The sequence below is a fragment of the Agelaius tricolor genome, unplaced genomic scaffold (assembly GCF_023055355.1).
Source record: "Agelaius tricolor isolate 1412-34295 unplaced genomic scaffold, bAgeTri1.0.p SCAF_47, whole genome shotgun sequence".
Classification (NCBI taxonomy): domain Eukaryota; kingdom Metazoa; phylum Chordata; class Aves; order Passeriformes; family Icteridae; genus Agelaius; species Agelaius tricolor.
This window is the reverse complement of record NW_027269307.1, coordinates 292,917-365,005: the sequence shown is the minus strand read 5'-3', so window position 1 is coordinate 365,005 and position 72,089 is coordinate 292,917. Positions and strand designations below refer to the sequence as shown.

General features: G+C 37.4%; 1 long non-coding RNA gene across 2 annotated transcripts; it reads right to left on the bottom strand.

Annotated features, from left to right (window-relative positions):
- Nucleotides 1–34,843: 34,843 nt before the first annotated feature.
- Nucleotides 34,844–66,405, bottom strand: LOC139604228 (uncharacterized). Of its 2 annotated transcripts, XR_011683926.1 has the most exons (4): nt 66,321–66,405; nt 40,045–40,169; nt 37,505–37,788; nt 34,844–35,341 (listed from the first exon to the last, which is right to left on the bottom strand). It is a non-coding gene; the product is annotated as an uncharacterized lncRNA (long non-coding RNA). The 2 variants fall into 2 exon arrangements; XR_011683925.1 differs by lacking the exons at nt 40,045–40,169; nt 66,321–66,405 and having other exon boundaries at nt 37,505–37,930.
- Between the last annotated feature and the right edge of the window lie 5,684 nt (nt 66,406–72,089).

Sequence of the window (72,089 nt, the reverse complement as noted above, 5' to 3'; positions counted from 1 at the left end):
GCCATGATTTCTATTTACAAACAATGGGAAAGGAACAGACATTAAAGAAGCTGGCTTTTCAACCTTGGATTTCATTAAAATGGAATTTAATCATAATAATATAATGATAAATTTTAAAATAGCAAAATTAAACTGAATGAAGATGAAAAGTACCCAAAGCACTGTAACTTGTCATTACTACATATTGCCATCAGAGGGGATGAAGAATTCTGGTTTAATCTTTCTCTGAATTAATTTGGTAATTTAACAAAAAAAAAGTAGAGTAAAAGGTCTGTCTTTACATTATCTTAATATAATTTTAATTTTCATACTAAAGAAATTGGTCATATATGTCTTAGACTGATAAAGGTACTATGATGTGCAAATTTATGTGCATAACAGAAGTCTATACACACACATATGTGTGCAGAATTATGCACATGTTCAAATATTTTGTTCCATAAATATTAATTCAGTGTTTTCTAGAGCGCAGTGCTGAACTCGAGTTATTCATATTTGTAATACTCAATGCATCAAGTACATTCACCCTTCACAGTCAATGTCTATCAGCAAGTTTTCTACAAGGCAGTCCCCTTGAGAATATTTAAGTAGATCTTACATGAACATTACAAAACATAAAATATTTAATATTTAAGAAGAAATCCTAACAAAAAGATAATTAGAAATTAGATGCCATTTATACAAAGGCCCATGTTATTTATTTCAAAGACAGATATTCAATGTGATTCACCTAATTGGGTCGATAAGGTTATTTAACCATCCTAAATTAGGAATTAAATTAATGCCATATTCTATAATAAAAATACTTAATTAAATCATTAGAGTTAACTCTTCTGAACTGATTTACAGCCCTGAAGAAGAACGAGTTTGACAACTGAAAAATATGCTTTGGGGGCAGCAAAATAGGGAGAATATATATATATATACACACACACATAAATTAGTTGATTAAGCTCAGTACAGGGATGTAAATACTTATGACTGCTCCGAGAATGACACCACCATTGATAATTGCCAAACACCTACAAAATTACACCAATGTGCTCATTAAAACAATAAGCTTAATAAGCAATCTTGAAAATGCAAATGATGCTTCCCAAATGTCATTTTCCTTCTTCCCATTCACTTTCATCCCCCTTGGGTTTTAATACAAGTAGCCACGTCACAGTAGGTGTTAAACCCCACCAGTTTTTGCATATATACCTTCTCATGGTTCAAATTGCCTTAATAATTTTTCCTCTATGTAATAGAAGAAATAAATAAAAAAAAAAAAAACAGTGAAGAAGCCATCCTCATAGTCAGTAAGGAAATTTCTATTAATATTATTTAACAACAAAAATGAATTAAAGCCTTTCCTTGGTGGGATTCAGGTAGTCTGAATATTATTATTATTATAAATAAACGCACATAAGATCTTTGACCAATATTTGTCTAAAATGATGATTTTCTTTTCATACCAGATAAACCAGCTCCTTGTACATAATATTCACCCAGTGTGGGAATACTAACAAACTAGTGATTATAAATTTACAGAAAGAAAAACTGCTTTAACAACCTGAATCATCAGCAAGAGGACCACCTTGGTGGTTAGTAGATTTGTCTGTAATATTTATAAGCTGTTACAACCAGCCCAGGTTAATTCCTAACAGAGGAAAAAAAAAAAGGAAAAAGAGAAGAAAAAAAAAAAAGCTTGTGTAAGAAACCTTTAGCAAACATTTATTTACTCAGTGGATGGCTGATGTCAAAATACTCACATATTCAGCTTCTGAGAATTATATAGTTTATGTGATGATTTCACTCTGAGATTGCTCATCAACTCCTGATGACATACACAAATTCTAACAATATTATCCTCCCTATTATACCATTCTGTCTTTTTATCAAAATAGCCCTACCTGAGGACAATTTTTCTTTCTAACAGAGAGTTAGGATTCCTCTTAAAAATGGAGCCTAATCCACATTTTTTTATTAAATCAGTAGTCTTTCTCTTCCAGTTTTGATCAGCACACACTTCGTCTGTTAGCATTAGGAGGCCAAATTAGTGCCTTTAACACTGGACCCCGTTATTCATCAAGTGCATTTTACTGAACTCCTCAGTTAACATTGAAGCAGCTTAGGGACCACCAGGACAATAATTCACAAAAAATGAACTCCTTTTGGTCATCTCCTCCTCCTACCCTGGCCCCAAACCTTTCCCCAATAGGCTGGCTTTTCCTGATGGTTGCAAACAAAATATTTGTTCCTGGAGACCAAAATGGGAAAACTACAAAAAAGACCACAAAAAAAACCCCACCAAAAAAAACTAACATCCTTTTAGTTTCCCCTAGCCCAAAACCCAGAGAAATGGGCCATGCAGTAGAACTATTTTTTTTACACCAAGTAGTAAATGCAATGTCTTTTAATCACAATACAACTGAGAAAGAGCCCATACTAACTGAAAGAAGAGATAACACACGGCAACACTGCAAACAACCTGAAGACAAGATGTTATTACACATCTGTTTTAAGCATAAAAAATGTCCCACTGACCATGCCCTCGCTGCCCTCTCTTCCTTGTGCCTTCATTGTCTCAGCCCTATCCAAATTACCCTCTCACATTCCCTTGAAATATTTGCCCCTGTACTCTCTAAAATCTATGCTGCTGTTATTTCAAGCTAATACTTAAAGATGAAAGTTAAGCCAGGCAGCAAAACTACAGATGTCCAATTGACAGAAACATCGTCTGTCTGCAAACCAGAGAAGAAAAGATCTTTACAGAGAAGTCTCACTAAGCCCTACTTCCAAACAGCAACACAAAAGCAAACCTAGGAGTGTTGAGTTTTTGAGGGGTCCCCAGGATGAGGTGGGAGATGAGAACCTGACTCCATATTCCCATATTATTTTAGGATATTATATTATATTAAAGAATGCTATACTAAGACTATACTAAAGAATAGAGAAAGGATACAGATAGAAGGCTTAACAAGAATGATAATGAAAAACTTGTGACTTGTCAGAGCCTCAACGAAGGCCGATGGTGATTGTTCATTAAGTTAAAACAATTCACATGAAACCAATCAAAAAATGACCAGTCAGTAAAAATTCTCCAGACCACATTCCAAAGCAGCAAACACAAGAGAAGCAATCAGATAATTATTGTTTTCATTTCTCTCTGAGGCTTCTCAGCTTCCCAGGAGAAGAAATCCTGGCAAAGGGATTTTTCCGGAAAATATGACAGTGACACTAGGAGCTTTAATGAAGGCTGGTATCTTATAGATTTGTGACCGGGGTTTGACTGACCTTGATGTGTACTGAAGATGTAAGCTCCACATAAACCTCTCCCCAGTCTAGGATATTTATCACATTTTTACTGGATAACCAAGTAATGCAGCATCTCTCTCATCTGGGCATGTATTCCATCTGCTCGTTTCAATGTGATTTTGCTTTGACACTTTAACAGGCTGTCAAATATGCTCAAAACAAGTTCCTATGACCAAAATGCATCTAAAAATTATTAGACACAGAAATAACATGTGACCATGAAAATTCTGCTTCTCTGGCCAAACACAAAAATTGCAAAGCAAACACTGGTTCTACAACTAAAATGGTGTCTCCTCAGCAGGCAAGGTCATCTTGAGTTCATTGTGACTACACATTTACTCCATGAAATATTCCACATCTTATTAATCCTACAGAACTTATGTAATCTATATTTTCAGCCCGATCTCTCCACACCCCCCCACCCCTATTTTATACTACTACTCAGAGTCTTTATTTGCTGCAAACCTACCCTGTAGTGTTTCTAATGACATCCATTTTTGTACAGCAGGTGAAATGCTGATTACTTAATTTATTTCTTAGTCATTTGAAAAACTCCCACTGTATTTTTTTAACTATACCATAGCTTAAATACATTAAAAATATCATAGAATCACTAAGGTCAGAAAAGTCCTCCAAGGTCATCAAGTCCAACCCTAATGCCAAATAAGAATTCTTCCATAATCGCTGCTGTCCTTAACATTTTTATGAGTTATGGAAATATTTTCTAAAATTTAATTTCAATATATAACTGGTTTTTAGTATGATCTTAAAACACATAGCAAAGAAAAAAAAAGGAAACAATTTTGCTCTTACAATTTTTTTTAATATCTAAGAAAACCTTAGGCAGTATATTCAAGTAGGTATTTAAAACCTTTGAGAAGTCTTAGATCAGCTACAATGTTGAGTAGGATCTACAAGAAAAGGCAAATAGCTACTACCCTTGTGTACAATCTGTGTAATTTTAATCCCAGCTTGATAAAGCCTGATTGGCAACTTTTTGCTCATTTTCACAAAGCACCAACTGTTGCTTAGAAAAATGAGATAAAAATGCTAACCACATAGCAAGATTTTGAAACAGAAAGTCTCTGTTTGTCTGAAAATAGTCATAGCACATTTCAAACTAACTACTGGAACAGGAGAACAAAGTGCAGTAGGAAAACATCCAGAATTTTCAATGAATGGGGAAAACTTGTCACAGGTTCCAATAGAGAACCATAGGGAATGCTTTCTCAGTAACAGGAGTAGCAAGTAAACACTATTGAAGCTATTTGAAGATACCTACCCTAGTCTTTAACATAAATGCTGAAAAATAAAATTAAAAAAAAATCCCAGAGAATCTATTATTCTTCATTCAAGAAGAAAAAGGAAAATGATAGAGAAGACAAATACACATGTTGATTTTTCATGAAAGCTGGAAAAACTTTCCTCACAATGCATTTCCAGGTATTGAGGCTTGTTTGTCTCCTCACAGATGTACAGAAAATTATTTTCTGTCTTAAACTTTTTTCTTTTGTTTTCATATCAAAATCACTGTATCTCAGGAAGCACAGGACTCTAAATCCAGTTCTCCATGGGGGCCTAAATACACAGTTCAGGGAAAAGTTGCATATCCAGTGACAGCTACAGAAAGTACAGAATATCCCATTGCTCCCTCTACAGAGTTAGTGTAACATATGGTTATCATGGGGCTTTTCTCATCAGCTCAGACTGAGACAGAAAGTTACAGTTAGACACAAATTTGCATGTATAATATCAGAGCAGAGCGTCTACAGATCTGTAAGCCAAAAGAAAAAAGTATGCACAACTTTAGAAAATTAAAACTTGGAGTTACAGACAGCTTCAGCTGATCTTAAGTCCCATACAGCTACTAACTAATTCTCAGCGAGGCACACAGGGAATTAAACATGCAACTCTCATCATTATCAAAGATTGCAGCTACTCAGAGTCCTTATATGCTGCAAACCTACCCTGTAGTGTTTCTAATGACATCCATTTTTGTACAGCAGGTGAAATGCTGATTACTTAATTTATTTCTTAGTCATTTGAAAAACTCCCACTGTATTTATTTAACATACCCTGCTTTTCTTCATCTGTAGATGAAGGCCACTGAAAAAATTCTCAGGGATACCACAGGACTATGGCACAACAAATGAGCATCACAGTATGAATGCATTACAGGACATCAGGGTGCAACATAAAAATCTTCTCAACAGTCCATTTACACACTGTGAACTAAATTCAGTCACTGTATTTGTATATGAAGGTTCTACCTACCCCTGCAGGTCTAATACATGCATGTTCAACAGCACACTTCAACCTTTGATTGCTTCAGCATCTAGTTTGTAACTTCGATGATACAAAAATACAACATTCAAATATTTTAGAAGCATTACATGAAGGAGAGGAGCAGGGAAATAATTCAGTACATCAAGTTTTAATAAGTGGCTTTCCTGAACAAGGGCCAGATCCTGCACGTTCTCTGCTCCTGATAAAGAAAGCAACATCAGTTTGTTACTAGAGAAAAATAAACATGAAGTTATGCTTTATTTCATGCATTCCTGGTTCCTGCCAACTCTTGAGAGCTGCTTTCCTATTTTCTTACTAATGTTCAGAGAGAAACAGCATTTTTCAAGAACACATACTGATCACAATTTCCACAAATAATGAATAAGTTGACCTACAGAGAGAAAGGAAAATAACATTGGTGGCTGGATGTTGTGTCTCTGTCAATGCTGACTTACACTAAAGAGAAAAGAATTCCTTATGCATGGAATGCAGTTCTTACTTCATTCTGCTTTATGAACACAGAAGTGCAGTGCCCAAGAAAAAAATATGCAAATTTAAACTCAGGAATTTTCCACAGTATTCATCAGTATATTGCCTTAAGTCCCTCTCAGATAAGACTTTCAGGGAATTTATGTAGTCTCTGGTTCTCCTTGCATTTCCTTGATTATAAACAGCTAAACTTAATGACTTATAGCTCTGGACAGCCTGTTCAAAGACAAATCTCTTTCTACAGAAAATGTTGGGGTTTTTTTTTCTTAAGCATTTACAACACAGTTCCTAACCAAAAATCTCACAGCTTACTTGAAACAAATGGTTTTCTAATAGATGCTGTGTTAGAACTCAAATACAGCAGAATTCCTTCTTTCCTCCCTTCCTAAAGAATTTCATCAGCTTTTTCCACCTCCACGCCCCTGTTTCTTTTATAATTAAATGGGAAAGATCTGCTTACCTATTAAACAGCTATTTTGTAGCCTGGCATGCAGCATAGCAGAGATTGCTTAGCAGATTTCTGTCCTTCCTGTTCTCTGATGGCTAAAAAATAACTTCACCAGCTTTGCTAAGTGGTGTAGGAATCCTGTAAAAAAGGATGTGAGCAAATGAATACCTTTCAGGGACCATTTGCCACCAAATTTATTTTATAATTCATCCACTCTCTTATACCAGGACTTACACCATCCTGTAAGGTACAGCTGTACTTCCAATGCACTGCTTAAATGTTAATGGAATGAAATTGCTCCCATCCATATTTTAACAGGCTTAAGTACTCAGCTCTCTCACTTCTGTGAAAAAAAAAACTCAAGAGAAGCCTACTAGAGAAATTCAATGAATTTAACTCTGAACAAATTATATAGGGTTGGATCAACTCTTAGGGTTGGAGGTGAGGTTTGTGGGTTTTTTGGCGTTGTTTTTTCTTTGATGTGGATTTCAATACATTGTCATGTTATGATAAATTTCTTACTTTAGTTCCTAACAGTTACAGTACATTTTGAAAACCTATATTTTTGAGAACTGCTTGTGCTGTGGGCTACAAGTTTTTCCCACCCTCTAAAGCCACTGTTATATATGAAGTATCTATTCTTTAGCTTCCAGTTGATTTAATTTAACTAGATTATTTCAGATAAACAATGGTGTAATGCATGTAACATTTTGACACAAATTGTTCATGTTGGGCTTCCAGAGAGAAAAGAATTAAGAGACTTAGGGATGTTGAAAACCCTATATGCTCATAAATATATATGCAATAAAAAAATCTGAAGCAGCTAAACTCAATCAAAACTCAGGCAAACCCCTCAATAGCATCAAGAACAAGCAAGTGTGATCTCAGCAGTAAATAACAGGTATTACAAAGGACTTGACAGAAGATTTACTGCTTAAAACAAAACCAAACCAAACTTGCAGTAATTCTAAAGCTTCTTAGTTTTGTCATGTCCAAAAGGAAACTACACTGTACTCTCCAAAAACCCCAAACAAACAAGCTTGCAGTCCAGAAGAGGACAACAAAGCAGGTGAAAGGGCTAGAAGGAATGCCCTGTGAAGAGCAACTGAGTAGGTTTCTCTAGGCTGGAGAAAAAAAAGTCCAACAGGAGACCTCATTCCTTCCTGCTGCTTCCTGAGAAGAGAACACAGAGAGGGAAATACTGAGTTGTTGCAGGCTGAATTGCTGCTAATAAAGCCCAGCTAAGGAAGCAAAGAGGATCTTTGCATAATATCCACAGATGTTTAATTCAGCCATGAGGTGAGATGTTCAGGGTGCCAGACACCTTCATGGGGAGTCTCCAGGTTTCTCCCTCCTGAGGGGCCAGGGGTCAACCGGGTCTTAGGGCAGTACAAAGATGAGGGCCATTCAAGGAATAGGGAGGAAGTGGCTGAGGGACATAGGAGCAGGGGAAGGAGCCAATGGGGTCTTAACAGCTTTGTGAGGGAAGATTCTTGTTTCCCACCCACCTAGGGGATGTCCCCCAGGGTCTCCACACTGAGTTCTTCTCTCTGGTACCCACTGAAAGGAAACAAGAGTTCTAAGCTGTACCAGGGGAAGGTTAGACTGGACATTAGGAAGCATTCCTTTGGTGCCTTGTGAAGGCTGACCTAGAACAGAGGCTAGAGAGAGTTAAATAATAAAGTAGGGATTTATTAAAAGGCCTCAGTGGATCCACCTTGGGCAGCACAAGAGCCCAGCCAGGGCTGCACCCAAGATGAACCCAAAATGGACAGGTCACAGAGTCTCACACTTTTATAAGTTCTGGTCCTTTCGCATATTGGAGTTAATTGTCCAATTATAGCTTTAGATCATGAAGTCCCATCCTTCTTGTTTTCTCTTCAGTCCATGTTGTTTATGGTCTTGGACCTGAGATTTGGATCATTTGTCCTTGGTCCCCAGCTAGAGAAGGAATTGTTTTGTCCACCTGCTCTGTGAAGAGAGCTCACCATCCCCTATATGGAGCTCAGACCCACACACTAAAGCAGTACAGAATCTGAAAAACAGAAAAGCTAAAACCTGAGGCATCACCTTTAGTGAGGGTGATCAGACACTGGAAGAGGATCCCTAGAGAAGTGATCGATCCTCAAGCCTACCAATGCTCAAGAAGCATTTGGACAACATGTCCTTAACAATGTTTCAACTTCTATGCAGCCCTGAAATGGACAGTCAGTTGAACTGGATGATCATTTTTGTCCTTTCCACCATAAATATTCTGTTCTGTTCTATCGATGCATTAGTTTAATGAACAACTAAAGATTGCAGTCTATGGTTTTGCTAAGCAACAAACGTGACACTAGAGCTGAGGGTGGGCCAGGGAATTCTTTTTTGGATATTGCAATTTTCTGAACCATCTTATTTCATCAGTTTGGTTTGATTTCTCGTGGTCCTTATTTTCTCATGAGCTAAGCCAAGTATTCTCCTGACTCAGTGGGAATGGAATACAAACAATTAGCTGTCCACATGGACGAGGGCCATTTGAGAAGTGGTTTTGAACCACTGCCATTGCATGCAAGAAAATACAAAATGGACATGCTCTACTTCTGCAACAAGAGTCACTTGACATTGTGTCAGATATGGAGAAGTAGTTTCAGAGGAAATTTCAATTAAATAGATTAGGTGATTATGGTCTGTGAAACAAGGGATGAGCCAAGAGCCTCAGAAATTTGCATCTAGAAGAAAGAAAATTATACAAAACTTCCATTCAATTTAGATGGTATATAACCAGAAACAACAGCAATAAGTGGTCACCTGGACAAAACAACTCGGAACGTGAAAGAAAGAGGAGTAAAGATTTTATAAAATCAAGTTGCTATCCAAATGAGACAACAGCCCACTCAACCTTCCTCTATAACAGTCTAGTGTGTTTTAAACCCTGTATAGCACAAGGAAAAACAAAATAATGGAGATTGTGCTGACATATAGCTCAGATAACCTGTGTTCTTTGGGCATACATAATTGCTGCTGAAGCTGATGAAAAGTGTAACAAAGAGATGAAAACATTGCAATAGCCACGATAACAACAAAAAATAATAATGCTTCATACAGTCAAGACAAGAAAATATATAAAGGATTTTTAGACATAGTATTCAACTGAATTACTTGCTCAGTTCTTTATGGAATTACTTCTTTATTCAGTACCAAAAATCTATTTCTCTCTGAGGTCCAAAGAACGCATATTATATATATATATAGCAAGGAACAAATAATAAAGGATATATATTAATAAAAAAAAAATTGTTAGGGCATTGGTTTTTATTGGGTGAGAAATATATCGAAATACTGAAGAAGTCGCTTCTAAGAAGAGCCTGATTAACACATAAACATATGGACATAAATCATTAAAAATATGCCAAAGACACGATACGCTTGAAGAAAAACACCAACTTCAAGTAAGTCTCAGCCCATAAAATCAGAGAAGAAAAAAATCTTTAAATTATAATGTATTACTTTGGAATATTTTCCCATAAGGAACTGTGGAATACATTTTGCAGAAGTTTTGTCCTTATTTAGTTATTTTGTTCCACAGAAGAAGGAATAACTTTTCACACAGAAGTCCATATCATGAACTTCGCTGCAATTTAAGGACTGACCAGGTGCTTACATTTAAACAAACATACCCCCTTGTCTAAGAGTTTTAAATCCAAATATTTCTGTCTACTTGTCTACAGGGAGACAATGAGCTCCTTAGAGTTTTGGAGTCATTGAGAGACTCTTTGATGATGAGTACTTTGAAAATAAAGAGAACAAAATTTACATTTACAGTGTTGTTTCCTCAAGACAAACACACTCCTCCACAGGCAACTTGAAGCACTTTAATTGTCGACCTCAGTTCAGCTACTCTAAAGTCACAGAGCTGAAAGGGAGAAAATAAGCAGCATTTCTTGAGATTCTGACAAATTTTCACCTGGATGTTTGGGTCAGGCTTCAAAAGGCACTTAGCTATCTAATTCCCATTACTTTCAAAGTGAGGAAAACATATAAACAACTTTCATAGTCTGGACTTTTACGTATACCAGGAAACCAGGGGCTTCTTGCTTTGTACTTTTTAAACAAGTTTTGCTTCTAAACAAGTTTCACAGTCTATTTCCAAAACTTTCAGTTAAAAAGCATTTAGATTTTGCACTTTTTGCTCTAAGGTGTTTAAGACAACCAAAAACCCTTTTTTTCCCCCTCTTCACCTGCAGAGGGCAAAGAAAAAATGAGAGACATCCAAGGTTGTTATAAGTACGTTGACTAATGATAAATGAGAAAAGATGAAAAATATTTATCACAGATTTAAAAACGTATATTAAAATCACAGATAAATTAAATAAACAATAAGGTACAAAAAGAGCAGGTGCCATACCAAAACACTTTCAATTTTGTATATAGTACACTAATGGGCTACATATACTATATTTAATAATTTCTGCTTTTAATTGCAATGGCACATTCCTCAAGGCTGTTTTTGAATTAGAACTGAACGTCCTAAAGACATGCATGGCAAGATTTCCCGGTGAAACCTGGAACATCTCAGGACTTCACTCTAAATGACATAGAACAATCTTTTTTTTTCTCTCTTTATATATTTGAACTTCTTGCTACTCAATTTTTATTGATAAAAGCATTTCCTCCTACATCAGCCAATAATCCAGCAGAGTGTACTAAATATGCATCAGTGACCCTGAAGATGTTGTCCTTGTCTTCCTCTGTGAGACAGACAATATTGAATCTCTCAAACACAGGTAAAAAGCCTAAATTCCCAGCATCAGCTTCCCAGCTCATAGGCATCAGATTTAGATATTTTTTCTAGTTTTTATCCAAATGATGTTTTGTTGTTTAACAAACAGCATTCATATACAACTCAAAAGGAAAAATATCTGCATCTAATAGAAAACATTCTATAAATACTGAAATAGCACATTTAAAAGGAAATCTCAAAGCCTGATATTAACAGTTTCACTTACCTCTAATGATGTCTGTTACCTTCTGTTAACTATTAAAACTTTTTTTTTTGTTGCTCACTCTAACCCAGAATATTTAAAAGATAAAATTGTATGATTATCTATCATGGAAATGCTGTACTCTTTTAGGCACTATCCACCACCAAAAGCATTTTAAACTACAAGTCTATTTTCTCAAAGAAATATTTCAAATATTTCTGAAAATAAAACGTATAGCAAAATCAGGAAAACCTTCCACAACACTAATTTTCCAGATGAACTAATCTTTTCATAACCTTTTCTCTGAAACCAAACTAAAATTAATTCAAAATTCTAAGGAAAATGAACAAGAAATCACTTAGCAAAACTGAAAGCAGAGAGGTTTACAGAAGCACATCAATTCATTTCTTGACATGTGCTAGAATAAGAGAGCATTGGTGTTATTAGAATCCTAGGCACAGCCTACACAGGGTTTACAAACTCCATTTTCTGGACCTGATCCTATTCTCCAGACATATTTCAGTAATCTTTTACAGCTTTATTTTCTGCTTTGATTAAAGGGGCCATAACACAGCTTTACACGACCAGCTATGGGATCTGGAGCAGATTGTTGGCTTTCTTCTCCTCTTAAGTCTGCACGGTGAGACAGAGTTGTGATCCTGCCTTACCAAACTGGCAAAGAAGTTTCTGACCAAAATTATGAACTTATTCCATTTGTCTATCTTATGGTTTTATAAGTAATTTTCAGAACTTAATAGACAACCAAACATCTGTAGAAGTAGGAGTGTAAATGGGCTTGTCCCTATCTAGAGATGTATGATGTTGTTATCTGCATGGTGTGCACAGAAACTGTGCACATCATGCAGAAACTGCAACTAAAACTGCAGAAAACAAATATAACATATATGACTTCTTCAGTTTTTACCCTTATGTTACAACAGATGAGCTGTATCCACAGCTCTAGGTATAGTATACAAAGAAATATATGCTCAGCAGAAATACTTAGATATGTTCTGGCTGTAAAAGCACATTTTTCAACAACACAGCTTCAGGCATTCATCAGTGCCATTCCCCACATGAGCATTTAACTTAGCCTTATATCTGTCTACATAGCTTCAAAACAAAGTTAACCTAATTGTCACAGCACATGTCACAGTTGAGACAGCCACAATACACAGAGTATCACCACACAATTTCAGAAGGCTTCAAGCATTCTCCCATCCACAGTAACACCTTTCCTCATCAGAAGACTTCAGACATCTGCCCACACAGAGTAACACCACAGCACTTCAGAAGGCTGCAAGGATCTGCCCTTCTTGCCCTTCAGGCCAGCCTTTGATCCCCTCCTGTTGATGCCCTGCACCTGTGTGCCCTCTGCTCCCTTTGGTGCTTGCTCAGTGCCCCTGGGCACTCCTTACCTTCAATGCTGCTCACCTGTTCTGCACAGCTGGTGCCAATTAGGGGTGAGGCTTGGCCACAGCCCCACCCCAATCACCACAAACTCTGTGCCTACCACTGCTCTGCCAAAATCCTGCCATCTTCCCATAGCACTTTGCTCCTTGTGCTCTCAGGATTTTTCTTTTCAATACCCTTTTACCACACTTCTTTTGGCCTTTAGGAAGCCCTTCAGTCATAAAGAATTCCAAAGTTTTGTGACTTTTAACAAAGCAAAAATTCAGCCCTGGAACATTTGCACACAAAAGAATCTGTTCTACAGCATTATGGATTCAAAGTTTTCTTCTAACTCCCATCTACTGTCCAAACCAAGATGCATCATCTTATTTGCCACCTACTATCTTTCTGGAATCCAGTCTTGTAACCATGAACACACATGGGGAAAGGCCTAAACTCCAGTGTTACCCCAATTACTTCTGGTTATTAATCATAGATTAGCTTTTGAGCTTCAGCATTGCCCAGAGCTACAAACAAGTTGTCCTGGTTTGAAAGACTTTAAAGAGGTGGCAACTCTGAAATGGGTAACCTCCCCTTGATTCCAACCAATCCCTTTCTACCAATAAGGAACAAGTGAATAGATAGATGCAATAAGATATCATTGAAAAAAAAACCCCAAAACCAAAAACAAACAAACAAAAAAAACAAACAACCAAAAAACCCACCAAAAAAAACCCAGCAACAGCAACAAACTGACCTGGGAATAAGAAAACATTGAAAACTAAAAATACCCCATAGGCAAATGCAGTGATCCTCGGGAGTTTTTGACACATATTAAATTGTTAAAAAAATAACAAAAGATTGACCAAAACATTGTTTCCAATTTTTGGAATTATGTCAGATGCAAAGAGCACTGAACTCAAAGCTTCTTTTTAACCAAAGGGCTCTGAATTAGAGTAGAAGTAAAAACCTGCTTTGACTTCAGTTTCATGTTCTTTTGTACATTTCAGCTAATCAACAACCACAAGTCTTTGATAATGACAGTTAGGAATGACTGATTTTTAGGAAACATCTGTGTCCCTTCCTAAACATACCACAGGAAAAGAGCTACTTTTCAACTTGGTCTAACTGGACAATTTTTTGAGAAAATTCAGCCATACAGGCCCAACATCCAATTCCCTTCACATGAGAGGCCTACAAATAAGCAAAGGCCTCAGACTTGACAAGTTCCACTGGGTTTTATGGGGGGACCAATCATCACTGATGACCTGTACTAAGACCTAGGCCTACTCAACCCATCCATCTGCTGATGGACCTGTTCCCAGTTCTGCTCTTCCCACTACAGCCCTGCCTGACATGGACAGAGTCCCTGCCAGTGCCCACAAGGACACCTTCCCTAAGTGAGGGGAATGGAGCCCGCAGAGATTCCTGATTGTGACACCAGAGGGACTGGAGTGACACCACCACCCAGGCCTGAGGTACATAGGGTGTTGTGCATCAACACACCTTGCAGTTGAGGAGTGGATCGCTGAGAAGGAGCTTGCCCAAGGCTACTGAGCCAGTTTTGGTGCCTCTGAGGCAGTTCACAGGCGTCTCTCTTCACTCAAGGCAGCATCGGTACATTTTGTCAGGAGGATAAAGGCCTGCAGTGCTGCGGCACACATCCACCAGGCATTCCTCCGTAGCCACCATGGTGCAGCAGAGAGCTGCTGAGAAGCGTCCTCCTGGCAAGGAGCGAGGTGAGAGCCAAGTCTCCCTCCCCACAGCTCCCCATGGCTGGCAGAGGGGCAGCAGCCAAGAGCAGCAGACAGGGGAAGCAGGAGCTCTGCAGAATCACCCCAGACTGGAGGCCCTCCTCTGACGGGCCAGGCTGGGCTGTGGCCTCTGGCACTTCCAGGCCCTTAAGGCAACCCAGCAGGGCCTTGGGGACAATGCTGCAGGGACATTTCCCGAGTCCTGTGAGGTGCTCACACCACCTCCCCTCTCTCTCTCTCTCTCTCTTTCCCCAATGCACTCTGTGTCACCGGGCAGAGGCAGACGCAAAGAGAAGCGGCCGCCTCTCCGTACAGCCCAGGCCGGAGCAGACCCGCCGCCGCTCATGGACACAGCGGGCCCAAGACTCGGGCAGCCAGATGGGAAAACCCATCCGGCTCAACCGTGTGCCCCTGCTGCGTGCTGCGATCAGCCGCCCCAGCCCCAGCACCACCACTAAGGAGGTGCCAAGGCTGTCCCGGGCCATGGGGCTGTCCCGGGCCATGGCGCTGGTCAGCAGCAGCAGCCGCGGCCGCAGCTTCCCCTGCCAAAAGCGGGCCCTGAAGCGCGGCCGCCCACAGGGAGCCAGAGAGCCGCAGGCACCCGAGAGCCCGCTGGCAAAGCGCCGCAGGATGGACCATGTGGCAGCCCAGGGCGCTGGCACCAGCAGCCAGGTGGCAGTGCAGCTGCTCCAGGACACTCCGCCACCCAGGAGCCAAGCACTTCTCTACATCCCACCCTGGATCTTGCCCCGCTCCCAGGCGGGGCCGATTCGTACCAGGCAGATCTGGCAGCAGCAGCGGCGAGACAAGAAGCCCTACAGTCGGCCCGAAAACCAGAACAGGACCAGACAAGCACCAACCCCTGGTGCTCACCCCCGTCACCCCTACAAATAAAGTTTTCTCTTTGTTTCAACCGGGAGATTCCACATTCCTTTTTCCAGTCATCTGCAGCTGATGTCCACACAGGGGCCTCAGCTCAGCGAGACACTGCAGCACGTGTGTGCCCTCAAACACCCAACCCGTCCCACGGCAACACCCAGTGTCACCATGTCCCATGGCCTGGAGATACCGGCCCTGCTGCTGCCAGGGGAAAAACAGAACGCTGCAAAAGGGCCAAGGAGATTCTGCAAGCATTCCTGGCTCAGGCGGCCTCAAGCGGGAGGGCACAGCTCTACCTGCTGCAGGTGCCCAGGAGGGAAAATCATGGATGCATCAGGATTATTCTTCTCCCAACACAGCCCAGGCACATTTCAATCTACCATTGCTGCCACTGAGGTTGCACGTACCAGCCTGGAGAGTAACTGGGCTAGTACAGCTCATGCTGAGAAGGCAAAACTAAGCCCAGCCCCTCCTCAGTAAAAATACACAGCATCTGAAAAAAACTAGGCAGCACCCTCCTGTCCTCTGCAAATGGGACAAAAAGTTTAAAAAGTATAAAAACATTAAACAGGTTTTGGAGAAGATACAGGTCAGACTGCGTGAGGCTGGAAAAGACTGGACAAGTTCTCAGAGGAAAATTAGTAGGAAATCCCTTCTTTCTGCTATTAAAATCTCAGGCTGTTGCCATCAGACACTCAAGCCACAAGAAAAGTGCTTCAGCACCAGCATCCAACTGAGCACCTGCTTGATGCACCTCAGTGGAAAGACATCACTTTGCAAGCAGAATTCCTCCTCTGAGTTACGCACAACATATTTTTTCCAACTGGAAGTGCTACTGGGTTTTGTTACCCAGCATTTCATATTAAATTGTGGAAGTATTTGAAATGAAAAGGGAATGAAAACTCACAGTATTTAAAGAAAATTGGCTGCAAAACTCCAATATTTGCACCATTCTAAAAAGGGAACCAAGGTACCACAAGTCCTAAATGACCCATCACTAGAGCTCTCTCAAACAAGGAATAAAGCCTAAGAGGTAAATGAACAGATAGATTTGAATTTTATTGGGCATTAATACAGCTTTACAAAGGATTAGGTTGTTTGCAAGACACCTTTACTTTGATTCAGAGATTAGTTTGGGTTTTCCTTCAAATTCCAGAGAGCTGGCAACAGATCTCTGTGTGGTGTCCACAGGCCAGGGCAGTCAGGGCAAGGCAAGGGCCAACAGCTCATGGGAAGCAGCAGAAAAAAGCACCATGGAATGGGCTGAAGGTGGGATGGGAACAGGATGGAGGCACCTCTGCTCCCACCTGAGCTGGCCTGGGGGTGGAACTGTGATGAATAAACACCCACTTGAACCCAAAGGGAATTCTGCACTCCTATCTGGGGTCCCCAGCATAAGAACATGGAGCCACTGGAGTGACTCCAGAGAAGGGTCACAGCAATGATCCAAGGGCTGCATCTTCTGCTATGGAGATGGGCTGAGAGACCTGGGCTTGTTCAGCCTGGAGAAGAGAAGGCTCCAGGGAGACATCATAGCCCCTCTCAGTGCCCAAAGGGCACCAACGTTCTCAAATCCTGCCATGGTCACCCACTCCAATCCTAGAATGTTCCACTGCCTCAGAACCTGGACATGGCTGCTTGTCACAGCACATGGCACAGCTGAGACAGCCACAACAGAGTTCCACCACACAATTGCAGAAGGTTTGAAGCATTTTCCAATCCACAGGAACACCTTTCCTCATCAGAAGGCTTCTGGTGCCTGCCCACACAGAGTAACACCACAGCACTTCAGAAGGCTGCAAGGATCTGCCCTTCTTGTCCTTCAGCCCAGCCTTTGATCCCCTCCTGTTGATGCCCTGCACCTGTGTGCCCTCTGCTCCCTCTGGTGCTTGCTCAGTGCCCCTGGGCACTCCTGACCTTCAATGCTGCTCACCTGCTGCTCACAGCTGCAGCCCATTGGGGATGAGGCTCAGTCCCACTCCCAATTACCACAAACTGTGTACCTAAAATTCCCCTTTTTTCTTTTCTATGTCTACTATTTCTCTATAGGGCCCTTGCAGAAGAAATAGCAAACATGGTACAAGTATCTCTTCTGTAGGTTCCACTAACTCTGGAATGCATCCATGCACAGAACCTGATTCAGTCTCTAAACTTACATATCATCAAAATCTTTATAGAATACTGACAGTATCAATAGCAGCAGACAAGAATAAGCCAAAGGCCAACACCAGGGCACCAACACAATAAACAGCTATACAGTATCCCACACAAGATCCAGGAGTAAAAGTCAGGGAGAGCTCCTGCTTGGTTTGCCACCTCACTTGAAACCTTTTGAAATGCAGAAAACTCACCTCAGAACAACCCATTTATGTGAATCTCAGTTTCCTACGTTAATTTTCCAATTTAATTACCTTTATTTCCCAAGATAAAAAAATTCTACTGTATGGAAATTTAACCATATTTAACTGAATCAATAAAGGATTAAAGAAATATGTCATTGCCAGTAGGAATAAGCTGAAGTTTTATTAATGCATTTTTCCAGATCTGCAAGTTCTATTGTAGTCATTAGTCCATGTTGTCTCACATTGTGGCTGTAATTTCCAGCTGCACAACCTAAGCTAGTGATGACTTTGAATGGCTAAAACTAAATTACTAAAGAATTCTTTAACTAATAAAACTGACACTAATAAAATTACTTTAATTAGAACAAAGAAAAACATGTCTTAAATGATCTAAAGTACTACTAATTTATTACTATCAGCATCTCAGTTATTCCAAGGAAATAAATTAATAATAAAAGCCATGAGTGTTCCAAGAACCCTGCAAGTTTAAACTGTAAACATTTCACTATTTATATTTGTTTATTTTTATTTTGCAGTAATGATATTGAATAAAATCTAAAACTTCAATCTATGACAACTAAAAGTATAATTGAATGGGAATTAATTTAGATGAGTAAAACTCCTTCATTTTAATTTTTAAAGTTCCACCTTGCTTTGTAACTGCTATAGGATTAAGCAGAAGAAACATACCTTTTTTTCTGTGGGACTAACTTGATAAAATAACAATACTTTATGTTGCATTAGTTTTTATTCAGGCTCTTTGCATTAATGCATTCATAAATGAAAGGTAAACAGAAAAGCAACACAGCGAAGAATGGCTTATAGGGAGAGGCCAGGGTGATGAGTGTGGCATTCACATTCTCTGGAAAAATCCCTTCACCCAGGATTTTTCTCCTGGAAAGCTGAGAGGCCTCAGAGAAAAGGAAAACAATAATTATCTCATTTGCTTCTCCTGTGTTTTGCTCATGTGGAATGTGTTTGGAGATTGTTTCATTGGACTCTGCTGGGAGTTATTTTCACTCATTGGCCAATCAGGGCCAAGCTGTGTCAGGACTCTGGAAAGAGTCACGAGTTTTCATTATTATCTTTTAGCATTCAGTAAGCATCTTCTCTGTATTCTTTAGTATAGTATAGTATTCTTTAATATAATATTGTATAATAAAGTAATAAATTACCCTTCTGAGAACATAGAGTCAGATGCATCATCCCCTCCTTCATCAGGGGTGTGCCTTGCAAATACAATAGATGAGAAGGAAGAGTCTAGTAGATTTATTTTCAGGAGCTAATATGTTTATATAAAACACCTGAGATCCTTATAGAACAGTACCTTTCAAGAAAAATAAACTCATGATACCTTTTAATGTTGAAAAACATTTCACAATTTCAGCTGAGGTGGCTGAGCCCCGTGGTCTTACCCTCTCTGTTGTTTGGGTAAACCACCGTGGAATCAATTACTCCTTACAAACTTCATTCAAAAACCTTTATGTTAGCTGTGACAAGTTCCTTGTTTCTCCCTACACTCAACAGCTTCTGCTTCACCCTGCTGGGAAAGCAGGCAGCTCAGCACAGCCTTCACCAAGCTCCCATTTCAAAAACGCCTCGAGTAGCATGACTCACACTCCTGCTGTTTCTCCCTGGGATCTCCTCCAGTGACACCAAGAAACCCAAACTCAAGAGGGATTTTTGGAATGAGAGCTCATTCTCCACCACATGGCAAGCAACTACACTGAAAGATGTGTGCTAGACAGATGCTGATCCAAAGGGCAAGCAAGCTAACAGCAGTCAAGTGGCTGAATGGTAAATACTTATAGCCTAGGAAACTACCTTCAAAATGCATTTTTTCCAGAAGTGGGGAGGAGGAAGGGGGAAAGACACATACACAAATCCTAAATATTAAATATATTTGCATAGGAGTCATGAGAGAAATGAAACAAAACAGAAGGTTTAAAACAACATGACAGGAGTTTGTCTGTAAAATCAGAATGGAAAGAGTGCCACTTCATTTCTGAACTCATTTGATCCTATCCTGCCTTCAGCTGGGGCAAATTTCTTCTTGGTAGCTGTGACAGTGTTGTGTTTTGGATTCAGAATGAGAATGTGTTCGTATCACACCAACGTTTTGGGGTCTATGCTAAGTTGTGTTTATCCTAAGCCAAGGAATTTTTCTTTCCTTGTGCCATGCTCTGCTACTGAGGAGGTGTGCAAAAAGAAAACCAAGAACAAAACCAAAAAAGTGTGAGGGAGCACGGCTGGGACAGGTGACCTGAGCTGGCCAACAGGGTATTCCACACCATAAAGCACCATGGCATTTATACAAACTGGGGCTTGTTACCTGGAAGACAGGCCAGTCTGGGCTGGGGAAGTGAGGTTTGGCACCAATTAACAGGCAGTGAGGGACTGCATTGTGACTGATTTGTTTGGGGTTTTTTTCCATTATTATTATTATTATTATTATTATTATTATTATTATTATTATTATTATTACCATTATTATAATATTTTACTTCATTTTCAATTATAAAACTGGTCTTGTCTCAACATGTAAGTTTTACTTCACTTCTCCTCCCACTTCCACTGGGGTGGGGGGGAAGAAAGGAGGAGTTGAGTGAGCATCTGTGTGGTGTTTCATCTCCAGCTGGGTTTAAAACCATGACAGGCACTTATCACCACTCACAAGAAATGATGATAGGCAGTCATAGCCACACTATACATTATTGCTATTGGCATATCACAGTGACACTACATCAGTTCAGACATCTGATTTATCCTCCTTATCATGCCCTTGATAACCTTAAAAAGTTTTATTAAGCTGTTAAAAAAATATTAGAGAAATATGAATTTACAACAAAAAATTTCCTGCATGTTTACATTTAATTCACACTTCTAACAGCTGCATTGTAAAAGTACCTGATTTTTAACTAAGTTGCAGTGGAGATCAGGTAAAAATTTTATATACTCTGTATAAGTTTATTTCCCCACCTGATTTTTTCCATTCTGCCTCCCTGTAGACAGCATGCCTTTGCATCAACAGCAAAAACTTTCCTTTGCACTTTCTTATAAAAAGTTCTCACTTAAACAAGTCTGAAATTTGTGTAAAGACTGGCACTAGCTCTGGCTCTGGCACTGCCACTTGGCTGTGAGCTCAAGCCTCGGACTCAGAATCCTTCTGCTCTCAGAAAATCTGCTGCTCTTTACTCCAAAGAAACCATTTTCTCCAGCTAATCTTGACAGAAATCACAGGAGCACTAAAAGCACTCAGCAGCATTAACCTAAGGAATGCACAGAGCTCTTTCATGAGTATAAGGGTGTGTGAACACTTCTGAGCTGTGAAACATGGAATTATCAGGGCTCATCTACCTGTCTGTAACATCTGGCAAGTTGTTGTACTGTATCCCCACTACAGGAAGTGTTGCAAGTAAAGGTCAGAACACCAGAGGGACTGGACACTGTAAAAGAGGCAGTGAAATTAAAGTTTAGTCAATCCAGAACACAGTCTGTGTGATCAAACCAAGGTGAAAAGATGCCAGCTCCCTCACTCATGGCTTGAGCAAACCCCCTTAGGAATTATGGCATGGGATTGTCACCCTCCCTCAGGCAAATCTGTCAGTGCTCTGCAAGGCTGAATGGACACACAGTGCACTGCATTCAGCAGTCAATCAAAAATTTCTCGTGAAGCCATAATGAAGAAATCTTCTGATTTCAGAAAATTAGCATTTCCAAGGGAAAACTTAATAATGCCTTAAAAAAAAATTGATTCAACTGCAGAGAATGAATGGGAAAAGCAGTGAACTGCAAGAAGCAATGAGAATTACTAGTTTCCATTCTGTCAGCACAGCAGAGGTGACTGAATTACAATACACATTAGCAAGATAGGGGAAATTCTAACTCAGTCAATATAGATTTTAGATATATCCAGACAGATAGATACATACAGCACACAGTTTATTTCCTTCTCTCTTCCTCTGTGTACACATATTTTTCAGAGATAAACCTGAAGGTTTTTTTATACAGTAAGAGATTTCAGATGCTGTAAACTACTATGGAGAACTCACCTCACATAAAAGATGGTTTCATGGTTCATGCAAATTTTTTTCATGTCTGAGGCACACATTTTCACATTTTATCCTCTTGGAGTTTTTAGTACTTACAGATCAGCCATGAATGCAGAAAACATGGAAACAGGCTCTTATGAATTGGTCCTGTGAGCAGAAAAACTTCCTTGTGATTTGGGAGAGTCAAAGGTGTGGGTCTTTCCTCCCAAAATACTTTCTGCATATTTATCAATTAATTAAAAACGCCAAAATTTTCATGTTTTAGACCCTCTGAAAGAGGAAACAGAATTAGTACACTAATCCAATCACTAAATCTTCTCTGCACATTTAGTCCAGTTCACAAAAAAGAAAAGGAAACAAGGATAGGAGTGGATATCCTCATGAACAATCTTCCCTTCACAGTCAGACAAGACAAATACATGAAACAAGGATTATATAGGGAGGGATCTCATCAATGTGTACAGATATCTGAAGGCAGTGTGCCAAGGAGACAGTCAGACACCTTTGGTTGTTCCCATTGACAAGACAAGGCAATGGGCATGAAGTGAAATAGAATAGGTTGCTTCTGAACATCAGGAAGCACTCTTTTTAATTTTTCTTTTCTATGAGTATGAATGAGCACTGGCACAGGTTGCCCAGAAAAGGTGTAGAGACTCCGTCCATGCAGATATTCAAAGGCCACAAAGAAGTGGTCCTGGGCAATTATCTCAGGGTAACCCTGCTTGAGCAGGGGAGTGGGATCAGATGACTTCTAGAGGTCCCTTGTAACCTCAGCCATCCTTTGATTCTGTATCAATCACAAAATCATTCATGCATGCATCTCAAAGTATCAGAGGAACTGGTTCATAGGGGAAAGCAAATGAAAGAAAGGCTTTCCTCTGAAACACCACTGAATGCACAAACATTCATATCTTTAATCGCTAATAAAATCCAATTGCGTGTACAATGTGACTGGGACAATTAGGTAGAGCCTTTGCTGACAGTGTGCATCAATCAAACATTTTTTTAAATAGTTAATCAAACACTATATACAGCTGGCTATTAATTTTCAAAAGGTTTCTTAAATCATGTCTTATTACCCTGTTTGTAGTCCTTCAAAAGTCACTGAGTGGTGAGCAGTTAATTCCCACAGCAGCATCATACACAAACACCCTAATGCAGGATCTCTGGGTTAGTTTAGCCTGTAAAGGAGGTTCATGTGTCATTTACAGACCCTTCATAATGTTTATTACACCTAACAGCTCTAGCCATCCTTGGAATCCTGCATTAATGTTTGTGAGAATATTTAATGGCCATTTTTACTATGAAAATGCTCAGGAGACAAATTGAAAGACGATTAAAAACACAAAATAATTTCCAAATACTTATAGAGAAAAGCTCAGGGAAACTTTAAAAAACAGGTAGATTAGCAATTCTGATGTTTTGTCAAATACAGGTGACAGGGAGGGTCATCAGGCAACACACTTTAAACATTCATGTTCCAAGTATATACATATACATAGTAAAATTTTATATATATATATAGAACATAGCAGAATATACTCAAGCAAATGTTTATCTCTACATTCAGTCTAGGAGTCAACTTGGTTATGTTTTAAATATAAAGCTATAAAAATATTTTTTCTGAATATTTTTTTTTTATGTACTACTGTATTTTTTTTGTGCTGCCCTCCTGAGTTTGGACTTGAGTTTGGCCACACTGAAGCAGCACAGGTGGCCTATGGTATAATCAAGTCATCAATTCATAAGACCTGCCCATAGAGAATTTTTCTGAAATAACTATAGATATTTTAAAAATATAATCTCTAAAACTAAGTTTAAATTTTTTAAGTCCTAAAGTTAGATATAATTTTAGGTTATAATATATTTTATTTACATCTATAAATTTATAAAAATACATATCAATATTAATCCACTGGTACATTAAGCTGCAGAATTTCTCCCTATGTGCCATCAGCTATCCAGTACCAGATGTACTCTGAACTCATAGCAGGGCTGAGAAACCTCCTCTCAGCACTGAAAAAGGCAAATTAGAGTTTAACTGATTGAAAGACCCAAATCTTCAGGGCCATTTGTATGACTTAGTGGTGCACAGCTGGAATTTAGGATTTGCTCAAAGATGTACAAAAAGGGTTCATTGGCAAACAGGAATTTAATAATTTATATTTGGCTTTGTGTGTGCAAATGATTCATTCCTTGTTTTAGCCAGGAATATGGGGGCATTTTTTTTTTCAATAAAAAATAAATATTTGTTGAAACCTATAATTTATTAAAGCTATTAAAAATTAGTAAAAATTTACTAAAAACCAGAAAAATTTCATTTTTAGTTGAAACCTAGAATTTTTTTGTTAAATATACTATTAAATTAAATTTGTAGCAACAGAAAGAAAAACTTTATGATTAAATGCAGAATACCTTAATTCTACTCTAAAATAATTCACAGTCTATTTATGCTATATCAAATCTCTGTATGACACGCTAGCTTAATTTGTTTGCCCCATATTTCAGGTGAGATCTCCAACCCTGTGGTATTTGGGGGTTGGGTTTTGTTTGGTTTTGTTTCAGAACTCCAGCGGTATCTCCTGCAGGAGCTGCTTCAGAGCTTCACTTTCCAGATGGAATGTTTTTTTAAAGTCAGTTTGGATATTAAAAAATTGAAATTACTCTTTTCTATTTCTATTAGCAAGTCCCTCAAAAAATAACAAAAACCCCAACCAATCAAACAAAACCAAAACCTCAAAGAACCAAAAAAGCTTCTAACAATTTTTATTGCAAGGCTGATATTCCCACACCACCTTAAAATTTTACAATTTAGTGAAAATATTTTTCATTATTTTTCCCTCTTCAAAATCAGCACTATTACAGGTATTTCTGAGCCCTTCACTTTCTTACAGCTGAGGCCTGACCAGCCTCAAATACAGTATCATAACTCTTACACATTACTTTAATTAATACATTTCAGAATGACTTCTGGCTTTCCTGGAACAGCAACATATTGCAGACTTGGACTGCAGTGTGCTGTTATTTTTTCAGCAGCACTGTTGCATACCTAATTATTCCCTATGTTATCACTTGCATTTATCTTCATTGATCTTCTTCATCACAAAATTTTTATTTTACCACAGTGACTTTGAATTTCCAGCATGGATTCCAAGTACTTGACAGCCCTTGCCCTAGAACTGCCCCTTAAGTTTCAGCTTTTCTATCACAGAAGGGAGTAAAAAAACCAAACTAGGATTCAGTCCATAATGAAAACGCTTCCAATGGACGATAAATAAACTTTCATTTAAGCATAGTGGGCATTTAATTCTGATTAACTTCTGAAATGTATAGAGGTCAGTGGAACAAACCTCTATGAAATCAAAATGTATTGCAGCTGCTGCTTGTCATCCACCCAACAGCCCATGAAAAATATATATATCTATTTAACATGAGTTCTTCTTGAATACCCACATTGGATGTATCTTAAATCCTTACTAATGCCCACATTAGATGGATACCAGAATGTTAAGATCCACTTATTGAGAGATAGCGCTGCTCCAATTAAGGTGCATGAGAGGACACACAATGAAGTCAATAGTATGGATTTTATTTTAACAATAAAATGTGAGGATGAGAGATGGAAAGAAATACAAAAGAGAGGAGAATCAGAGAGAGAGCGGTTAAGCAGAAGGTAGTCACCAGAATGTATTACTGATAATGAACAATTTCTGGGCCACAAGGAAAGCCAACTCAGTTTACCCAGGCTTCTTGGTGGTTGGGGTTCCTGAAGTGGTTCAAAACTTTTCACCATGTATACATTTTTGTTGCAGAGAAATTAATCCTCATTGGCTACACCAGTTGTCTTACAACAATCCTCATTGGCTACACAAAGTTGTCTTTGTTGGTTAAATTATTCCCTTGCTTCTAGTGCTAATTAGTCGGCAAGCTCCGTCTCTTCTTTTGGGTGAACGGTTTTCTTGAGCTGTGGGCAGTGCTCATACTCTCCCACTGCCAGAATTACTTTTTACCTATTCCTAGCTGATTTCAGCAGAGCTGCTGAGTTGGCTTTTGTTGTGGCCCAGAAATTGTCCCCTTTTCCATGATACATTCTTCTGGCCCAGCTTTGTTAACCTCCCCCTAGGTCTGGGACAACAATAATCCCAACATTTATTTAATCTCAAACTCCAGTCATCTCCTGGCAGAGTCCTTCTGTTTTGTCCTAAACAGTGTTTGAGACGGTCACCTGTCATTCTTAAATGTTTGTAAAAGCATTTATGTCAATTACACACCTGTAGCCCACTTTTTATTGTAAATAACTAAACAAAAACTTTCTGTAATCAAATATTTGGGTTCCTTTCACATTTTGCAGCTTGTCTTTACTTTTTCTGACTCTCCCCTTTTAACAGAAATTAAATAAACCTAATTTCAAGTGTTTTGATTGAGAAGTCTGCATTTTATCTTATAAGTTTATGCTATTCCTTTGCACTTCTGCAGCACAGGTAGACACCAAACCTCAAAACTGCATCCAGTTGGATCCAAGCCAATTCAAATTATCTACACCTGACTTCAAAACTCATATCTTCAAAAATCAATATTCACAGCACTGTGATAAGGTTTCTGAGTAGATAGCATCGATGCAAACTAGTCACATTAACAACACAAAAAAGTTCTGAAGGCTTGAAACAGTATGCAAATATAAAGAACATCTAAATGCAAAACAAAATCAGAGGCAGCCTTTAATGAATACATCCCTTAATGTTACACAATAATTTCAAAGTATCTTTTGTTTAGGCTAGATAGTCTAAAAAGATTTTATTTCTTCAACTGCTGTAATTTAATTTTATGGAAAATTATCTCCAAAGGCAGCACCCATAAAAAAATTTTAGCATACCAAAAGTTTTAGATAATCCGAATAAACCAGAACTTATTTAAACATAGTTCAACTTCATGACATCCAGGACTATGTGAGGTTTTTTTGTGTATTTCCTGAGTGGGAGAGAGTGGCATGGGGGGGCCAAAACCAGCAGAGCTGAGCTGTGACTCACAATAAATTTGATCCCTGTTTTCCCAGTCGCTTATCTTCAATAAATTTAAGTAAATTAAGCCTCCTCTGTGAGGAAGGTGACAGTCAACCAGCTATGAACAAACACAATGATTCCACTTTCACACAAAGAAAAACTTTTCTTATCCCTTTTAGTTCTCAGCCTGAGAGCTATAGTCAGTACCAAAGCCTGATCTAGTGGCAGCACAAAATTGACACTTTTGCTGTGGGAAATTGTTTCCCTCTCTTTTTGATTCATATAAATGGAATATATACTAGGATTTTTAATAAAGAAATAATTAGAAGGTTAATGGCAATGGAATAACTGCATAAAAACTTGGCTCTCTCTTTATAAATGCCACATAGATGAAAAATTAACAAAAAATTGTAACATCTACATTTTCCTCTTAATTTTTCCAAAAGTTAAACATGGAAAAGAAATACAAAGCTGTGGTATTATCCTGGCTGAAATTCTATTTTTAGACACAAAGGTTTCAGAAAAGATATTCCACACAATTTTTCAGAGATACATCCCTAATATGAACATTTCATTTGCTCTGATCATCATAATATCTGCATGCTTAATCCACTGCTCAGAACACCAGATTGGTTTCTGAAAGTCAAACAGTAACAAAGCCTACAAAGTGAATGCCTTCAAATCCCCTGCCACTTAAAATCAATCAACTGACCGATTTTGAAGATGACCTGTTTTATTACACAGTAATGAAATTTAGAATTTTGTCGACCAACGTGTAGTGCTGAGCCCTAACAAGCTGTTCAGGACAAGGAGAGTGTATATTAGAATTCCAACACTGATTACTGTTGGACTTTTCTGTCCTGGCACCCAGAATGTCACTCAACAAACTGAGAACCTGCCTCTTCCTCCTCCCATGAAAAAGGTCTGCAGGTATCTTTCTGTTGCTGATGACAAAACATCAACAAATTCATTCTATCCCATGGGCAAAGAATAAAAATTAAGGTTTGCTTCCATTTGATGTAAGATAAATGTTTCTGTAGGAAAACTCTGAAGACAGATAGACAGTCTAAAACTGTTTAAAATTTCACAACGAACCCACATCCTGTCTGTGATGGGCATTCTGATGATGCTCTGGGAAACATTAGGTGATTCTTTCAATCTGGAAAATTTGTTTTCTGAAATTGTACCATTTACAGATCCATTTGTCTTTTATTTCTTCAATTGCTCATTTTATCTTGGCATACACCACCAGCAACGTAGGGCTTTGTTTTGAAGTTTGATGGCTACCTCCATGCATAGAATCACATTAAAACTTTTACTCAAGTCTCCATTTTCAGGTTTTTCATAGAGAAAAAGGAGAGAACACTTCATGTTCCTGTCTCCCCCAACACTCAAGCTTTTCCCAAATTTAGTTGCTGCTGCTTGCTGCATTTGCTTTCTTTGCCTCATTAATTTCTGATATCTGCTGCATGGTTTATTACACAATAACATATGTTCTCTGATATCCCACTTCCTTCTGCAACCTTTTCAAGTGCACTTAAAAAAAGAAAGCTATTTTGATTGTGGGTTACCTCTGGAAGAATTACATTACATTTGGCAGGAGTGTGAATACTCACTCAAGGCCAAATGGTTTTTGTGCAACAGACTGAAATTGAGTCCCACCTGATTTGATTGTGCATTTGTAAAGGTTAGGCGTATTTTGATCACTCCATATGCCATATAGCTTTAAAAGAAGTGTACTTTTCAGTTACTATTTTTGCACGTTCAAAGATTGCAGCAATTCTCTCAGCTATCCCAGTGCTTTCATTAAGTGTTTCTGATGCTCTATACTTTTACATACCAAATTTCCATCATGTACATGGAGGTTTGTGCATTTTTGAGTTTCTGTCTCAAAAAGGCTTTAAAAAGAGCTGTGAGAGACCCAGACAGTTTAACAACAATATGAAATGTTCTGAGAAACACACCTGTGTGTTATCACTTAGGAAGGCAAAAGTGAGACTGCAGGATGTGTTTGTGGGTTGAGCAGTCAAACCCTAAAATTGGAAGGGAAAATATTCAACAATACTAAATTTTATGCTTTTCCAGTGAAAAAGGGTTTTCTTCTTTTTACATCTTGAATAAATATGCCCTTAATTCACAAAAATACATATTCTTAAATAAACATACACATACACACAGACAAGACTTCACTTGTCAGAAAACTGAACCTTCAATTTCAGTAACTTCAATAACACACACAAAAGATCCTTGGTTTTCTACCATCATGGAATAGAAAAGATGATAGTTACATAAACTTACTCTTGCCTGTGAGGGATTCTAGATAGTAAACAGAGTTTACGGCCCCCTCAACATACAGAGAGTACTCTCTTCTCACAGTCAATTTACAGTCTCTAAATGTTTGCTGTGCTGCCAGGGCTTCTGCCCAAAATTTTATTCAGGGCTGAACACTTTTGAAATATTTGAATTTTATCTCAGATTCATAATTTCTATTTTTTTGATATTGCTAGAAATGGTAAAATATTGCTCTTCTAAAAGATGAAATACATATTTTGTGCTAGACGTGAAAAAAACCCACTCATCCAAGCAAAATCCCTCTGCAAAAGAAGATCCTGAGGATTTTTTGAGTACTGGTTTTTCACACTATTAATGCAGAAAAGATGGTTGTGAATTTTTTCATTATTTTTGACCATCCAAATAGTAAGAGACCATGGGCTTTTGCCTGATTCTTTCCTATGTGAAAGAGATTTTGAATTTTTAAAGTAGGTCCAGAAAGCTTCACAGTGCTGCCCATTCCTCTCTTTAGATGCTCTGACTGAAACCAACAACAAACTAACTTTCTCCATAGCTAAGAATCACATTCAAACCTTAAAAACCTTCTCCAGGTAAAGTATTCTTTCCCTCTCTCATAGGGGAATTATGTCCATCCTCACACAAAGTTGAAGGCTGCTTAGCATGATATTCCAGATGAAAATGTTCTAAAGAAAATATGGGGGAAAAAAAAGAGAATCTATTAAGGACAAGAGATAACTCTATAGCATTTAAAAAGGGGAATGTGATGCATTTAATATTTTGCCATTTATAGTCTTTGCTCTTTTGATACTTTAGCTGAACATTTCATGTCAGATGGTTCACACACCAAAAATATTTTTCTTGATTAAAGAAGGAAAAAATAGCCAGAAATATTTCTCATAGTATGAATTTTAAGTTAAAACAGCCAGACAGTAATCTTGTATGCAATTAATTCCCCAAAGTTACTCCCAAGTGTACTGTGAGAGCATTCACCTTACAGTGACTGAAGGAACCAATGACAAAACTTTTGACACCTTCAGTGCCTCAGGGCAGCCTTTGTTAGAAACCACTTCCTTGCTTCCCAGCAACATTTAAAAATAAATCACAGGGTCGATTCCTACTCATATATGTCTAAAAATCTAAAGGGAAAGTCAGGTAAGCTCTAAAATATATAAATATATACATGTGTGTGTGTGTAAAATACACCACTAAAATACTACACAGTCAGAGCAGTAATATAGATGAAGGGCATTATTCAAGAAGTCTCACTATGTCTAAAAGTTTAATGATGGTAGTGCACATACTGCTGGGGCAATTCCCATCAATAGTATGGAATATATTTTCACTCTTCTAAAAGCTACTGCTTCACCAATTACATTCTCTCCTTCAGGAGTTTTAGTCAAAAGAATGAATAAAGTACTTGATGATTTAGGTTTTCACTCAAGAATCACATCTTAAAATCTGGTTAAAAGGAGGCATTTCACTGTAAAAATTTTTGGGATTTTTTGCACTAGAATCACACGTTCTCCATAAACAAACACCATGCAGACAAATCCTCATTTAGTTCAGCATGAGCTGAATTAGTTTCTGCAAATCTTATAAATTCTATTAACTTCACACACAACTTATAACCCAATTGAATTGCAGCTGAAATACTTAGTTTGAGTTTTTATCTCATGTCATTTTGCTGTCACATATATTCTAATTCTATAGTCCCTACTTTATAACACTCAAAGCTGAAGAACTCCTTGTCTTTCCCAAACCAATGCCAATCAGAAAAATCAGGACTGATCCATAACTTAAACACATTTATTACTAAAAGCAGCAGCAAACTGAATGCCCTTTTCCAATTACTTTCTAAGCAAAACTGTCTGTTACAGTAATGTTTTACTGCAAAGCATAGGATTATAGAATAAAACAGCAACAACAAAACTTAAAAATGCCTAACTACCTCATTAGGAAGTTCAACTTAAATATATACAAAATAAGAAATAATAAAGAACTTTTTTGTCTTGCTATCACCTGTATCTCCCCCTTGGAAATATTTTAGTTCGCTCTGTTGCTGTTCTTTCTCAGACCTACACAGAAATTCCTCTATAGCCCAGTTAATATAACACCATAATTAGAGTAGCTATTCCATTCACTTCTTGCCATTGCTATGTCCATTATCTGAGAGAGATTTGGGTACAAGTATCAATAAAATATTGTTTGTTGTCAGCATGGGACAGCAGATAAGGACCTTCTGCTCAGTCTTGGGATCTGTTTGAATTTCTCCAAATATGACTTCTTAATACTGCCTATTTTTTTTTCCACTGATTTCCAGTGGGGAAAAAAAAAAGGTGGTATGCAATTTCCACTTTGGATACAAAGCTTTATAATGAGCAGATTGCTTAATCTGAATTTCCATTCCTTGACTTCAAAATGGCATTAAAACCCTGTTTTACTGCCATTTAAACCATTTTTAATATCATTTAAACCAACCTGTGTCTTGGTTTAAGACAAAACAAGAGGTGGACACTGAAAAGAGTTATCTCCTCCTATAGTTTAACCCTTTCCACCAATAAGGAGAAACCAATAGGAGTAGATGTAAGTGATCTAAGTAGATCAAAGGCCTCCACCTGTGCTGCCTCAGGTCTCCTGGTGACAGTGATAGAGAAAGGCAAGAGAGAGAAAAAAAACCAACAGCAACAACACAAGAAAAACAAGCAAAAAAAAAAATTAAAAAAAAAAAAACCACAATAAAGGAGATCCTCTGCCTTAGAGCAAAAGCCCCAAGGCAAAAGAGGCTGTGCTTGGTAAGTACCTGAGTTGTATTTAGGATGCACAGCCATGTCTCACATATGCATAAAGAAATCTCTGAGTAGCATAGAAGAAAATATTAGCTCAGGTGTCTGTGGGTTTATTTCCTTCTTTTCAAGGCATATCTTATAAACACATTTCTCTAAAGAAATAAAAACCATCCAGGTAAGCTGGTTAAGTTTATCAGAGTCAAAGATTAAGACCGTAGAAACAGAAAGCCTCAGATAAACAGCACATGAATCCTCACTTTGTAATTCATATCCAAAATTTTGACTTAGATTCTAGATTTTGCAGAGACTGCAAATGTGATCTTTCCAGCATGCTCTGTACACCTGCAGGCAAGAGTGATTTTCTGATTCTTTCTACCTGAAAAGAATATATGTGACAGGCTCTGAAAGAGTTCATAATTATCTTTGAGAATATGGACTAAAAAAAAATAGCAAGAGGTTGTCAGAACTCTGCACAGGATACCAACTGATGCATATATGAGGTGGGAAGCTGCAGATTCTTGGTTGAAAAAATATACATTGGCAAAATTATTTCTATCACTTTGTGCATAGCTATTGAAGCATTCCTGAAGCTTCTTCATGGTGTACTGACATTCTTTTAATTCCTGTTGAATTTATAACAGTGATCAGAGAACCTTCAGAATTCACCTCCAGATAATAATCTCAACATTAAGGCGTTTATGAAAATTATCACACACTTTGCTACTCTTTCCACTGTGATTTGTACCTTTCTTGTTTCCCCATTTTCTGTGATCACTGTATCAATGCTCTCCTTCTCCCAGCACTGTTCTCTGGCAGAGCCAGCAGCAGCATTTCCCTAAAGAGCTGACAGCCCCCTGGTCTCCCCTCCTCTCTCATCCCCTTCCTTCCACCTCCCCTCACCCCTGCTATTTATACAGCTAGATGCATAACCCACTTCAGTCCCTGGTTTATTCTCCTTCCTCACAGGTCTCTAGCTTCAATTTGCAAGTATTCTGGCATCTAAGCAAGACAAATCCTTAAATGTGTCAGATTATCTTGCTTAGTTTATAAGCCACTGAATAGCTCAAGGGATTCCTAATGGCTAGGGAGCTTTTTGTTGACAGGCTGTGGTTTCAATACCAAATCATGTCCACGATGGCCTTGAGTCAGCTTTATCTGATGCTTGTTTCATGAGGATACATAATAGGAGTTGTTGAGCTCAACATCCCTTTTTATAATAGAAGATGATCACAGCCAGCACTTCTGCTGTCAGTCTCAGGGGAAAAAAAGGCTGAGTGCAGGAACTGAAAGTAAGAGAATGCTTTACAGGTGCAAATGTCCCTGAAGCAGTAGTATATGATAATTTACTCATACTGCATGGTGCAGCACTCTCTGGTGCCACCCAAAGTTGCCAGTTTGGTCCCAGAAGTGATGCACAGCTATAAATACAGCGAAATGGATTTATCAACCCAGGCACAACATCTCCCTAACAAAGGTGTACTTCTTCAAAACCTCATCTGAACCCTAAGCTTGTGTATTTCTCTACAAAGTGCAGGCTCACTGGCAGGTGTGAGTCACTGCAGGGAGCTGTCCTTATTTTGGGAGGACAGCTGCCTTTGGATATGCTTCAATTACCCTCAACAGCAGCCTGCAGCTCTGTCATCACCAGGACTCAACTCACCCAACACAAACAGTAATATCACCTTTACTTAAATAGCTAAAACATAGATTTTTTAATCCTTAAGACACATAAAAGGAAAACAAAACAAAAGCAAACCAAACTGTGCTACAGATTACCTACAGCTGGGCTGTTGAGATGTCCATTTGCTTGTGTAAGAATGTTCTGGATCAAAACAAGGCTCTGCCATGTTCACCATCACAACTCCAATGGTGTTAGGTGTTACATCAGGTGTTAGGAAGGAGCACAGGCCACAGAAATATAGAGGGATTCTTCCCTTGCTAATGTTCCCACATTCAATAGCCTGCCCTTCCTGAACTTCTACACACAAGGATTGCATCTGAACATTGGACTTAAAAGCCACTCAAGTGGCTGCACATGCACCTGTAACATCCCTCTTTTTAAAATTTGATTCTATAAAGAGGCACAAGTGGCTATGTCAGTAGTTTATATGTGTGTAGTAAACTATATATCAAGGATAACTAGGAAACAAACAAAACAAAAACAAAAAAAAACCAACGAAAACCCAAAACCAACCAAACAAAAACAACAACAAAACCCCAAAACTAAACAAATAAAACAAACAAACAAAAAAACCCAAAACCTAAACAACAACAAAAAAAACCCCATCCATCATAATTCCCTAACTTTGAAATAGAACCAAATCAAGAAACTGGCTATCACCCACAGGGTCTTCCCAATCCAGATTCCTTCAGTTCTGAGACCCTGCCCAACAAAAGGAACTGAATTAGTGTACTAAAGTGATGGTCTTGTCACTGGGCCAGAGGCAATTAAGCATGGGGTGTGGGGGAAAGGTATATACAGCTGTCAGGAATCTTTTTTTAACACTTTTCCCCAGTTAGAGTTAACTGGAGGAAGGCACTTTATTCAAAACAGAAAATTTTTAGATCTCTCCTGAGGAGAGAGTATGAATAGCTCACAGTTGCCTAAAACCTTCCTGTGATATGCATAAACTACATTTTTATTAGAGCTGGATTATACTAGCTGCTATCCAGGAGGTTCAAATGCCTAACCACTGGAGACAATCAGAAGCACAGAAAGATCCTTGCATAATGAACATAAATATCCTTTCAAACAGAAAATCATAATCTACTCTGCTGTAATCAAGTCTATATTGTTGTACAAAGAATTTTAAGCAGAAGAGCAATAGAAAGGACAAGAAAAAAGAGGAACAAAAGAAGTTTGAATGCTTCTTCATGATAATTTGTTTTAATTTTTTTTATAAAGTAGTTATATATGATAATTTATTATTAGACAGTTTCATCTCATAAGTATGATTCTAGAGCTAAAAAGGTTATCTTTCATCTTCATGTTTTAAATTAAAACTTCTCTCAGAAGTTTCAAAGTGGGATTTCAGCCTCCATTTTTGAGGCTAACTAGTGCCTGAAATCCTGCAGTCAGTGCTTCTTGCCAGCAGTACAGGAACTGCTTTAAACAAATTATAAACCTTCAAACAAGGACAGGCCCAGTGACAAATTTCAGCCTATGAAAGATACCTCAAGCATCTGTATTTCTTCTTCCATTACTTGTTCCCCTTTTCTGTAGTATGACAATTGAACTGGTGGTAGAATTTCTCAAGAGACTTTTCAACAACAGAGTAATAATGTCACCATTTTCAATTTTATATGCCTCCTTGCAGTGTTCAGAAAAGAAGATCATACAGGAAGTCTGGGACCAACCTGGAAAAAGCAGACAAAAATTAGTTTATTTAAAAATTTTCAGTAAATTAATATCCTGAGTATTCAGGGGCATAGAAAATTATTCAGTTATATTAATACAGAACAGATGTAAACTTGGTTTCTTGGCAGCAAAATCACTTTAGAGGTTGTCCTCTTTACTGGATCCCATGAGCAGGAATTAAATAAAATGGAATAGGATGAACAAAACCAACTGCATTTGTTCCTAGAAAGGGCCCTGCTTGACAAAGACAGCATTGATTGTTGCAATTAAACGTACTCAAAACAGAAGAGCAGCTGGTAATTTTTATTACAAAGACTTGTCTACCATCACCCTAATTATTTTCACACAAATCAATTGCTTATTGAAAGACTATCTCAAGTTAACTCCTCGTGCCTATGAAGAACACATCTCCACTAAGTGCTGTTTAAGGAGAGGAATTAAATCTACTTTTTTTCCCCCCAGCATTCCTGAACAGAACCTCCAAAGCACACAAAGAATTTCTACTGCATTGCACAGCCTTTCTAAGGATAGCTAGAGATGGTTATGAGCAAATACAGAAGTGACTATGTAGGCACTTGATAAAAGTACCAGTGATCTCTTCCCACTCTTATTTAATACTACAGATGTGGAAAGTACAAAACCTTTCATTAAGAGATAACAATTAGTCCAATGTAGAAACTAGAAACCTAGCAGCAATCTTCATTAAGGACTTATTTCTACGTAAAATGTAAAAATAAAGCTGTTGTAGAAAGACAATATGCAAAAAAAAAAAAAATTCACAAGACATACAAACAGAAAAAATGTAAGGCAAAACTGAAGTTCAGATCAAGCTAGCAAGGCCTGCAAGTCTAAGTTATATATAAATAACTAGGCTGAATTGCAAACTCCTGAACAGTCCTCGGTCATCCACCATCCTGCAAGTGTGGCAATTTTTTCACCATCCTATTACTTAAAAATCCAAAACACAATTCAAAACAATGGGGTGTAACCCTATACAGTTTATGGATTTTTAGAATATGCTGCTTAAGGGAAATTTTGCAGAAAAAAATTGAAAGAGAGAGAGAGAGAGAGAGAGAGAGAAATTTTGGCACAAAATAAAAATGTCTTAATAGTGGGACCCAGTGGGCTCTGGATTACTTTCCCAAGATAAATTCCGAAAGCCTCATCACTTGATTAGTTAAAATAAAGCACTGAGAAATGCACATCATAAATATACCAAGGCAATCTTGCAGTGGATGAGACTGAACTGAAGAGCATAATGCATATTTTTCCAATTCTAATTTCCATGACAACGACAATGTTGCATTTAAAATGTAAATTAATGGCACATACAAAGTTTCATAATTTACTATCGGGTTTTAAGTGGCCTAAACAACCCGGTATATAATTTTATTAATACATGCAGACCCTGCCAGAAACTAATCAACAGGGGGAGGAGAAAAATATTGTAAAAAAAAATCACTTTGCTCTTCAATAATTTAATAGCTTTTTACAATCATAAGATACCAGTAGAAAGTAATAAGGAACAGCAGGTTGTTAGAAAAGAGCAAAATTCAACTTTGGGAGGAGGAAAGACACATAGAATTGCTTCAAGATTAAAAAAAAAAAAAAAGGCAGTTTTAGAAGAAAAAACAAAAGAAAAGATAATGAGATAAAGGCTGGATATAATTACACAGCAGCTGGTATCCAACACTCAATATTGTTGCAATTAATATGAAAAAGAAAACCACTTCTTAAATAACATCCTAATGCATTTACAGTATGTACCTGGGACAAGACTCAGTGTGTTTTGGGCACTCATCACCTCTGTATCCACTCACATTAGACTTTTCAATCATGCTCCACAGCAGATTTCTTGACAGAAAGGAGTTGAGCCCACTACTTCTTGTTTGCCTCTTAATCAGAAAATATCTTTCTTTAATCACTGTCACAATTAATCACAATCATATGGGTTGGAGACTCCAAAATGACCTAGTTTGAACCACTTCCCTTCCATCAACAAGGAGAGATGAATACAAGGAGATCTAAGTGAAAAATTAACAGTTCATTAAAAAACAAAACAGAAGCAATCAAGATAACAGCAATATTCTCTGGGTATGAAAGAGCTGAATCCTGTGCACTCCCCAGAAACAAAGAAAATGAGACGAAGGAGAACCTCTCACCCAAGCTGGTGGCTGCACATGTGCTGGAGAAGACTATGGGCTGGAGAAGACCTGCTTGGCTCAACCTGCTCCCTGAAACAAAAAGCAGCAAAATGATAGGAGCTTACAAAGCACTTCTGGTGGCGGATGTGGGGTGCTGGCCTGGTCCGGGGCAGCTCTGGACCTCTGGTGTCAATTTCTCTGCTGCTCCTTGCCTGGCTGGACCCAGCTGGTGTTGGCACTGCAGTTCCATGTCTCTGCTGCATCACAGGCAGGAAGAAGTGGTCCCACAGAGCATTGAAAACCTGCCAAAAACCCCAAAACAGACAAACAAAACCAGCAAAGAGATGTTTGCTTCTTAAAGAAGTGACAAAATCCAAAAGACTGGCTTAGTGGCATTCTCTGTCTCTGAGGGTTTCCTACAGCAGCCTTGCAGAAAGCACTGAATCTTTAATGCTGGCAAATCATTTGCATTTAAACCAAAATTTCCTTATAATTCAGCAGCCTTTCTGCATAAAGTAGTCTAGTGGGACAATTACATAAAAGCATCCACTCTGTTTTGACACTTCTTTTTATAGAAAGAAGGTACAAATATATAAAAAGAAACGAAGTAGTTAAAAAATCAGCAAGGAGCATTAACCAACACGAGCATTTGTATAATTTCACTCTAAAAACATGACATTTCTTGACTGAGTGCATCTCTGTCCTCATTCAATGCAGTGGGCAGAGTTTATTACCCCATGTTTCAAAGATAAATGCTGTCAATGAAGTGAAACAATGCCAGATTGTCAAATACCTATTTAGATTACATAAATTACACCTCCCTCCCTACTGCTCATCAGGAGAGCATTGTACATTCTGGAAAGGATGCATGTGATGATCTTTTGCACGAATGGAGCACATTCATGCTCCCTGCTTCACACCCCAGCAGCTTGATTAACTGAACTTACTTCAGATGTCATCCCTCAGCCCTGAGTTCTCATATCCTGAAGAGCCTTCTTGCAAGCTCTGTTTCCACCCTTTCTGTGCTCGTTTCCCTTTGCACACTGACACACGTTACTGCAGGGACTGGAGGACAAGGACAGAAGCCCTAAGCGTGCATTAAATTAGCTCATTTTAAATTTAGAGTTACATGGGCACACCAAACTACCTAAGATTTGTTCTCGGGGGTGAGATTTTGTTCTGCCACAATGTTCCATTTTTACTGTAGTAGGCTTCCAAATGGCAGTTCTAACCTGGTATCATACACTTAAAATTAAAGGAAAATATTTAAAGAAGGATGCAGAATAATTTTTTTTAATAGTGAAATGTGCGTATCTTGATATGAGTGTTATTATAGAAAGGAACACCTATCAAAGTATTTGACAGACAAAAATTTTTATATTTTTTTTTCTTTTTAAAGTCAGGATTATACTTCAGTTAAGTGTATCCCATGGGAAGGCATGGGAGGTTCCAAAAGTACTCCCCCCAAAAGGAGAATCTAGAAAATTCAAATGCTTTAATACAAATATACATATCTAACACACAAAGACACCAAAAGTAAACACTTTTTAATACAAAGCTGACTTTTTCCCCCCAGACTTCTGTAGCCACTGAGTTGCCAGAACTGCAAATGGTTCCCAGCAAGCAAAATGGGAAGAAACCATCTGTCTCATTCACAAAAGTTTTAGGTATGCCTTATCATAGTTCTAAAATCGTTCCCACAGACATAAGTAAGCTTAAAAACTGGTAATTTGCAGTGTCACAGTTGTGGCAACATTCAAGTTGGGGCTGAAGCTTCCATTGTTTTGTGGTGTTGTCTGAAAACAGCATTTAGACCAAAACTTCTTATGCTTGATCTCCTCGCAGCTATTTATATTTAGAGATTGCTGTTTGTTTGAAAGAAAAGGGGTAATTTGGAAGGGGAGGAGGGTAAAAAAGAAAAATAAAATGAAAACAAGAGGTTTCAAATGCAGCTTTTATCCTTAGGGCTGATATTCCCAGAAGTTTTAAGTCTAGGTGAGGTAAAATCCATTGTTGGTAATATTCTACCCTCATCATTAATCCTACTATGCTTCTCTGAACAGAATCCAGACTTTTAATTTCAAAACCAGGAAGTGACTTATTTTTTTAATGTGATATTGGCCTTTTACCTTAGTTTGATGAGCAAACTCAAACTTTGGAAAGCATTGCACTCCTCCTTTTCTGTCCTTTTGTTTCTTTTTAATTCCCTCTTCTCAGAATTTTTGACTAACTTAAAATCAAACAGGCTTAGAGTTTGCCAAGTGTAATAGGCTAAACTAACGTTTTGAAAAGTGTTTTATGTTGATTGAATGCTGCTCTAAACCTTTTGCTAAAATTCCCTGATTTTCTGGGGTTGCTGTAAAATTTTTTTTGTTGTTTTGGCCTCTTGAGAATATCTTGTTCGTATTTCTCTGTGCAAGAGTACAAGAGTACAAGAACAACGCTAAGAACCACTTTTAAAAGTCTCACTAAGTGAGTTTTTGGAGCCTTACATAGCTATTGATAAGTTACACTTTTTGGCTTTTTGAAAAACTAAAATGGCAAAGCAAACTACTTACCTGCCATAGAAGGGTAATTTGAATAGCTTCTAATTACACACATGTAGTAATATCTACGATTTCTAAACATCACCACAATGGCAATTCCTCCATACTTTGCATGAAGTCCACTGATTCAGGAGCTCCTGAAAAGCAATATATCTTACTTTGCATGGTTTTCAACACAAGCAAGAGCAGTCTCTCTAAAATGATGGTTACAGCAATAGGAAAAGGAAATTCAGCATCCTATTGACACAGGAATGTTCATTGTTCATACTTTATCAAGTGATTAATAGTTCATTTTCAGCTTGTTTTTATCATTGTGCCTTAAGTTAAGGCAACCAGCAAAGTTACTCTGTAAATAATCTTGTAAATATGGCTTTTGAAAAAAAATATTTATGAATTCATGTGATGCAATTTTTAAAATAAAGTCCTTCACTGCAGTGAATACACTCCAGGGGATGAAGATAAGGTTGTAGTGGGAAACTTAACTGTGAATGTCTTGACTTATTTAAGATAAATTATCAATTTTTATTTAAATCTGTAATTGTTTTCATTGACAAAGACAAATTACTTAGGGAGAAAGTGCCTATTAGCACACAATAAAAACAACAGAGATAAGTACTTAATTTTGAAACTATATTATATTGAAATTCCCACTTAGAGACTAAACACGTTTTCAATCTGCTTTGTGAAAACTCAAATTTTCATGAGTTATACAACAAAACTTGAGGAACTTTCATGGCTCTCTAATTTAAGTCATATGTGTGCAAGAAGGTGAAAAATTCAAAAATGCTGGTATTTTAAGCATAAGTGACATCTGCAAGGCACTTCACTGCTATTTTGTTTAGCCTCTGGTAACTACCTGAGCAAGCTATTAAAAAGCAAGCAATTAGAAAGAGAGAGGTGGCACAATTATGTGAACGAGCACTTTAAAAATCTTGTCGTGTATTTTGCTCTCCCACTTGTCTTTTCTTCAGCAGAGAGAAAAGAACAAGAGCAAAACCTTGCCTGAAAGCTGGCACTCAGTTTTAACAGCTAAAATTATATTCTTGGCAATAACTAATATTATAACGGACAGTTCCTTTCAATGTACTTTCATTTATAAATGGATTTAGCCTAGACAGTTTCTCCCCTGTTGATAAATATCAATAGGGGAGAAACTGTATAGGCTATCTCCTATCTCCTCTAATGATGTAAACAAATTCTCAAGTGGAAAAGTACCTATCCTACATGAAACATGGGAGGAAAAAGCATAACATCATTTTGAGAAATGAAGAATTACCCATCCCATATGTTTATGAAGACCTCAAAGAAACATGCTACTAGATGCCCAGGGCAAAAGGAATAATGCTAATGTAGTCTTTGCCAGAATCTTCAAATTTACTTTCTATCATGGACTGTTTGGACTTTTTGAATAACACCAAGAAGAAAAAACAAAACAAAACAAACAAACCTAAACCACCCCAAAAAACCAGCACCAAGGTAAACATGCCTAAGAGCCATTTAAATAAACAGCTGCATCACAGGAACATGTGAACAGAAAAGCAAATGTTGAGGAAGACATTTGAGAGTCAAACAAACCCAACTGTACTAAGCTAATTTCTGACAACTTAAAATATCATGACTTGCAAACTAATAATACCAAAACCAGATAGAGGAAGCTGTGACAAGCTGGTGTCCTAGCCCTCACTTCATAGTATGGGCAAACAGCCACTCATAAAACCTGTCTATTCCTCTTCTCTAGATCCATTTTTTCATGCCTTTTCTACAAGACACCTTTAAAGCTGAGTGATGGCTCTTGATGACATCTATATGGAAAAACACATTTTTTTAACTGCAAAGTTTGCCCATCAAGAAAGATGGGCTGCCTGCTTGGAAGGGATGGCAAAGCAGACTACAAAATGCTATGTCTTTTTAAAATAAAAATATTTTACTATTAAGTGCAAGTGCTTAATATTTTAAAATACTAATAAGTATCTTGTTGCCGTTCATTTTGTTTCACAATTGATCTTGTATCTTAAATCACTTTGCACGGAAATTTTATAAAGAGAATACAAGGGAGAGTAATTATCTTTTAGAGAGGTTCTTTTACATTGGCTTGGGTTGTTTCCTTTATTTAAACCTGTTTTGGTTTTTATTAAAGAGAGGCTTCCGTACTTCTGAAATATGACGGGTGATACTGTGTAACTGGTGACACTGAAAAGACACCTTAAAGAATGCTAATACAGAAATGAATATTTCTCAACAAAAAATACCTAACCTTAAAAGACAATGAAGAAAAGGATGACTTAATAATGGGATAATGACATATGCTGCATCAAATCTGTTAACTGAAGGTTTGCCATGACCACTGAACAGCATTTGTTGGAAATATCTTCAGAAATTCAGACTGCTAAAAGTAGAAAATGATCAAGAGGAAAGAAGATTGTAAAGGAATGAAAACCAGCAGACTTTACATAATAAAATATAATAGTAGTTCTCACAGCCTAGAATGGCAGGCTAATTTTGCAAATTAGACTGGTTAGTTAATTGTTCACTTCAACGTGCCAAGAATCTTTGAATAATATCAAAAATGATCACAAGCTTGATAGGGAATAAAAATCATCCAAGAGCTAGACTAGCTTAAAGACACTCAAATGCAAGAGAAAGAGGACAGGAGTTGACTATCAACTACAGACCTGTATTGTCTATATCACAAGCATCTGTGGTTAAAATCTCATCACAGGTTTAAAAATATAAATAATTTTATTTTCAAGTGATTTTATATCACATGATAGAACCTGATCCATAAAGTAAGAAAAGCAGCAAATACAGTTACGACAGTGAATAATGAGAAAATATCAATTTAGAAAAAAAATTATAGATATATATGTATGTAAACACACATATATATATATAAAGTGTAGCATCCAGTACTGTAAAAATTAAGCCACATTTCCTGGAATTTGATTTGAGTTACTTGCAAATGTAGCCTTCAAAATGAGATACAAACATGATTTTAAAGCATACTGCAAACTTAACTATCTTTGTTTTGGGATAGAGTTGCCAGAGGCAGAAAATATTTTAATTCTTAGTGATTGGTATTTAGAAATGCTACAAAGAAAGATAATGATATATTTGGAAATGCTAAAAAGAAAGATAATGATATATTTAAAAGATGTTATTAAGGAATAACATATGCACCAAACCCACAGATTTTAAGCATTTTCTAAGTTTCTTACATTTAAACAACCCTGGCATCTGCTCATTACTACAGAAGAATGAAAGGCTGCTTTTCTAAAATGCTCTATAGTACACAAAAAACTTTATTTCAGAACAAAGAATGGAGAGCATCTTGCTGAAAAAACCCCAGTGTTTCAAGAAATGATGTCAGCTGTGACTGCTTGGGAACCTTCAAGATGGATAAACTAATCTGATCTGGATACAGCAAAATCAAAAAAGGATTCCTAATGAATGCTGAAAACCTGCTTAGAATTAACCAGGCAGGAAAATAAGCACTCTGTAAGGGACAGGCTCTATATGGCTGTCCATACATGGCAGAAGGCATGCAGAAGATGAGGAATTAGCAAACTGCTCTAAATGAACCAATTCAGAATTTCAGACCACCAGAAGGTGGTTTCAGTGCAACTGAAAAAGAATAATATTTAAAAAAAAGAGCTTATCAACATGAATGCAAATTGCTTTTGGAAATCTTTTTCACAAGGTATAACTGAGGTCAAGAGCTTAAAAGGATTAAGATTATTAATGCAAATGCACAGAGATAATGAAGCAATGCAGAATTACAATAGCAACTTAATTCACAAGTGTTTATTTCATGCAAGGAATTTTTCATCTTCTAAAAATACAATAGTATCATTTCAGCACGTATTGGAAAGACAACTTTTTTTCTTTTCCTGTGGTGAAGCAATGCTAAATGCATGAAAGGAAAAGAAATACTGCTGAGAGTATGCTTTGCAATAAGAGGAACAAGAGATGAACTGAACATAGAATAAAAGAAATATGTCACTTACGTATGAACTGCTAAGATTTCCAAATATATTCTAAAGCAGAGGTTTCTGGACAGGAATGGAGTGACACAGATATTCCTGAACAAGATAGCTGATGTCAACAATGTGTGAGATCGGATTAAATCAACCAGGGGGTCCCTCTATGTCTTTAAAACCTACCAATATAATTAATTCTAGCGCTTCGTCGATGCATTTTGGAGGTAGATATCAAGGATTTTGCATTTCCAGCTCCAGCAGCATAATGGCAAATATGTGACAGAGAACTAACCACCAATTTTCTCTCAATACCCATGGGCATGAGGAATTTAGAGTAGGATTAAGTATTGGAAATGATTCTGTCCTGGTCTAGCCAAAGGGTTTTTAGGGATAATATGATCAGTATTACAACCATCCCAGGAATCCAAACTAAGACCTAATTGCCAGCTCATGTCCACTCAAGAACTAAGAACTACTGAGCTTTTTTCCCCTCATTCAGAAGACTTCTAACAGGAGTAGCAGCCAGGGGTCTAGGCTGGACTTGGATAGTACTGAGAGAACAATCCCAATATCAGTTAATCTGCTCTTAAAACACATTATATTTTATGCTGATCATTATAGAGTTATTCCCAGACTGGATATCTATACAAGGCTCTGAAGGTCAAGTTTTTCAAAGGTCAGGATTTTTTTTTAAGAGAACCTTAATGGTTTCAAAGCATGTACATTATTAGGCACGAAAAGAAAATAATGTAGTTTTATACTAGAAATGAAGAGTAGATCATTATTCTCCATAAAATGCATGCTTGTTCATAGGAAAACAAATCAAACTAGGAAAATTATAACAAAGCACAAGATTGTGATGTTCATGTATTTTATTCAAGCTAATTACTCATGAAATAAAAAGCTATTGCACCAACTATAGGTTAAGATTTGGGGTGTGTTGAAGCTGGCTAGGGAGCTGGGAGAGAATAAGTTTCAGAACATTTCTTTTTCAGTCCAAAGCTTAGTTTTGCTTTAAGGTTACCTGAAGTATTGTGGAGAACACAGTTTAAGATATCTGAGATTAGTGAAACATTAAATAGTACATTTATTTAGTTTTAAATGTATACAGCTCCTGCAGTACCTAGTAAAAACAGTTCAAGAGCAAGTTATAATAATGTGACTTATGATTCCTCTTTGTGTAACTCACCACATTCACAATGGAAATACTTTGGGGAAGAAAAAGGCTTACATAAAGTACTTATATAATTAATCCAGCATCCATTAAAGACAAGTTCCCCACAGTGTATTATTCATTAGAGTGTTGTCTAGCCTTGATCCTACATATATCAACTGCTCAGTTCCCAAGAATTTATCCTATAGGGATCTTTCAGAATAACTATGAAACCATCACAAAGGTTTTCTTCATCACGTTATCAGGCAGTTTCAAGTAATTGTAGTATACATTCTGATGCCTATTCTGATTATATTCTTTAAGTTTCATGACTCTCCTTATTCCCTGGGATTATTATCCATCAGAAAAAATTTTAAAAATCTGTGGGTGAGGGCAGGGGGGAAAGTGTGTGAATTTTTCACATTCTTAAATCTACATTTAACCTTACATTTAGAGGGTGGAAAATTCAGATAAATTAGCCTAGAAGGCCATCTATTGTGTTTCTTGGATATGACTGTGACTCTTCAGGGACTTCAAGAGCTGAAAAAATATAATCTTAACTAGATGGGTGGGATAAGCACAGAGACACTTTGAATTCCTGTCATAAACTCAGTTTAAATTGATAACTCGCATGAGAGTTTTCCTTGGAATTTTTTCTTGCTTGTTTGTAACCATAGCAATTACTAGTGCTTTTGGGAAGATACTTATGGAATGCAAAACACTAAAAAAACTACTCACTTTTAAAACTTGATCTTGCTACCCATGGTAGGGCTATATTGTAAAACAGACAATTCCCAGGATGTAAGGTTACATGAAACAACCCTTCGTCCATCCCTACCCACGCAACACTGCTATCTACTATTAAATTCTTAAATGAATTCATCCCACAAACACAGAAGAGAGGTCTCAGCCAAATGAAAGCGACAAAAAACGTCAGAAGGCAACATGAACTGCAGACAGTGCTGATCAGTTCAGGATTTTTCTGCCCAACAATATGCAGGTTCCTTAGCAATGCACCACGTAGAAATCTTCCTCGGCTTGCTGTGGAGAGTCCTAAGGAACTGGAATGAACTCCTGACCTAACGTCAGCTAATACTGAGTGAACCCATTTCCATCCTTTAACACCTGCTGATAAAATCTGATACTATCATATAGAAGGCAGAAGAAGTGTCTTATCTGCGAGGAGATGAGAGCTGAGGTTTTCATCAGAAAAGACTGAGCTCTCGGTCAGACCTCTAACAAGCAAATATTGATGGGAAAATGTGTGTTCATTACTGGCTCGCTCATTTCTGAAGGACTAAAAGGAACAGTACTTACTGGTAAATTTTAACATTCTCAGGCAGTCCCCAAGTGGAATGATCAGAAATATTTTAAGCACAACAAATCCTTGCTTCAAAAAAGGCACATCTTGCTGATGTTGCCCTCTCTAGCACATACTACTGAACTAAAACCATCATGTAACCTAAAACCTACTCAATAAAATAATATGATGCATACACTTGCTCTTTTGGTGTGGAAGAAAATAAATAATAGATGACCATACAGAGTGATGCATAAATGAAAGCTACCTGGATAATATAGTGATAAATGAAATACAAAATCTAATCTTCCTACTATTTTAATTCCTCTCCTCCAGTACCTCTCAAAATTGGCCATCTTCCCTCTCAGAAATATCAAGTGCAGTAGTGGATGAACCATCTTTTATGAGATTGTTATAGTAAAAATACAGAGTATGGCACTGGTTCTGGAGTAGCTTCCCATAGCTACTGCAAAACAAAATTTATTATTTAAAAATTAATCTTTTGAATAAATAACTTTTTAATATAGGAAAAATCATGTAATCTGATAAACTACTAAACTAAAGAAAGGAAAAAGAGTAATCCATGTCTTTCTTTAGAAACAAATTAAAGTGAGTCTATTTTCTAACATTAAAAAAAAAAAAAATCACAGTTAAAAAATGTTGGTCAGTCAAAGAAAGCCTCTCAAGGACACACTGATATCAACAAAATTTCCAAGAAATATTTACTTTGACTTACTGGTCAAAGGCACCTGGAGAGGGGCAAAGAATGGGTGTTTCCTTTTTGAAAAGACTGGTAAATCCAGTTGCTCAAAGTTTTAGAGAGAAGATTTTCTGCCCAATTTACTAGTCTACATATTGGCCTTTGAGGTAAGTTTACAGCTAGGCAATATTTTTTCACTTGAAATGAGCAGTCATGCTGTAATATTTAAGTATTTCAATTAAGACTAATAAAGAAAATGCAATGATGCTGCAGAGTAAACAGTGTCCTTGTATGGCAAATAAAAAAGAAGAGCAGAGGAGTCACGGAATCTGGAGTAGAGAGATTTGCTCTACTTTACTTATGAATACAATTCGAATAACAGGAATTTGACAACTTCTCTGTTCTCACACTAAAACCATGAATAGTAACGATATCAATAAAAACAAAGTCAGGCACAGCTGGAAAGTGAGGAATGTGTGCACAGTGGAAATTAGCATGCACCATGAACCTAGACAGAAGGTAGCGCAGCTGATCTTTTCCAACCAAGAACGCGCTGCTCTAAGCCACAAAGCACTGAAAATCAAGGCTGGAAGAACTCATTAGCTCTCAAGGAGCCGTGCTTGCCCTGATCTGATTGCCCTCTTGTCTAACACAGCAGAGAGCTCCCAGCTCTTGCCACCCCTAAGTGCCATTCCTGAGCCCTTCTTTGCTTTCCCTCCAAGACTTCTCTGTCACGCACGCTTCCTCACTGTGAGAGGTGGCTCTGACAAGCTAAAGCTCAGGAATGGCACTATAAAAAGCTTTGGGAGTTTTGTTCCTGTCTCCCATCACCCTGCACCTCCCCAACACACTTGCCAAAGTTAATCGTCACAGGGTTGAGCTAGCAAAAGTAATTTATTCTTCAACAAGATCACATAGGATCTTACACAATCACTCAGACTTCTCAGACTAAAATTAAGATGCAAACAGTACAGTAAGAATGCACTTTTCAAAAGCAGGTTAAAAAAAATCTGCCCATCTAAATATTTTGGGAATGTACCATTTCCACAATCATCTTTAGAGTTTACAATACTGCATAATTGTTCAGTTTTATTTTGAGATTTGCTTGACCCAGGTTCTGTTAGCCTCCCAATCAAAGTGCTAGACTTGAATTATGTTCTTGATTCTGTAAAAACAGAAAGTTCTGTCAAATAAAAGATGACATATTAAAGATTTTTACCTGAAATTATATAATGGGTTTGAGAAATGTGGCTATGTACATATTTTTTCTTGTAATTTTTTTCTAGTATATATTTAGTAATAAATAGTTTTAACATCTGTCCCCTCCATGGCTTCCTTCTTGCTAGTTTAAAGCAGAAATAGGTAGTGAACTTGAAAAACCACAGCAGAACAACATTTACTCGATAATAATTTTCTGCTAAGGTAATTTACATTAACCCTGAATGGCTAAGTGCCTTATGTCAGTCTCCTGCAGAGCTATGCTGCCATCTTTTGGTCTCAAAACTACACTTCAGCCGTTTAAGAGCCTCGGAAAGCTAATGTTCTATTTAAAACCAGCTTTCCTCCTTAAATGTATCATTCAAGACAATAACTCTCCTCCCCTTTCTCTTTGTGGCTAAGTACACAAGTAATTTGGGTAGAATCGTTTGTACTATATATCAGCAATGAAAGTGTCACGACATTTAACACTTGCATGAAGATTTTCTCACTCAGCTGGTCTAGATTTACATGCACACAGTCAAGGCACATTTTTTTTTTTTTACAGATGCGATCGTGTCCAGATACATTCAGTACTGAGGTGCTATGAAAAGGTCATTGGGAAACAGGTGAATAATCACAGCAATCAGTCAAACAAATACATGCACATAAGAATAAGGGTTCTTAAGCCATCAATAGAAGTTATTTCAGCAGTTGTTAACTTCTCACCAGGAAAAGTATGTAGCCAAGGAACTCCTGTCTAATTCACCCTTCCATGATAACCCTATGGTGCCTACATGTTCACCAACACTTCTAAATTCTCTGACTTTGAGGAAATTCCTGATACTGGCTGCCATATTCTCCATGTTAACAATTACCTAATAGATGAAGATTCGGTGAGTTATTTGAAATCAGTAACTGTTTCAAAAAACAACTTTTATTTCTTTTATTTTTATTTCTTTTATTGGTATAGCAATTCATTTGCCATGGTCTTGCCTTGGTCTGTTCTGGCTTTTTTTTTTTAAATCAGACCAGATGCACTTAAAGGGACCAAGACCAGCAGCTGGCAGCAGGGATCCCAGAACACTTAGCAAACATGGAACTTACAAGATCAATTGTTTTCTTTTCTAGAACCAGTATTGTCTTAAAATCTAATTTTAGGACACAAAATAAACATTTTGCATTATTCCTGAGAAACTAAGATGTTTGATTACTTGCAGTTATCTTTGCTAAAGAAAACTTTGGAAAGTATTTCCAACCTAAAAGAATTTTGGTTTGGTTTTAGTAATGTCTTTTGTTGGGACCAAAACCATTATGCATCATTCAGGATAATTAGAATTTGATTCCAATCTTGACTTTACAAGGTTGTTTCATTCTATTTTAGTTACATTTCCAATAGGAGCAAAATTTTTGTCTGTATTTTCTTTTCTTATTTGTGACATGCACTGCAAGAACTTAATGCTGGGTACACTGGAGGCTCCAGTGCTTTTTAATTGGTAGCAATTGTCCTCTACTAACTCACTACTGACTAAACACACTGTACTCCACATTGTGGAATGTTCTGGTCCTGGTCTGCCATGGGTAGCCCAAAAAATGGTAAATTTGAAGATTCTTGAAGTTCTGGTGGGGATGAACTCTGCTGCCACCCACCCAAAGGGGGCATCTGCTCTTTTCCTCTTAACTCTGACCAGTATCTACTCTCCCTCTATGCAAGGATTCTAAGAGGAGTAGTGAAAGTTTGAAAACAAAAACCCACGTGCCTCTTTCACACAAGTGTTGATTGATTCATGTGCATAAACTGACTGTGAACTGAAATCCCAGAATTGAAGGTTCAGCTTTGAAAGGCTGAGCTACCAGCGCACTTCAACAAAGGATGGAGGGGAAGCCTGGAAGGAAAGGAGGTGATGAAGCCTACATCAAAACAAGAAAGATGCTAAAAACTGCATCCCAGGATCCCCATGTCAGAAGATAATATGTGTTTCTGCTCTCCTTACTGATAACCAATGTTGTACATAAGATGTACATGTTATTTCACTGATGCAGACCTGCTCATCTACTGTGTGCCCAACTCATTTCAGTAAGATCATGCAAGTCTGGATATAATCACTAGAAGAGAGGGGTACATGCAATCAGACACACAAAATGTAAGGGTGGTTAATGAAATTTTGGTAGCGTATTTTCTCAACCTTGAGAGGCGAAGGTTCTTTAAAGCCATTTTTCACCCTTTGAACGTACACATTGAAAGTTATTATTGCAAAGCAAGAGACAGGGGAATCTTATTTGATACACTTCATTGTGCTTTATATTAAAATTCAGGAATTCTAAGCCTTTTTAATGCATAGAAATGTGAAAGAATTTACATCTTCTACTTAGTAATCAGCCATGTTATTGTCTGTTACCCTTAGCTGAATCTGATGTCAGAAACAATACTCTCATCAATGAATCATTGGGGATGAAACCAGCAGTTTTCACTCATGCAAAACTACCACTGACTCCTGTGTCTAGAAATTGCTGCCCAAGAATTATGCAAAGCTACACAATTATCTAAGACCTTTGCCAAAATTATGCCCAAGAAGCATACTTACTTCTTTTCTTTTAATATACATGATAACAATCTCACTATTTTTAAACACATTTAAGATATTAAATCCTTTGTTATCAACATTAAAGTGGTCTTTGCTTAAATAAAATTGATCTCTTCATAGTGAGATTCTAATCCCATTTAAGTACTTTCTTCAATGAGTTTTCTATTCTTAGACTTTATGAGATAATAATTGATAGTACCACAGCATTTGGCATAGTATAACATCGTTTTCTCAAAAATCCTCATCTGAAAAAAAAAGAAAGTAGTGGCTTAATTTACAGCAGATTGGAACTGAAAGATATAGCTATAGTGGCACCTGAGAAATATAAATAATTACTTTTTCTTTTTTGTCTCATTCTAGAAAACGCTATTAGTCCTCCATAATTTATACTGTTTAGGGTTTTTTAAAGACAAATATTTGCCTGCAGGTAAAAAATAGGCAAAGCCTGGCCACAGAAACAAGAAGGAGGCATGTAACACATAGAAATCACCAAAATAAGAAGAGTTTAGAAGGCCGAGACACATGTTCCAACCCATGGAAGAAGAAAGGATGGTCAGTGCTACTGATGTAGGCGTGCTCCTTTTTTAGGCAGGTCAAGGGATGTTTTATTTCCAAAAAAGCTTTTAAAAGAACAGATCAAATGGACATATTTTCAAAGCAATATATGTGGAGGATTAAGGGAGACCATGGAGCTTTGAAAATGTTCCTAACTTACAGATTCTATTTCTGATACAATGATTTTATTTTCTTCTTTTTTATGTCTGAGCCTTCCTTCTCTCCCTGTTGTTCCAACCCCGCCTTTATCTGGATTCTCTTGCTGTACATTTTGCTCCCGTATACCAATTTGGAGTTACTCATGTCCCTGTTGCCTCTTTTCTCTCTGTTTAATCTACCCACTGGCAGCCATGCTGTACAGCATTTGAAAGCATTTCCAGATTCATGTTTCATACAGGGTGGGTCCAGTAGCTGGAGCCAAAACGAAATCCCCCTGAGAAGGTCAGATATTTCAAACCTAGTTTATCTCTAGTGACTTCCACACACTCCGCAGGGTGGCTTCAGCTGCCAAGTTGTTAGCACTGAACACCATTACTACAAAGGAATACAACAGAGATTTTATTTTTTCCCACTGTGGCAAAAAGAATAAGTCTCAATTGTATTTTGGAAGCTTCATAAAGCAAGTAGCAAAATTCCCACTACTTGTAATCTTTCAGGTGGGTTGGCTGCCTCATGAGGGACAGGCTTTTGGTTTAAGTTTCTCTTGCTGTCTACACATCTCACATGGAATGTTGATTCAAGCTATTTTCTTAAGCTTTAAAAAGTTATTTCTGGAGTTAATTATCGTGGCCAAACACAAAAGCATCAGAATTAGAACCTCAGTAAATCTCGTTATGTATAAATGTGCTAGGCTCGAAGGTTGCGTCAAAGCTCCATGACAGAAAGGCAAGGAATCCAGCATCCTGGACAGTGATCTCCCAGTTCAGAAAGTTGCTTCTCTTCCTGAGTATTTTGGGAGAGGCAATGTCTCCCTCTGCTCTTCAAAAATTACATTTCCTCACAGCAGAAACCAAGGTGAAAGGATGAACGAGCTGGAGCAGGGAGAATTTAAATCAAGCACCAACCTCCATTTCAAAAGGCTTTTAAATCAAAATAGTTTCAGCACAAAATGGGGCTTTGCATAAACCTTTGGTGAACATCCAATCTGAACATTTCAGTATGCTGCCTATCCATACAGAAATGTGTAAACTGAATCTTTCACAGGAGTTTGAATTCAAATGCTCCATACCACATTTTCCATAGGCTAGGCTGCACAGCAAGGTTACTCAGTGGATTTTTTTCCTCTTCCTGCAACAGGCAAAGCATATTATGGTTATGCTGTGCAATTAATGCTTTACTGCAATTACATTATCTCAAAAGCAGGGGTTCTTAAAGCACTTCAATCTATTTTGCACTCAAAAGAGTGGCTGAACAGAGTCACTATTTCACCTCACTGAAGCCAAACACACTTGACACTTATCACTGGGGGCCTCCTCAAAGGCTGGTGGGTGGAAAGAGGAGGATTGCCTGCTGTGATCTATCATGCTGTAATTAAGTACTCATGCTCCATCCACAGGGGTTTTAACTTGACCATACCAATGCATTCTGTTCTACAACTGGACAACGTGTCAGAGCACTGCTTTGTCAGCACCTCAGCTGACAGGATCATATTTTAATTGGCAAGAACAACCTCTGGGCTGCTCAGTCCTTAATCTTTCTCCTAAAAGGCTGTGACTAAACAAAGTATCATTTTTACTCTAGTCTGAGCATATCCACTAACAGTTTCAGATTCTTCCACCTTCTCCATTAAGATCTGCTGTTCCCTTCACAGAAAAGGTGGAACCTGCACCAGATCTACACCTTTTCCTTTCCACTGTTCCTCTCAATGCACTAGGAATACACAGTTTTATACAGAATTTTGATACAAAAACACTTTTGAAGCATCCTACAATTGGCAGGCCCCAGACTGAGAACACGGAACAATTTCTGAGGAAACCACTGATCTCTTCTAATTAATATTCAGCAGCAATTCCTTTTTGGAATAATGCCAAAGACCCAAACTGATAGGTTTTATCCATCTGTAAACAGCATGAACACAACATGAAACTGTCTGCTTGTCTGACTCTACATCTTCTCTCCTTTTTATAATAATTAGTCCTTCCTTTCTACCCCTCCTTTACCTTAAAATGGTGCCACATTGTATCATCAGAGTGATAGCATGTAAGAACACCCACTGCATCTGAGAACTTAAATTTCTGGAAGTTCCTTTAAAAGGAGTGAGGAATCAGACTTCACAAAATTAAAACTTCAAGCCTTATTATAGGTTTAATTTGATCCACAAATCACACTTTAATTTCTATGTGTTTAAAACTATCATGTTTATTTTCTCAATTATCATGCATCAGTCAGATATAGAGAACCAAGAAAAAATGTTAGGTGACATGTAGATTAAAGTTGTGTAAATAATTCATTCTTAAAATTGGTGCTTGATCAACTCAAAATCATCATTTGATCTTCTCAGGGAACTGAACAACAGAAAAGTAATTTCAACATTAAATTAGTTTAAATATTTTTGAAGTTCTAGTCTTTTCAAAGAAAACTTCACAGGAAATATAATGTCATGTATCATCTCAAATACCTCAGAATATTTAAACTTTCAGGAGAGAGGAACAAAGAATTATTTTGCATACAAATTTGAAAAGCAAATGCTTGCTTAACTCAAAAGTTTTGGGTTTTTTTACAGAATTTTTCACTAAAATAAATATTGGTTCCAATAGGAAGAGTTCACAAATCGGGATCAGTTCACAAATATATAGACAAAAATTTTAGAATTGAAAAGCCATGGGATATGGAGAATTAAAATACAAACAAAGAACTACTTCATGAGATTAGAACTATTTCTGTCCCATAGTTATGTTCTGGAGGCATTTCTTTTTAAATTTAAGTCATAATAATAATTGAGTGAAATTATAGATAAATACTTGACTGCAGATCAAATATAAAGAGTCCATTTAATACATCTCCATAGATACGAAAAAAGATTTCTAAAAATATTTTTTGAAAAATATCTCTAAAAATATGTCTAATTTCCAGATCACAATTATGTATTTCTATAGCTACATCCAAAATATATTAACTGTAATAGAAAAAAATATAAATAAGTTCTGAAGCTCATTTCATTTGCAGGAATGTTTTACAAAATAAACTTTCAGAATCCTGTCAACATGAAGATATATAATAATAAACGGTAATTTGTATTTAGTTTTAAATATTGTATTTTCTGTACAGCAGGTAAACAGCATAGTAAAGCAGGTCCTCTAAATTGAGCATGTTTTAATACAGTCAAAGTTACACATCCAGGTTAAAAAAATGCAGACTGTTCTTTAGCAAAGAGGCTCACATACAACTAAGGAGTGGAAAGGTGATTTTTTTCTCTAAATACAATAGCACTTGGGCCAATGCTGGAATAAAACTTCTCCTGGTACTTTCAAAAGTGTAATAAAAAATTCAAAGGTGTGTTAGAAGGGAGAAGGAGCATCAAAAAATACTCTAGGATTTAACAAAACATCTTAAAGTGAGAGAGTGAAATAGCTCAACCTGTTTGGCTTATCAAAAAATAGCTTGCACAGTAATTTGATTAGAGTGTCTAAGAACATTCATGGGTAGAAAGAAGTGGGTACTAAAGTGCACTTCAGATATAGCAGAGAAAGACCCAGTAATAAAAAAAAAAAGCCTTCACATTAAATCTAGACAAATTCAAATGAAGAATAAGTCATAAATATTTAACAGTGACCGTGACTAGCCCCTGGTACTACTGAAGCCATTGCCCTTTTCTCAGTAGTTCAAAAAGTTTAATCCTGGGTTTAAACCTGATGGCATTTAGAAAATATACTGCCATCAGACAAGTCACTGGTCTCCAAGTGAAGACATCTGGGTGAAATCTATGAAATAAGAGGGGACAAACTGAACTTGCTTGCCTTATGGTTGGCAAAACATACTGGTGTTCCTGCTAAGAGCTCCAAACAGCCTCTAATGCAATGTGTTCATTTTGAAACATTTGATTTCATTGTCAAAATAAAGTTCAGTTTTCTAATCCTGCTGGAGAACTCTATGAAAATCTCTGTGCACGTGCCAGAACAATGTACACAGGCAGTTGTACCTGAAATCTAACCTCATTCATTCAAGCAAAACATTAAATAGACATTTTATTACACAAGCCAACTCAGGAGTTCATGCCAGCACAAGGGTTGGCTCACCTTTATAAAATTCACTTGAAATGACACGGGGTTAGGCAACAAAGAGGATCCGGGGAAATGAAAGTAGAAAAGCACAGCATTTCCACATTTTGCAATTAATAACACTGTTTGAAAGCTTGTTTTCAGAATTCATGTCAATGAGATCAAAAACCAGAGCATAAATCACAAGAGATATTTTTACTGGAATGTAAGTGTTTTTCATACCATTGAACCAATGTGAGCAGAGCCAATTAACACATCACTTTCCTTCTTTGCATTCCACATGGTCTATCAAAGCACCACAATAGCAGCCAGGAGAGCCACATGGGTTTGTACATGCCTGCACAATCACATCCAAAAACTTCCCTGCAATTTTATTGCTGAGCATGACATTATATGGCACGAAATACTCCGCTGGTCAATCTGGGCCAGCTGCCCAAGTTGTGTTGTGCCCAGTTGTTTTTGCCCACCCCAGAGTGCTCACTGAGGGGTGTGGCACAGCAAGAGAAAAGCTTGCTGCTCTGCAATCACTAATGAGCAACAGCCAGAACACTGGCTCAGTCACAAATTTGAAACCTGGCACCACATGGGACTGGTATAAAGAAAATTAACTCCATTTCTGACAGGTGCATTTAGTCTTCAGCAGGCAAGGGCTGGAAATCACCACTCCTGCTCCTAAGAGCTCACCAAGAGACACAGCTGAACTCAACTGAAAAAAGAAATAGCCCAGAAAAGAAATAAAAGTTATAAAATAAAATAATAACAGGAATTAGTTAGGTACTCAGAAGAAAATCTTTTTCTTGACCTTCCCAATAACAAATCAGTCACTCTTGCTCTGCAATAGCTTTGATTTGAAAAAAGGTGCAGAAGATGAAAGTAACTGAAATTCCATACATTTTTCATCTCTGTCATATCTACACACAGCCACTCTATCAGCAACTCCTGACTTTCTCCCAGATGAAACAGACCATGAAATTTTACTTTCCCTCAAACTCCTGCAACCACATATGGCAGGTTTTAATATAAATCCATATGGCCAAAATATGTTGCTGCTGTTCATCAGATCTGCAACCATTAAAATTATTCTCCCATAAATAAGAATAAAGACCCCCTAGACCAGACAGCAACATCCTTCTTGCCTCTGCTATGTCCCTTTTGCAGTCTGAGAAAGGACTTCAATTCTCCTCTAGCTGTCAATCTGGTTCCTTTCACAAGCATTAAAATTCACTTTAAAGACTGAATAATAAGGATTGCTGACCCTTCCACACTGATAAAAATAAATAAATGTCAGTCAGACACCAGTGTAGTCACACAGGTACAGTAAACTTTTTCTAACCACATGGCACAGATTTATTCTTTAAGCTAATCAGAATTCAAACAGAACAGAAATCAAATGTCACCCTGCCACACTAACATCCATCAACCACAACGATTACATCTACATCAATCACTTGATATAATAGGAGTAAAGACATTAAAACAGAACATTGTCAGAAGATCTGCAAGTGGTCTTCTATTTAGTATTCCGTCATATAACAGCTACAAGATGATTTCAAAGGCAGCAGTGTCTGCTTTGAAAATATGAGACAGTTTGCTTCAGCATTTTCCTGGCAGCAGACTGTTACTCAATGACAACATTCTCTATGAAGCAGCAAACATTACTGATTTGAGCTTTATAAAACAGGAGAGCGTGGGATTTTCTGTTCCATCTGTGTGTAAGGCAGAACTGAAAATTCAACAATTGCATTACTTTTATGTATAGAACCTGCAAGTTATCTGAAAGCAACGCTATAATTCTGAAGAAGTGTTAGTTATATCAGATAGTTCAGTAATTTCATTCCTTTACTTTGGAAGTCCCATCAGCTTTCTCTCCTCCCATGTCTGATTCTGCCTGAAACACCTCACTACTTCATTCCCAAGCAATGTCATTCTGAAAAGCACAGTCCTACCTGAAGGTTACATATATGATAATAACACAGGCTGGTAATTCAAAATATGGAGTTCACCTCTTGCATGGGATCATGCCTTTTCACTCCCAGACTTGACCAGTGTCTGATGTCTGCTTATGCTTTGGAGTGCTAAAAAACAGTCAAAAATCCAGCATGCAGACTACATCTGTCCCACTCTGTGCTGCAGACAGCTACTGAGAAGCAAAGACCATACCAGAGAAAGCACACAAACACAGAAAGTGCTCCCTTCCTGGACATCATGTATAATGTCACAAAGACATTACACCACTGCTGCTTGAATCAAAGGAAGATCTTAATCAGAGTGACCTTTCTGTGCATTGATCACTGCAGCGAACATGAAATCCCTTAAGCACAGCTAAAATTGTGCTTCCTTTACATGAGAGGTATTGCTTGGAAAATTATAAAGGACTGAAAACCAGCCCTTTAGATCCACCTCTATGAAAAACTAAGACCATGGAGATTTTATTCCACTTGGCTTAGAAAGCAGAAATATAAAGAAAATACAAGAACAGCATTTAAGGTGAATATAAAACTTACAGGGCAGAGCAGACATGCAGAACGTGACTTTATCAGTCTAATGAAGCTTTTACAAATAGCACTGGCAAGCAGTAATGGTTTTAGTCAGATGTGGTCATTCATAAAATCAATTAATATACTTCTAAGAGATTTTGAAGGAACTTATCACCTGGCTTGCTCACAGGCCATTTTTACCTTGACCCTCGCTAGTCATTGCTCATTTATTCTTGACAAGAGTCACTCACAAGTGGATCATTCAAGAAAACAGGATCCTATATCAATATGTAAACTTTGAGGAGGTTGAAAACAGTCTTGACTAATAAGTCAGACTTGGTGTCTTCAAAAAGCTGCACCTCCAGCTGCATCTCCTGCTGCTTTTACTTCTAGGCAGATATTTCTGCCTAAGTGAGAACTTAATCTAGATGCCACTTCATCCTTAAAACCACTTTTTAAGTAATTACAATACAGCAACAAACTTGTCTGCAACACTTTTTCTAATAAATAACTACTTAGACCATGCTTACAGATCATAACACTGCAAATACATAAAAAAGACATAAATATATTCTTTCAGACAAGACACTTTAAAAAGATACTAGTCACATTTACGATGTACATGTTCATCTGACTTATAAATAAATGACAATTCTTTAGTGTAAGTTCATATTTGCTGTAAGTACGTTTGCATTACTCTCTTGGGAATAATAATAAAATGAAATAAATATAATTTTAAAAAATCCATCACACAAGAAACACTGCTAATTTAAAATGCAAATAAAATAGTTTTGCTACAGGCTACACTACTAAATTGACCATAATTTTCAAAGTGATCAAATCATATTTTAATAGCTATGCTTCCATTTTTGAACAAAGTAAATCTTTGTAAATTCTTTTAACATATTTATTCTGACAGTTATACTTTACATATAAACAGCAATGGTCGTCTTATATATAATTCCAGAGAATTAGCAAGATTTAAATGGCAACTACTGTATATTTACTTGGCATTTCAGTGAACATTAAGGTTTATAGTCCTGAGGAAAAAATTGACTTTGGCTTTACTTCAGTCAATATTTATTTCTCTGTTCGATAAACATTGATGTTTGCCTCAAGAGAAGTCAATATCCTGTTAATGTACATTACTTGAATAACATTTGGGAATTACTAAACAAATGACTCAAATTCAGAGGATCAAAGATAGTGGGACCAAGAAAGTCTTACAGGGTGTTTGTTTAAACCTGCAGTCTTAGCAGAACTACCAGTACACGACATGAAGCAGCCCTGTGAGCAATCCCTCCTCTAATCTTCAGCATGCTGGTATTACAGTCAAATCCATCTTTGGTACAGTTTGCCTCAGAAATGTTGATGTGCAAGTACCTTTTCCCCTTGATGCCCTTCCTCAATGCTTCCTGAGCCAGCCTGTCCTTGAAATATGTTTTGCTTCAAAGATCACGCAGAATTGTTAACACCTATTTTTATGGTTTCCTCATTTAACCTGGTTTTCCCAGTTTGTCACCCATGTTTTATAGTGGAATCTTCAAAAGTTTAAAGGAATGCTGTCACCATGATATTTTCTGGAAAAATCCTTTTTTCCCAGGATTTTCTCCTGGGAAGCTGAGAAGCCTCAGAGAGGAATGAAAACAATAATTATCTGATTCTCTTCTCCTGTGTTTGCTGCTTTGGAATGTGGTCTGGAGGTTGTTTACAAATAGGTGCATCTTTGATTGGTTACATGTGAATTGTTTTTACCTAATGACCAATCAAAGCCAGCTGTGAGTGACTCCCTGAAGAGTCACAGGTTTCTATTATTGATTCTTGTGAAGCCTTCTGATGTATCCTTTCTCTATTCTTTAGTATAGTCTTAGTATAGCATTCTTTTTATATAATATCATAAAATATTAAATCAGCCTTCTGAGAACATGGAATCAAATTGTCATCTCTCACCTCATCCTGGGGACCATCACAAACACCACAGAACCCTGTTTGCAATACTCAGAATTTTTACTGGAAGTTTATGCTACCAGACTTACTACACAGGGCTACCTTCCCATATGGCTACAGCATTTTAATCCTACTGAGTTTTACCACACTTTGGTACTCACATGAGGTAACAAAGCCAAGAGAATCATCAAATTTCAGGTGGAAAAGAGTGAAAATACTTGCAGCTTGTCCCAGATCTTGGCAAAAACTGTCCTTTAATGGACAAAATAAAAGGAATAGCTGAATTTATGAATTTTTTTCATCACATTAAATATTAAAAGGCTCACTGCAATGATAAACCTAGCAACCTGACATACAGAAAGTGATGCAAACAGGCCTATATGACAAGTTGGGACCAAACTTTAAAGACTAAATCTCCCATTATCTACATATATCTTTCTTACAGCTTGACACCAGCCACAGTTGCATGGTAGATGTCTAAATCAGTAGAGAAAAAAACATTATCATATTTCACTATCATATTTCATCAATTTATTAATGAAATCTGTAATGGAAGGCTCTGAATATCTCTAAGTGTCTTTAAAAGCTCAGGCTTTTGCTTTTTATGAGTGTACTCACAACTTCATATGCAACACAATCATCCGCTTGTGAAAAAGCAGGGCCTTAAAGTGTGGAAAAAATAATTATTATAAAATTATAGAACTCCATAAATTTTATCATTTTGAAGTATTCCAATCCAAAGGTGGAGGGGGAATAGATTTTTTTTTTTCTTCTGTTCATCTAAGTCCACAGAGAAACACTATTTCTGGAGATCCAGATTTTATGAAAAATAAATACCAGAAACTTTAGCTACTGTATTATACTTGCACATACCATGAATATAGGCTGCAGGAAATACTATTTAAAGGTCAAGTTATTAAGAGCAAAATTATCATAAATAGTATCAAAGATGATCATTTCCTTCTGAAAAACATCTCTGGAAAAGAAACATACATATGACTAAGAGGTACATCCTTGAACAATTAGCTGCCAACTCATATTGGATGTTTTCAAGAAAAAATTTTTCCATGCTTAACAGAGAGATATGGAAATAGATCATATCTTGGGTATCAGAAAAGTTCAAGGGCAGCCTTACTACTTCTGAAGAAAAAAAATTAGCTGAAGTCTGAATCAGAATATTCACCTTGATATCTGTAAAAAGTTTTTACCACTTCAGAGAAAAAAAAAAAGTCATTTTGTTGAAGGTTTAGTGCTTTCAGCCTTCTCACAGAAAAAGTAAAGATCAGGTGGCTGCAATAGCATGGTGTGTATGGCCTCAGGTGTCACAGACAGATTTTCTGAAAAATACTTTTCCTAGGATTTTTTTCTCCTGAGAAGCCTCAGAGGAAAAGAAAAACAATGATTATCTGCTGCTGTGGAATGCAACAGGTGCATCTTTGATTGGTCCATGTGAGTTGTTTCTACTTGATGAGCAATCACAGTCCAGCTGTGTTGGGACTCTGGTGAGTCACAAGGTTTTATTATCATTCCATTCCTTTCCTTGCTAGCCTTCTGAGGAAATCTTTTCTTCTATTCTTTTAGTATAGTTTTAGTACATAATTTTCTTTTAATATAATACATATCATAAAAAAATAAATCAGCCTTCTGAAACATGGAGTCAAGATTCTCATCTTTTCCCTCATCCTGGGGCCCCTGTGAGCACCACCAAACTCATGAGCCAGTTTTAGTAGGTTTGGATCTTGAAGAGAGACTCAGCTGTCATTGTATCCTTGTGTTTAGTCCTCTTGCAAGCAACTTTAGCAAAAATGATAGGATTGGGAGGAATATATGTCTCAGAGATGGAGGTGAGCTCTGGATAAAAGCAGCTGCAAACGGGTAAGGGATGGAGCAGTGAGACCAAGGTGGCAGCAGCAATGTCTGTGCTGTTTTGGTGCTTTGTACAGCTGTTGGCAGATTCTCAGAGCTGTCAATCCAGAAGTTCTAAACCTTTCACAAGTCAGCCCTTAACCCAATCTTTCACCTATCAACCTTTCTCAAATACTAGATTCACATTAAGTGCATTAGGAATGACAATAAACCTCTATTCTAATAACAAGAAACTGCCAATTAAGACCATAATGTATGGACATCTTCCCCTTACTTGCCCTTTTTATGCAAAATAACAATGTAGGAGGCTGCATGCAATACCAACATGCCCATCATTTTAATTATTTCTGAATATTTGTCCATACTGCATTTGATTAAAAGAGTCCAAAACCTGATTTATCCATTCACTTGTAAATTACATCTTAATGCAACTTGTTAACGTTCATACATAAAACTCTTAAATTAGAGCTCTTTCCCAGTAAAAATAGGCTCTTATCTTCACAAATTATGAAGACATACAGTTAAAAGCAATTTTTAAATATTTATTCCATATTTGCAGGCATCTGTTCTGCAAGATTTCAAAACTGTTAGTGAAAGCTGTCCAAAACTCCTACAGTGCAGCCTTTTAAACTTTTTAAATACCTGCCATCCTAGTAGGATTTTGGTGCTCACTGCAAGTTGGTCTCTGTAACATGCTTGTGATAAAAGACAATTAAAAAAGCCAAAACTAACAACAGAACACACAAAATGCTTAAAGATACAGATTTACTAATTAGTAATTTTATATTATGATGAAGATTTTATTTTAGGCATACATCAACTTTTTCTACCTCTCTGTCTGAAAAAAATAGTGTCAATAATAATACAAATAAATTTTGGAAGGAAAATTATTTTGACCTTTAATACAGTCAGTGATTGCATTTTCTCTCATTGTTGTTCCATAAATGGACCACTATCAGCTGAAGCAAATCTGCTTGAGAGACCTTCAGTTACAAATGCTTAAAATCCAAATAATTTCTCTTATCCTGGCCATAACTCAGGCAAGCACTGAAATATACTTTGGTGAAAGGCTAAGGTGAAAGGATATCAGTGTCAAGTCCAGTAAAACTGGGAAGCTGTATTGTAGCTTTTCATATCTGCCAAATCACTATTCCTTTTCCTTCTGGAATTCCTAATTAGCATCTCCATAAAAGACACGACCAGACAGAGGTGAGTGAAGAGCATTTGCAGAAAAAGACCAGTGGATTGATAATTGATTTTCATTCACATTTGCACAAACACATTTCTTATCATATGAAGCCTTCTTTTTATTTTTTTATTCCAGGGGACAAAGCCCATACCTGCTATCCCCAAAAAGGAAATAAAGTCATCTGCTTCTCACAATCTGCACTTTCCCACATTATTTACAGGCCTAAATACTTTGGTATTTGACACAAGATAAACATGCTTTCCTCAAGTTACACCATGCACATATGATAAATCTATTATAAAAGCATCAGATCCAATTCACTCACTGCTGATCAAATATTAGACAAAATGTTCTAATTACAAATAAATAATAAGTAATCTGATACATCAATTAACATACAAAATAGATTAACTGCTACAGAAGAATAAAATTTGGAGCTGGCTTAAAAGAAGACAGGCAGTCACCGGACAAGTCAAAAACTTTTCAGTAGGTTTATTTAATTACTCTTATTTAATTACTACTCTATTAATTAACTACTCTTATTTAATTACTTGAAAATACTGTAGTTTCACAATGAAAAGCTATTCTTCAGTTGCCTAAGGGCTGCTGCCCCCATACAGCACCATTTTAGTATCTGAACCCCTGAGCTTAAGGAACAAAGGGATAAGAACCAAAGTCACAACACTGAGTATTGTCATAGTCACACGTGGGTGCTCTGCATGCCAAGAACCATGGGGATAAATCACACTGTACTCCATTTTCTTCATGGTGAAAAAGCCCCTTGGTATTCACCTAACTCCTTTTTAAACAGTTTTACAGATCTTGTGTGGGATTCCAAGTGGTTAGTAGTTTCTTGCCAATTACTTTTACTGGTTAGTAACAAGTTGTTATTCTGTATTGATTGGTCACTCAATATCTCAGTGTCTACGTGCAGGGACAATTGCTCATGGGAGACAGAAAAATGAAAACTATCTAATGGTGCAAAACCAGCACCATTAGATAGAATTTTATATTTATACAGGTGCAATTTGTTTTTTACCCAGGAATAGATTGGTATGTTGATGAATTGCTCACAACAGGATTGCTTTCACATGGGAACTTGCAAAATGCTGGCTTTGACAAGGCCAGCCCCTGATTCTAGGAGAGCAGGCTTGACTTTATGAAAATTTTCTTTATGACTTTTCTACCTTACTGCTACAAAGATAAAAAGAGCAGGTTGGGAAAACAGATGCCTCAGACTCCCTTAGTTTCTCTTGTGGAGTGCCTTATTCGTGGCTAAAGATTTCCTCACCTTAGGTTATCAAGGTCAGGCACACCCAGAGTTGAAATTAGGTTTCATTTGTTAATGTATCAAAACTTTTGTATTTGCAGACACATGTGTGTGCTACAAATAGATTCATTCTAGGAGCCTGGCAGAACTTCCTGCAAGGAAGTTGACACTGCACAGTGGGCAAAGAGATTCCCTCAATGCCCTGCTCAGCTGAATCCTGAGCTCAGGAGAGACCTGAGATTGCTTGTAACTCACACTAGGTAGAAATAATGTTGAAAATTCATATTTTCAAGAAAACTGTCCTGTCCATTGCCTGTATACCTTGCCTAGCATAAGAGGATGTCAACTTCAATAAAGACTTTTATCTAAAAAGCAGATTACATATCCTGAAGGAAAAGGATTAATCTGCCACCTTTATTTCCCTAAGAATCCATGCAATGGATGCTTCCACATGAATGAGGGAAATAATTCTTCAGAAATTACCAAAATTGCACAATTTCTGTGACTTGGAAAGGATCAAACATCAAAGATCTACAGGAAAAGTTGTGGTTTATACCCTACCAGGGCCAGCACTAGAGCTAAGATTTCCTTGCTACTAAGAATTTTGATACTGGTTTTCTCTCAGTTGAAAAGGTTACATGAGAATCTTAGCTAACAGCACCCTCAGGAGTGAAACCAACCCTGACTTAGGACAACTTGCACAAAAATGCCACAATTTGTTCATATGGAAGGGACAACAGCAGGTTATTGGAGACTGATGAAGGATAATGCTCCTGAAAAGGAAAGGGACAAGTTGAGAAGGAGCACTTAGTGCCCTTTTTCCTTTGACTTTCACTCCTTTTTTTGTATTCCTATGGGTAAGTAGTTAATGCAGACTGTTTATAGCCCATCACTGTGGTTCACTGACCTTTCAATTCACAGGACTGGGCAAGCACCCAGGAGATGTGGCTCCACCAAAAAACACAGCAAAATTAGATCTGCTTCAGATTTACACATTCTACCCATAAGCCTGGACATCAGCATTAAACTTTGCCACTTATCAAAATTCAGTTTTGACAGGAAAAGCTCTCTCCCTTCTGCACTCACCCATACTTACTATAACATTATCATTTTCAGGAAAAAGGAAGCAAAGAGTAGAAAAACAAATGCAAAACCACAAACTACTGAATAACCAAGGATATAAATAATAATTATGTTGACTGTATTTCCTATAACAGATAAATAGTGTTATTTCAGTGAAGTACATTCTCCTTACTGAGAATGGTACATTTATAAAAACACAGTAAATCAATGAATTATTAGTTGAAGTATACAGAGAGCAATTACTCAGACATTATGTAGGGTTTTTTCCAGCCCTCTTGAATATCACAATATGCAATATTTTCTACACTTAACCAGAGAGATGTATTCAATTAAGGCTGTATGCTTCCCATGCTTCCAGCCTTCTGTTTAGTAGTTTAAAAGATATTCAGTAGCTTTCATGTTCAAGGACCCATACTACCTCTTAGAAGTGAATTTTAAGATAAATACTGGTAATGAGAGTTGCACAAAGGTGTTAGCTGTGTCATTAATCTTGTTAAATACTCTGCACCACCAGACATGAGTAATCAGACAATGAAATAGAAGACAGAATTAAATACTGGTTACAGCTTTACTTGTGGGAATAGAAGATTCTCAACTGGGAATATGTGAGAGCACAGAGATAAGAAAGGCTTGCTTTTGGGGGAGGGCTTTTTAAAATGTGATAATATTTAGCTAGCTGATGGCATAAAAAACATTTTTTAAGATAATGGGTACTCATTAAAATATAAAATAAACATGCACATAATATAATACTCAGAAACCAATTACTCACAAAACATGAGAGTATTCCAGACATCATGATGTTGCAGTTATCCCTGCAGAGCTTCTGCTTCAAATCCAGAGACAGCAATTTACTGAAGCGAATCCACATGGCTGATTGCAAACTGCACAGGAGTTTGAAATGGGCAATGATCACACCTATTAAAACACAAACCTGCTCAGGCTATCTTGGTCACCACTACTTGTCCAGCTATGAGGAATTAGTAACAATTCGAAGGTAGCTCATTGTTAATCAAACTGACCACTTACAATGATTAACACTTTAGTAGAGAGTTTGCTTTAACAAGTATCACAACTGCCTATATTTCTTCTGAACACACTGAGCTGTGTTCATATTCAAATCAGAATTATTTTATCATTACAAAATGCTATTTGCTTCTCCCTGGTGTTTTATGATTTTCTTTATGCCCATTGCCTTACTGAGCAAAAAATATCCAGCTACCACCACTTTTCACAGTGCTTGCTGATTCAGTGGGAAAATGTGTTCCATGCTATTGTCCTCAAACTCCCTGACATAAAGATTTTTATTAAAAAAAGAAGAAAGGTAAGTAGATGAGGTCAATAAGAGGGCTCACTGACGAAATAAGCTGATTGGAACATTGCACTAAACCTTCCAGTTACAGAAATACAAAATATGTATTCAGCCTTCTGTGCTGAGCAAATAATTGACTGTTATTCCAATTTTAAAAGCAACGCATGCATGAACTTTTTATTAATCAGACTAATTTTCTTTAACATTTCCAACACTGCACAGACGGTACCATTCTTCAGAGCCTACTCATGACCACATTTCAAGAAAGACATGCAGGAAATTACCCCTGCTTATGGTGGAATAATATTAAACTGCCCATTCTGCTGTGGAACAGTGGGTTTGATCAGTTGACACGAACACTATGCTTGTTGCTGATTTGAAGATGTAATTTACAAAATAAACCAAAACAAAACCAGATCCCCATCTCTTCCCTCAGTTCCAGCTGCTCACTAATATTAAGATTTACAGTTTCTCTTTTGTGCCCATCTAATCACTGTTAGTAACAGCACTGTGTTATAATATGGATATGTTCTGATACGATGCTGTACAAAGACTACAGTCATATTATCCCTACACTGATCTGAACTCTAGGAATTTTACAGCTAGCAGGGTTGGGTTATTTAGGTAACACTTTACTAATTTTCCCTTCTCTAGGACTATGTACTTGTCTTTAAATGTGAGCTAGAACTTCAAGGCAAGCATTTGAAAAATCCATAGTTGTCACATAGTAGTAGGAAAGAAACACTGCCTTATTCCAGATAAAGATGTGCTATAATGTTTTAGAACCAGCAACAGTAAATACTGGTGTCTGAGGATGTCTGCTCCACATAAGAGCCTCCCCCCACTGCTTACAAACATATTGATGCTGAAAAATATTTTCCTGCCGTTATAGCAGCAGCCTTATTTGTACCAAAACGGGCCCATAAGTATGATTTCCCATTTCAAGGTGGAGCTTTATTTCAACTTGCTTTATTTCCATTGACAATACTATATTTTCCTACACATTCAAAGTTGCTTGTTGCATTGTGAATTTCTTTTAAGTAAACTGAAAGGATGTGAAATTTGCTATGATGCCACTGGAGTGCCATATATAGTGACACTTGCAGTGTTTGACTGTATTGCCCCTTTCAGCACAGAACCAAACAGAAAGCCTTATTTCATCAGTTTTTGGCTATTACACTTAGAAAACACAAAAACCAATTGCCTGATGATTTGTTCAACTGAAAACACTCAAGAGAATGCATTCAGAAATATAACATTGTGTCAGTATTTTATAAAGTCATTGTAGCTCTGCAGAAGAAAAGAATTTACTTAGCTGCTTGAAATCAAGTTACCTTTGCAGTACAGATGAACACCAAATGTCTGGATGTTAATCAAAACCTGAAAAATAGTTTTCTAACAGACCCAATACAGTCAAAATCTATGATTCTTGGCAGAGAACCTAATGAAAAGAGAGAGGGGGGCAGACAGGACTTGAAAAATATGTATTTGTATATCAAAATGTCTCATAAAAACAGAGCTCAGACCCATCCTTGGAGACACTATTTGTACAAGATTCCAACGTGTGGATTTCTTTACTACTACACAAAGCATTCACCTCTTGACCTCCCTTTCTTCTGGCAAAACTACACTTCTATTCACAGGAACTATTTATTAAAGTAGCAAGCAGAAGAAGAAAATTAAACAACCAACATACACCTGCTCACTATTGCCTATTACTTAAATATTTTTTTATAGTAATAAAAATTACAGTACAAAAAGTACAGTGCCACTTGTGCCTTGTGCCACTTCCTTTTTAGCTTCATTTTTGATAAAATGCAAATATTTGTCTATTGAGTAATTTTATTAATAGTCTCTCTGGAAGCACACACGAGCTGTTAATAAAACCTGGTTACACATTTTAAAACAAAAATAGCATCGTGTTGCTCTCACCTACTGCTTTCAGGAAAACCATAATTAGAACTATGGGGAAATAAATTCCTTCTCACTATTTTTAAACTTGACTATTTGATTATCTGGTATTGACCTAAATTAACCTAAACTCAGAATGTAGTTGATCACAATTTCTGGAGCCTTGCTTTTCTGAAATTCCCTGTAGGAACAAAATCTATAGGTACTATTTTGTGTAGCAGTGTGTATAACAATATTACATATTACAATATCCACAACATGCACATAGATAAGACCTCAGATTTATGCATTTCCTTGATTTTCACTTCTTCACCATACTGTTCATTTTTCTCTCCTAGCCATAGACTTTTCTTTCCAAACCACCATGTAAGAAATCCATTATGTAGATGCAGTTATCTTAACTGATAAAAAAATTACTGAAGCATAAAGGTGGACCCTGCAGAGACTGCAGTGAGCTGGGACTCCTTCAGCTTTCCTGCAGCTACACATGCACATTGCCTTGTCCCTGCTGTGACAAAGTCTGCTTCCACATGGCAAAGTCAGGTTTCATGCTGTTAAGAGCAGTTAGGAAGGCAGGCTACTGAAGCTGCTCCACAGGAGAACCAGCAAGGATATTTTCATAGAAGCCAGCCACTCTCAGAACTGCTAATTTCGCTTTGTACAAATTGATACTCTTCTGCCTTTTCAAATGGCCAAGAGCAAAACTAAAATAAATAAATAATGACATAGAAGAAATGCTACCTTCTGTTCTGTGACTTCACCCCTTCTGTGGCAGAGACAAAATTAGGCAGCGCCACCATCCTCCAACCTCTCCTCCTTATCCAGTACTACTAATTGTTGCAGTGTGTTCTCCAACCTCTCCTCCTTATCCAGTACTACTAATTGTTGCAGTGTGTTCTCCAACCTCTCCTCCTTATCCAGTACTACTAATTGCTGCAGTGTGTTTTGTTAAGTTATTAGGTTGGTTTGTTCTAATCCCCTTCTGTCTGAAAATGGTTCTGCCCCAGTTCTCCCTTCCCGCCTTTGGAGCTGTCTGTCTTCCTGGCTCCACCCCAGCCAACAATGTATCCCCTAAACTCCGCCCTGGTTTCCCTGGAAACCCTTGTATTTTTTCTTCTGATCCCTCCCCGGTACCCCGCCAATCACTCTCACTGCCCGCCCTTACTGCTAGAATGTTCCAGCAGGAGAGTTCGATGGTTGGCTGAGGAACCGGGGCCCCTCCCCAGAATGGTTCCCGTTGGTGCTGCCCACGTGTCAATCCCTTGGACCCCACTCCCCACTGCACCCCCATTGGCCCAATGCCTGGCACCTCCCTTGTTCTCCCTACCCCTTAAAACCTGCTGTCACCCCCCCCCCCCCCTCCCCCCGTCTTCTCCTGTGGGTCCCTATGGCATTCATTAAAGCCTGGATTAAGCCACCGTTGGAGTCCGCCGTCTTCTTTCCGCTGGCTGCAGCCTTTACCAGACTCCGTCCTGCCCAAGGTGTGCCTACAGCCGCAAGCTGGGCACTGCCTTAGCCGCTATCCCGAAGGCAGCTCTCGGGAGAAGGGCCCCCTCGTGCTGCTGGCAGTGCTGGAGCTAGCTGGACGCTGACAATTGAGTCACACTGCTGCAACTAATGGCATTTATTCCATGGTAAAGATCAGTTTTTGCACTTAAGTTGTTTACATTGAAGGCAAGACACATTACCTAAGTTGTCAAAAGAAAACTGGAAGTTGTGGTTGCTGAGAAGGGGACAGCTGAGACTTACAAGATCCAGAGGGGAGATTGAAGCTGGTATTTTATGCACCCAAGGGACAGTTAAATCACTTGTCCTTGAAGAAGGGGTACATTTACACTTAAGGACAGTAGAAATTTTGATAACTAATTTGGGAAGATGTATTTTTAAAGTAAGTAGCCAACCACCACATCCCCAAACAAATCCTTCCCACATTACCATTAGGGTGAAAACAAAACTTCAAGGATTTACAGGAGCAGTCAAAGTTTATCTCAGTATCATGTTGCTTATTAAACTGGAAACAAAGCAGCTCTTAGCAGTATCAGAAAAATGATTTCATATTAATGCACTGCTTCCATACTGCATCAAAATTCATTTTATTATTCACATGAACTTTTCTTATCTAGAGAAAACCCTCATATCACTCAAAATTAGAGAAATGGAAACACTTGTCAGGAACAAAGCACCAAACAATCCCTGAGTAACATGGAACAGAGCAAGTGTCAGAATAACTGTGAAATGAACTAGAGGTTTTCTTCCTAAGCAGACAATGACACATTATTTGAAGGATTGCACAGAAAAGTAAGCAGGCCTTTGACCTCTCGGTTCTTTAAAAAAAATCTTCAGTTTATAAAGGAGCTTTTTTATTCAGCAAACATATTTTGTCAAAAAAAAAAGTTTGCTTAGGGAGGAAATAGAAATAAAAAATGCAGAAGAGAGCACTTTTTTTCTAGAATACATCGTCAATGCTCATTTTTTTCCACTTGTTTACAGAGTACTCAATGACTGAACTGTACAGTACAGCCTCTCAAAAAGGCAGGCTCTGAGACCATGTACAAAATCAAAAATAAGAGTCTGAAACTTGATCATAGTGCAAAAGCTTTAGATAAATGTTGCTTGTGACAGGACAGGACTGCATCCCATGACCCAGAAGATCTATGGTACTGCTTTGTGTCTGGAACAAGCACTACCCATGCAAAACATTTGTTTGGATGCATTTTATTATTAGCATTTGACCTACTTGGGCATTTGGGGAGTAAAACAATGGTGGATATCTTCAGTTCATGTATTCAAAGGCAATAATACATGATAAACATTACTGATGGTGAAAAATAGTAAACTGCCTATCAGCTTGGTCTTTGATAGAAGAGATTGCTTTGTTAAGGACAAAGGGTTACAGACACTTTAAAATACACCATAGGAATTAGGACTAAACAAAACACCCGGACAGTTTGTGTTAAAACAAAACCAGGTTCTTTTAAATAAAACTAACATCAATTGAATACTGTCTTATCTTTGTTGAGCAAACACTTTACCTTTTGATTTATATTAAGAATCTTCTAAACATATGGTTTTGTCTTCAGAGAGAAAAGAAGCACTCAGAAGCGCTGAATCTGGCCTCCACATCCAATTTTCTCTCATATTCCATAATGATATATTACCAGACATACATATTTAAAATAGCTAATTTAAGAAAACCAGAAGCAGAGCCACTTAGACTATAATTATAACACTGTCTGAGAATTTTTCTAACAAAACTTTTTTTTTTAAAAAAGAAATTAACGTGCATGGTGAATTTCAAATATTAAAACATCTATTTCT